Source organism: Myxine glutinosa, chromosome 1, assembly GCF_964187855.1.
Source record: "Myxine glutinosa chromosome 1, kmMyxGlut1.1, whole genome shotgun sequence".
Taxonomy (NCBI): domain Eukaryota; kingdom Metazoa; phylum Chordata; class Myxini; order Myxiniformes; family Myxinidae; genus Myxine; species Myxine glutinosa.
Window position 1 is genome coordinate 249,179,986 of NC_136261.1, and position 72,089 is coordinate 249,252,074.

Genomic DNA, 72,089 nt, shown 5'->3' on the forward strand with positions numbered 1-72,089 from the left:
TAGGCCACGCTTCTGATACTCGACGACATGGAGAAATGCACGTACTTTGCCCAACACGTGCTTCTTCGTTATATCGTCGATTAACTCTTTTAATTTCAGATGAAACACGCGTGCCACTAAATCTGGTCTGCCTTCAGCTCGTTGGTGTTGTCCGATGTTTTCTTGTATCTCTGTCCATTTTGGATTACACGTGAACGTGACGAAAAGATCTGGTTTTCCGAATTTGCGAACAATGGCCATAGCATCTTGGTAGTTCTGCTGCATAGCTCTTGGACTCCCTGCAAAACTCGACGGCAAAATGACTATACGACCGACAGGACGTTGGTTATCAGCAGCAACGTTCTGGACGTGGTCCAGTAGTCCTCTGTATTCCATGGCTCTAAGGGTTTCCTGATTTTGTTTGAAGTATTGCAGTCGATTTGCTTCTGCCTTGCAATATCCGTCGACAACATACTGCTGGAACAATTTCCCCGAAGAATGGATAGTGCTGAATTCATTTCGAATAGCCAGTCGGTAGGCATATAATTCACGATGAGTTACCTTGTTTCGAACCGCTGTTTGTCGCTGGTGAGGCATGTTTATCATCCATCCAGGCTTGCCATGTGGAAAGAGAATGGGATATGTCATGGGATCAATGTGAGAGGAAAGTGGAGAGAGATTGTGTAAGCCCTGGTCATGCAAATGAACCTGGAAATCCCTGTTTGCAGGTGGTTCACCATCTTGTCCACTAACGAAGACAGCAGCAATTTCATCAGCAGTTGATATGTTGTAACGTCTTTGGTCGTCTGCACACAGTCGACGAAAATGCATTTCCAAGGTAGAAGGGAGGCGATCTTCAAGGACAGCTTTCCTGATTTCTTCCTGTTCACGCTCGAACATAGTCTTGTAACATGTGACATAAGGATTAACGTCAGATAGTATGTTGTGCAGTTCTGCCATCAATTCTTGCAAACATCTGTGATTCTCAGGTTGATTCATACGTTCCTTTGTAGCTTGAACTGTATCCAAAATAAATAATTGTGCAAATTGTGCTTGTTCATGTACATGTGATGGATGTAATGGACCACAGCGATGGTAAATTTGACCATGGATTTTGAAACAGTACGGTCCATTTCCTGGAGGAGATGAGATCTGAGCACCCATTGATGCAAAAGCTAATGCCGAATTGTAATTCCGGATATTGTCTCGGAAGTTGCGACATTTTCCATCGTCACCCTGATAAAGTTGTTGCAGTTGAGCAGGTACGGCAAATAGTGGAGGCAATTTAACTTTTCCCTTGGAACAACACAGTGTAAATCCATCCCCTTGTCCTGTTGATTCATTTGTGAAATGGTGTGCAGAACAGTACACACATGGTGACGTCATTGGACCGCAATTATGCTCTTGAACAATATTATCGGATACTTCGGCCGGATTCATTATGGCTGCGGTTGTATATGTTTGCTGAGCACTCCAACGTCTTTGTTGCTCAGCATGCCGTGCGAGTCTGTGTTGACATTCATCAACGGACTCGTTCTCACACCTCATCGTTGTTGCAGCAGCATCCTGTGCGAGTCTGTGTTCACGTTCCTTGACTGTCTCGTTCTCCCTCCTCATCGTTGTTGCAGCAGCATCCTGTGTGAGTCTGTGTTCACATTCCTCGACTGTCTCGTTCTCCCTCCTCATCGTTGTTGCAGCAGCATCCTGTGTGAGTCTGTGTTCACGTTCCTCGACTGTCTCGTTCTCCCTCCTCATCGTTGTTGCAGCAGCATCCTGTGCGAGTCTGTGTTCACGTTCGTCGAGGGTCTCGTTCTCCCTCCTCATCGTTGTTGCAGCAGCATCCTGTGCGAGTCTGTGTTCACGTTCCTCGACTGTCTCGTTCTCCCTCCTCATCGTTGTTGCAGCAGCATTCTGTGCGAGTCTGTGTTCACGTTCCTCGACTGTCTCATTCTCCCTCCTCATTGTTGTTGCAGCAGCATCCTGTGCGAGTCTGTGTTCACGTTCCTCAACTGTCTCGTTCTCCTGTCTCATTCGTTTTCTTGCTGCAACCTGTTCAAGTCTGCATTGACGTTCGTCGACGGACTCGTTCTCCCGTCTCATTCGTTTTCTTGCTGCATCCTGTTCAAGTCTGCATTGACGTTCGACGACGGACTCGTTCTCCCGTCTCATTCGTTTTCTGGCTGCATCCTGTTCAAGTCTGCATTGACGTTCAACGACGTACTCGTTCGCCCTTCTCATTCGTTTTCTTGCTGCATCCTGTTCAGGTCTGCGTTCTTCATCGACTGTCATTCATTTTGGAAATGGAAGTTTCCACACAACGCATGAATTGTCACGATCGTCAAGAGGAAGTGTCTCGTCATCATCAAATGACAAATAAATTACATTGTGAAAATTAAAGATTTCAAATAAACCTATTTAAAGTGTATGCGCAAATAACTAATAAATTAAAAAACGAAGAAATATCTCTCGGTAATTTCCTGAACCATATTTTACTTCCGGCTAATAATGTTGAATGAAATAAAAACGAAGAAATATATGTCGTTTTGTGACGACTGTCATCAAAAGTAAAAGTAATATATCTTAACGGAAAAGAAAAAGCGAATTTTAAATATACTAGGGCATGCCCGTACTATATATAAGCTAGGACGTGCCCGTACGTGGGTGCCCGTTCCTTGCCAAAAAAAAAAAAAAAAAAAATTTGTGTAGGGGTGTGTGTGTGTAAACATCCTAGGGCGTGCCCGTACGTGGGTGCAAAAAAACATGCGTGCAAACAACAACAAAAAAAAACTTTGAAACCACGTGGCAGTAACGACCACAGAACCCCCCCCCCCTCTATTTACATGAATGGTTTGGTCCATTCGCAACGACCACAGAACCCCCCCCCCCCCTCTATTTACATGCAATGGTTTGGTCCAAAGCGAACGGCTTGCGGTGTTTGGTAAAGAAATCGCCATAGCTCGGTAACTACTTGTCCGATTAATTTCAAACCTTGAAAAGGCACATCCTCGGGTCCCCAGCAATATACCTGGCAAGTTGCAAGTATATCGGACCCGTGGTTGTCGAGAAACAGCGGTCACAGACAAACGTACAAACGTACAAACAAACACACAGAGATTACTGGAATTATAGATAGATGTCGACTGTTATTTTAGGCGGTGTATTTTCGTTTATCATCATGGCGCGATTTAAAAATATATATCTGCATTTTCCTCTCCAATACCTCCTCACACTTTGCAGACACACCGGCCCATGTTTACATATACACACACACACACACATATACACCCACACACATATACACATACACACACACACACACACACGTACATCGACACACATGCACACACACACACACACACACACACACACACACACACACACACACACACACACACACACACGTACAGACACATATACACATTACACATATGTATACACATATGTATACACATATGTATCCACATATGTATACACATATATGCACATTATACACATATATACATCACACACACACACACACACACACACACACACACACACACACACACACACACACACACACACACACACACACACACACACACACACATATATATACACATACACACACACAGACATATATATACACATACACATACAAAAGCAACATGCATTTTAAGGCCATTTTCCCTGCTAGAGCGGGGGTTAGCCTACATACACACACATATATGCACACACACACACACATGCACGCGCGCGAACACACACACACACACACACACACACACACACACACACACACACACACACACACATACACACACACACACACACACACACACGTACACATGTCCCACATGTATATATCCCACATCCCACATGTATATACATGTTTAAAGTGTACGTGCCCTTCCCCCCTCCCCCGCCCGGCAACGCTGGGTACTTCTGCTGGTAACTAATAAAATAAAAACGAAGAAATATCTCTCGGTAATTTCATGAAACTCGGTGGAATTGGATGAAATTCGCTCGGTGAATTCACTCGGTTTATTCGGTTCGGCTCGGTTCACTCGGTTGAAAGAAAAAGCGATAATGTCGACATGTTGCCGTCTGTGTCATGTTGGGCGGTGTATGATACATGTTGGGCGGTTGGGCGGTGGGCGGTTTTGGGCGGTGATATGGTGTATTTTTTAAAACATAGCTGCATTTTCCCGCGTTGCTGACACCGAGTCTAAAACCATCAATAAAAATGAAATCAGATGGTGAGTTAGATTGGAGATAAAGCTGTGAGAGAGACTCAAGAAGGCCTTGAAGTTACAGGCATTTGAGATTTCATTTCGTTCTATAAACGGAAACTTTCATCGGATTTTCTTCCCGTTTTTTTTCAACCGAGTCTAAAACTATGTTAGCGACTGCGAAAAATGAAATGATATATCGAATTAGAATTGAAATAAACCTGTGTGAGAGAGAAAGACAGCACGGGCCGAACTAAACAGGCCTCAAAGCTATTCGAGAAGGAGGAGTGGGTGGAGCTACTCTGCAAACCGAGTAAGCCACACCCCCGGACAAACGTCCAACAGACAGACAGACAGAATCACCTATGTCTATTATAATATATATATATATATATATATATATATATATATATATATATATATATATATATATATAGAGATATATATATATATATATATATATATATATAGAGAGATATATATATATATATATATATAGAGATATATATATATATAAATATATATATATATATATATAGAGATATATATATATATATATATATATATATATATATATATATATATATATATATATATATATATATATATCTCTATATATATATATATATATATATATATATATATATCTCTATATATATATATATATATATATATATATATCTCTATATATATATATATATATATCTCTATATATATATATATATATATATATATATATATATATATATCTCTATATATATATATATATATATATATATATATCTCTATATATATATATATATATATATATATATATATATATATATATATATATATATATATATATATATCTATCTATCTATCTATCTATCTATCTATATATGTATTACGGGCCAGGGTTCGGTGTCTACTACGAGGGGGTTAGCCTCCGTTCCCTCTCGAACCTACCGGATCTGAGGCTGCCACGCACTAATAACTTAGTACTTCGGCAGGATGCAAACCAGCAACTACGAACGTGAATTGGATCATCGCGTGATAGCAGGGTCCATCATCTAACTACTCTTACCTGTACCACGTGACGGTTTCAATCGGGGAACATACCTTCCCTCTGGTGGTGTACCACTTTCTTTTATTCCTGGATGGAAATTTAGACGGCCGAGCAACCGTTGGTACCTGCCGGGCTGATACTCATTTTGTTACGGTCGATCGGTACTCTGGGTGCGAGCAATGGCGGACCAATGGAAGAAAATCCATTCACAGACAGAGAGTAAGGAAATGTTTAACGATTCGATGTATTTACAAATATATACAGTGAAACTTATCGATAGGAAAGAAAAGCGACAAGAGGCAGAAACTTAGCTTAATCTTAGAAAACGGCCCAACCGGTCTTTCCTTGAAATGCATTTCATGAATTATAAGTTTGCCGTTCTCCAAGGATCGTTCTATTTGGCTGAAATTAATGTCAAATACACACAAAAAGCAGATAGATGTGTAAAACACGTTTTTTTTTGTTTGTTTGTTTTTTACCTTTTAGAAGATTTATTTTGTAAAGTAAACAGGGAAGAGGGTAAACAAGACGATTCAAACAAACCGAAATGAACCAAGCGAATCAAAAGGACACATAGAGGTAAATGGAAACATACAAAGTTATCTATAATGATGAGAAATAAACCAAAACCTATCCCATGAAAGGCGCCACAGATCACACTCATATAACAAGACAATAATGTGGGTGAGACTTCCCTTTTCTCTGATGCGCAGGTTGCACACGAGACTAATGCAGCTTGCTTTGGAAACCAGGTGCAAGATGAGAGCCAGTGACGAGTAACTCACAAGATGAAGTAAAACAAAACAGATCACAATGAAGATCAGTCACGAGGAAGGCCAGCGACGGTCAGCCTCCACCAGGCCTCATGGATCCCTTTGTCCTTTTTGGATTGATGCATCTTGCTCTGCCCTCTGTCTACTTCCTCCAGGCCGTCTAAAAACACAGGGTCATACCTTGAAAGAACCTTTGAGAGAACCACTATAGGCCTCCTCGCAAAACTCCTCTGTGAACACTCGCTCTCATGTGCTCCTGTCACACAAGGTTTCCTGTTTTCGCTCTCACTCATTCACTTACGTACTATCACTCTCACTCTCACTCCCCCTCTCCCTCTCCCTCTCACACTCACACTCACACTCACACTAAAATGAGCCACATTCTTCTTCCTTGTCCTCATCTCCCGGTTTCTGGAGTTTTTATTCGTCCTCATGGGCGGAGTTCTCCTCTGGCCGTCCTGTACATGGGACCGTGCCAATAAAAATAAATGCATGATAGCACTTCCGGCCCCACCACATTACGCTACCATGGCTGGCGGCACACATGTGCCTCATTTATGGGAAGTTCTCATCCACTCGGCCCTCCTACAAACATGAGGTGTTTACACCCACATATTAATGTCTACCCTGTCTATAAATTACATACACTGCCTCCTCAGCATCACGTGTAACAAACGACTTAAACTGACAGGTCCCTGTTAAATGTCAATCTATCCGCTACTCGAAACACACAGGCCATACTACACTTACCACAGTCTAGCTATGGATCACCCCCCCCCCCCCTTCCACATAACATAGCCCTCTCCCCAGAACCTTAGGCTCCCACAAAGGTTCTTCGTCAGGAACCCAAGATTCCAGCCTTAGCTCTTACTGTCACACACCTAATTAACGTACCCCCAAAAAATAGAGAGGGCTGTGGGAGGCAAACCGCAGCTAACCTTACCTATTCTTCTTATTGCTCTACACCCTTGGTTTCAATAAATCACACAACAATCACAATTACGTTGAAAATTTCTCGACACATGTACAAGAACATTCCACTTTGACATTATGGGGTATTATTTGTAGATCAATGACAAAAATAATTTCAATTTAATCAATTTTAAATTCATGCTGTAACAACAAAATGTGGAAAAGGTCAAGAGGTGTGAATACTTTCTGAAGATACTGTATATAGTTGAAATGCAACCTTCAGCTTAGGTGCACTCTGTGAAAGACAACTGCTCACTGCTAAATGCATTATGAGCTGATAAACTTCTACCTGTGGTCAGTGAGCTTACAGGCTTTTGAAGCCTTTGTGGAAACTACATCCCCCTCTGTAGGAAGATAAACAATCCACAGATATGTTTTATCAGCAAAGAGTCAAGGTCTAGTGACCACCCCATATAATTGACCTGACAATCCATCCTGTAAGAGTGTATATGCAAATAGCACATATAAAATGGAATTGCCACCTTGAACCGATGTGCCACACCAGCACTTGGTGCAAATATCCTGACGAACAAGCACCTGCCATGATCAATAGTGTTTCGACTGTGGCACGTGAAGTCGATAGACTGAAAAACAAATGACAACTTAATGGTTGCTCTCATATATAGATATTCACTCGTTATACTCTGCAAGGGTTGTCCCTTGACTACTCTCCCCATCCACACTGTATCATCATTTGAAAGCATGAATCATGTTTTAAAGAAAATACATCGACGTGCCAAGTGTTTGATCAATATTTGAGGCGAAAGCTCCACACTACTTGGAATAAATCAAACACTCGATGGTAACTGTGATCGGGGCCGGATTTAGGGGAGGACCAATGGTACATTTGTACAGGGCTCAAACTCCAGGGGACCCACGAAAAACATACGATACATTAATTTATTTATAAAGCTACTATTATTTATTCCCTTGTGTCAAAGTTAGCAAAGACGGGAGACAGGAATTCAAGGTCCAAAATAAATAACCCAAGGTTTTATTTAAAACATAAACGAACTCCAAATAAACGAAAGACATACCACATGAGTCACATGACCTTTTATGGGAGGATCAGCATCATCACATCAAAAATAACAAAATCACAATCTTATGATGATGATGACGATGACGACGACGACGAGTTCCTTATTATTTATACATTAACCCGTGAATGCAGTGATTGGGCCTCGGAAGCCCACAAGGTTTTTTTTGTTGTTGCAAAAACTATGCTGTACAATTTTTTTTTGGAATGAGCCACATTTTCACCGACTTTCATGTTGTTACACAAAATTCAGTGACATAAATGAATAAAAATTTCATTCAGGCTCGTGGGAAAATCTTCATTCTTCACTTATAACCTGAAAATACGACACGAATGCAGGCCTGGGGCCTTTGCGGCCCCACATAAATGTTGTTGTACTACTATGTTATATCATTATTTTCTTGATATGAGCCTCATGAGATGCTCCTATAACTTTGGTTACAAATAATTCAGTGATAAAAATATGAAAATTAAAAAACTTTACACGAATACATTTGTGGGGCCTCCGGGGCCCAATGGCTGCATTGGTGTAGGGTTTTTGACAGTTGTGGACATATACATTCTAAATAAATGGATTATTGAATCATATTTTTTTAGAAAATACTCCTCCATGAGCCTCAACCTTTTAGGAAAAAAAAGTTGAAAAACCAAGAACAAAAAATTTTTTTGCCATAAAAGAAGAAAAAATATTCAGTACTTATATGGGATTCTTCCAACTAATAGGATCAATGATTCACATTTTATGAGCAAATACACATCGATGAGCATCGACTTGGATTGAAAAAGTATATGAAAGAAAAAAAATGTATATATATAAAAAAAAGAAATTCACCAATACATCCGTTGGGCCTCCGAGGCCCAATGGCTGCATTTATGTAGGATTTTTGACACCTCCATCTAATAGTTAAAAAAATTGATTTCCCCCTTGCTCCCGGAAAAACCAGGCTTCTCTCTGTATAATCACTCATTTGTTCCGGATGCAGCAACAGCGTTCCGGAATATGGAGAGTGGTGCAGCTAAGCGGAAGAAACAAAAATATAAGCAATCAAGTGAAAAAAGCTTGCTTAGTAACATACCTAAATTATCCAATTGCGGGTTTACATCATTGCAGGATGATGCAGTAACGACACCAGTGGATCTAACCAGTTTAACTGTCAGTGGTAACGATGGCCTTACTAATGAACTTCTACTACTCTAATATACTGGGATCTGTTAAATTTAAATCAGGCTCTGACAGTGATGTGACCAAAATATAAGCTATGTGTCATGTTTTCAACAAGGAAAAATTCATTACAAACTGACATGTTTCTACAAAAGCTTTGGGCAGTAGGACATTGGACTGGGCCGAGTCAGAAGTTCAAATCACCAGTCAAAAGCGTCAAATCCAAGTTTAAATATTTCCATCTGAAGTCTGAGTCCAAGAAAAAAGTCCGAATAGAAAATCTTTCCTAAATTTGAGTGTTCTCTCCAACTGCATCAAAACATAACTCCATAAAGCTTTATAAATATTAAGCACCATACAAAAACTCCAACAACAATCGGTATAATTGCCAGGCTGAACATTTTACGTTTTGTATCCCACTAATAGGTCGGATCTGAATCCGGACCTGAACCAAAATCTAATCGGCCTGTTATTGTCGCCGAACCAACTCATCCATCTTGTTTTGTTTTTGTTTTTGTTTTTTTGCATACAAGATCGAGGCTCGTGTAAGAGCTAACATCAATCACACAAAAAAAACGACACACAAAACATACAATAAAGGGAGCGACAGGCAAGATGGGGAGAGAGAGAGAGGGAAGCACACAAGTACAACAGCAGAGAACAGGGACAACGGAAGATCCTTGGGAGGGAGAGGGCTTGGGGGAGGAGGCATCGGAATGCGGGGGCGGGGGGGGGGGGTGGGAGAGGTATACAACAAATGGACACCACTAGGACTTCCAGGAAAGAAGTTGGTATTTCAAAAAAGTGGATCGGGGGTGAGTTAACGGGGATAGAAGAGATCAAGGTTTTGGATGGGGGAAAATAAGAGATATGGTGGTGAGCAGCTGTTTTAAAGACCTGGAGGGAGGAGTGGGATTGAAGAGAGTGTGGGAGTTTGTTCCAGAGGCAGGAGAAAAGAATAATGAAAGAGTGAAGGTGGGCAGATAGTCTTGATTTTGACAGTTTCACCAGAGGAGGGTTGCAGGCAGATCTTGTGCGACCTGTAGGAATATTTAGCGGACAGAGCACAGACAGAGCTGGGGGAGCTAGGCCGGAGAGGAGTCGGTAGAAGACAGAAAGACCACCAACCTGCCTGCGGTGAGTAAGTGAAAGGCCCTCAGAATCAGCTTCATCGCGAGGCATTCCAATGAATCTGAAAGATTTGGTTTCAACAGCGTGAAGCCGAGCTAGGTGTGAGGCAGGAGCAGCAGCCCAGAGGGGAGAACTGTATTCCATTGAGCTGCGGATGAAAGCTTTGTATGTGGTGAGGACCTCAGGTGTGCCAAGGAAGGACTTCACACGATGGAGGATGCCCAGTCGGTGACTGGCTTTGGAGGCCAGCTTGGAAATGTGGTTTTCCCAGGAAAGATCATGGCAGATAGTGAGACCCAAAAGCTTGAGTGACAGAACTTCTTGGAGAGGATTGTTGAGAAAGTCGATGGGAGGGTTGTCCAGTCAGTCTTTTCGGAGAGACATCGTAAGAGTGTGAGATTTGTCAGGATTGAAAAACATGTTCCACTTGTTTGACCAGTCTGTGATTTTGTCCAGGTCTGCATAGAGTGAGGAGGCTGCAGACTGCCGATATGACGGATGAGGAATGGAGCGGCAGAGAGTGGAGTCTTCAGAAAAAGATAGAGAGGATTTTCAAGAGAGTCAGATAGATCATTGATGAATACCAGAAAAAGCACAGGGCCCAGAACACTGCCTTGGAAAACTCCAGCCTGAACAAGAAGGGGAGATGAGAGAAACCCATTCAGGGCCACACAATATCGTAATTTGTCATAATCTGTAACAAACATATGAATCATAATAAACAAGTTTTGTCATAATCTGTCAACACCGTTTTGAGATATCATGCTATAAATTGTTTTTGGCCCTTTCTCTAAATATTAAAGAATCACTTAAACTAGAACGACACTCTTCGACGTCACGATGTCGACCGATATGCCTCCATCCACATTATTACATCATTATAATACTTGTAACCAAGTTTGCTTTAAATCCATTCAGTTGTTCTCAGGTTATCACATTTTACTTGACATGACCTCTGACCTCTTGACCCCAAAATGTAATCAGTTAATCTTTCCATCATTATACATACCTCTACCAAGTTTGAATTAGATCTCTTTAGCCGTTCTCAAGTTATAGACCTATTACTGACTTTGACATTTGCGCCCCAAAATATATTCATATAATCTTTACATCTTTATACATACCTGTACCAAGTTTGAATAGATCACTTCAGCCGTTCTCAAGTTGTAGACAGATTACAGACTTTAACCTTTGACCTTTGTCCACTTCACCCCAACATCTAATATCCTAATCAGTTCATCATTACATCATTCTACATAAGTGCACCATATTTGGTCATAATCCCATTACTGGTTAATAAGTTATCGTGGTAACAGGATTTTTACCTAACATGACCTCTGAGCTTTGGCCTTTGACCTCGTGACCCCAAAATATAATCAGTTCTTCGTTTCCTCATTATACATACCTGCACCATGTTTGATTAAGATCCCTTCAGCCGTTCTCAAGTTATTATGGCAATGAAAACCTATCACGGATGGACGGACGGATGGACAGCTGGACGGACAACCTGAAAAATAATGCCTCCGGCGATTTGTCAACGGCGGCATAAAATTATTTGATCTATATGCAGATTCAACCCGGTGTGTACCCCGGTTTAGAATAGGTACACCGTATCCCTGCGTGTCGTTAGAGGCGACGAAAAGGGTTGGCGTCAGGAAGGGCATCCGGCCATAAAAACATTGCCTCAAAAAGAGAACCATGACAATTACAACTACATATGGGCAGGGTACAGCCCGAAGTACCCCGTGGGGGACCCCACTCCCTCTCGTCAAAACTCAACGTGGGGAACCCGATCAAAGCAAGGGTGGAAATCACTCCATTTATGACGACGAAAAGTCTGATGCCCGACGTGGAGATTGGTTTCTGAGGTTTGGGACATGGAATGTAGGGACAATGACTGGGAGATCAGGAGAAGTGGTGGAAGTATTGGTCAGAAGAAGAGTGGACATTTGTTGTGTGCAGGAGACGAGATGGAAGGGAAGTGGTGTGAGAATGGTGAAGGGTAGGCAGGGACAGAAATACAAGTTTGTGTGGCAAGGGTGCCCAGAAGGCGTGAATGGTGTTGGTGTCCTGTTTACTGAGGAGTTTGTAGACAGTGTGGTGAGTGTGACTACAGTGAGTGAAAGGTTGATGATGGTGAAAATGATGATTGGAAAGCTCTTGGTGAACGTCATCTCGGGATATACTCCGCAGGTTGGTCAGAGCGATGAAGAGAAGGACAAGTTCTGGTGTGCAATAGAGAAGCTGATGGAAAACGTGAAAGATGAGGAAGTTGTTGTGGTAGGAGGAGACCTAAATGGACATGTGGGAAGGAGTATGGATGATTTTGAGGGAGTTCATGGGGGTTACGGATATGGTGTGAGAAATGGAGAAGGTGAAAGGATTTTAGAGTTTGCTGATGGAGCTGATTTGTTGATTTGTAATACTCAGTTCCAGAAAGAGGATAATACGCTTGTTACATACACATCAGGTGGGTCGACGACAACTGTTGACTACCTGATGGTGCGTAGGCGAGATAGGGGGCACCTCCGGGACACAAAGGTGATCCCGGGGGAGGAGGCTGTTTCACAGCACCACTTGGTTGTCTGCGACATAAGGGTGAAAGGTGCGAGGAGAGCTCAGCAGGTGAAGGACCAACCGAGAATGAAGTTTGAAAGAGGTGACAGCGAGGGAGGCATTAAAAGAGCGGCTGAGTATGGTAGAGGATGATGTGGTTGAGCTTGAACGTGGTTGGATGTCAATGAAAGATAGTCTGTTGGGAGCCGTTGGTGAGGTATGTGGATGGACAAAAGGACAACAGAGGGAGTCGGAAACATGGTGGTGGGATGATGAAGTTGGAAAGAAGATTGACGAGAAGAGGAAGAAGTTCAAGGAGTGGCAGAAGGCGAAGGGTATGGGGGCAGAAAAGGCAGAGCATGAAAGTTATAAGGCAGCCAAGAAGGCTGCAAAGAAAGAGGTAGCAAAGGCGCAGGAGGCATGTAGGAAAATCTTTGGAGAACGCTTGGATTTGGAAAAGGTTCATAGAGCGGAATTCAGGATTGCAAAGCAGATATCCAAAGAGAGGTGTGATGTGATGGGGTGAGTTGCTTGAAGGATGAAGTGGGACAAATCATTGTGGACCCAGATGGAATTAAAGGAAGAAGGAAGAGATATATGGAAATACTGTTGAATGCAGAGAATGAATGGGATGGCAACATAGAGAGTAACCCAGTTTTAGGACCGGCAGAGAAGATAACCGAGAAGGAAGTTGAGGAAGCGATAAAAGCAATGAAGAGTAGAAAAGCGGGAGGGCCGACGGGAGTTGTGGCAGATATGTTGAAGGCAGCAGGAAATTGGGGTCTGAAGAGAATGACAGAGATCTGCAATCTGGTGGTGAAAGAAGGCCGCATTCCAGTGGATTGGGCACTGAGTAACCTCGTCCCTCTATACAAGGGGAAAGGTGACCCTCTGGACTGTGGCTCGTATCGAGCGATATAGTTATTGGAGCATGGAATGAAGGTATTGGAAAGGGTGTTGGAGAGGAGGATAAGGAAGAAAGTGAAGATTGACGAAATGCAGTTTGGATTTATGCCAGGAAGAGGAACGACAGACGCGCTTTTCATTGTGAGGCAGTTGCAGGAAAAGTACATGGAGAAGAGGAAGAAGTTGTTTCTTGGGTTTGTTGATCTGGAGAAAGCATTCGATAGGGTTCCACGTAAAGTAGTGACATGGTCATGAGGAAGTTAGGAGTGGAGGAATGGTTGATCAGAGTAGTGATGGCAATGTACAAAAGAGCGCGCACAGCTGTAAGGACGAAGGACGGGAACAGTGGTGAGTTTGAGGTGAAGGTGGGAGTGCATCAGGGGTCGGTACTAAGTCCACTACTATTTGTAGCTGTGATGGAGGTGCTGGCTCGGAATGTAAAGGAGGGTTTACCGTGGGAGTTGTTGTATGCAGATGATCTTGTGTTGATAGCAGAAAGTATGGGTGGACTGAAGGAGAAGATGAACAAGTGGAAGGAATGTATGGAGACAAAAGGTCTGAAGGTGAATATCAGAAAAATGAAGGTGATGGCAAGTGGTAAAGCATTGTGAGGTGGAAAGAACTGGGAAGTGGCCGTGTGCTGTGTGCAGGAAGGGTGTCGGAGTGAATTCCATTCAATGTACAATGTGCCCTGAGTGGGTTCATCAAAAATGTAGTGGTTTGAGAAGGTCATTAACCAGTGTGGCAGCTACATTCAAGTGTAAGGTGTGCATAGAGGGAGCTGCAGATGGAGGAAATGCTGAGTTGGATCTTGGAGATAGCGTGAAGCTGGAAGGTGTGAAAACATTTTGTTACTTCGGAGACATGCTGAATGGAGAAGGTGGATCAGACTCGGCAACGGTTGCTGGAGTGAGATGTGCATGGAAGAAGTTTCGGGAACTGAGTGGCGTTCTGACGAGGAGGGGAGTGTCGTTGAAGCTGAAGGGAAAGATGTATGCTGCATGGGTGAGAAGTGTTATGATTTATGGGAGCGAGACATGGGTAATGAACGTAGAGCAGCAACGAAGGCTGGAAAGGGTGGAAATGCGAATGGTTCGATGGATGTGCGGAGTGTCGTTGAGAGAGAGGAAGACAAATGATGAATTGCGAAAGATGATGGGAATAGAGCCTGTGATAGATGCTGTGAAGAGAAACTGTATGTATGTATGTATGTATGTATGAAACTGCTGTGAGATGGTTTGGTCATGTATAGAGGAAGGATGAAAGTGACTGGTTGAGAAGAGTGATGGAAATGAATGTAGAAGGCAGTAGAGGACGGGGAAGACCTAGAAAGACTTGGCTAAAGATGGTCGAAGAAGAAATGCGGGCAAGGGGGTTAACAAGGGGAGATGCAGAAAATAGGGCAAAATGGAGAAGATTGTCATGGGGACCGCAAGGCTAACCCCCGCTCTTGTAGGGAAAATGGCCTTAAAATGCCTGTTGTTGTTGTATATGCAGATTCAAATCTTCATCAAAAGGAAATCACCTACTTTCTTGTCACACACCCAACCTTTCCACCAAGTTTCATCCGAATCCATCCATAACTTTTTGTCGTTTTGAGATATCTTGCTCACAAACAGACAAACAAACAGAGGTGAATACATAACCTCCACCCACCTTCAGTGCATAAGTAATAACTGGAGGCACACTTGATATTCAAATCAACACGAGAATGTGATTTTGAGAACTTCCTAAGTGAGCGAGTTCATGCAATGCATTTTAACCTTCACACGTCTCAGCTTTGATGAAAACTGCAAAGGAAGCGATACTTTATCTAAATAATTGTGGAGTCTCAGATAATTTGGCTTTGAGACACTGAATCCTCTCATTATAATTAAGGCTTTTCCAATTCATTAACTTCCCAATGGACTGTGCTACATAAACACTGCGAGTTTAAAATCTTCTTTTCAGACACAATCAAACAACATGTTTTAAATGTGAAGATCTAATTTCAACTAGTACTGCTACTCTATAACTGCTGGCAGTGATGACCGGTTTCCTCCGCCTTCCTGCTTTCATACAACCGCGCTTTCACATTTTTTTTCTCTCACACACACACACACACACATACACACACACACACACACACACAACACACACACACACACACACACACACACACACACACACACACACACACACACACACACACACACACACACACATCCCCACACCCACACATCACCACACCCACACATCCCCATACGCACACACACACACATCGCCATGCTTTATAACAACCCCGCTTTCACATTATTATTACTAGCGTGACTCGGCGCGCTCCGCCCGCCTCACCACACGTCGTTCCAGAGGGCTAAGCAGCTTTGACAATTTCGGTGTCTTTTGGGTCTTCATGGTGTTTTGGGTCTTCAGGGCCATTTTGGGTCTTCAGGGTCTTTTGGATCCTCTGGGCCTATAAGGGTATTTTGGGTCTTTGAGGTGTTTTGGGTCTTCAGGGTCTTTGGTGTCTTCAGAGGCTTTTGGGTCTTAAGGGTCTTCGGTGTCTTTCGGGTCTTCAGGGGCTTTTGGGTCTGAAGTGTCTTTTGGTTCTTCTTGGTCTTTGAGGGTATTTGGGTCTTTTTGGGTCTTTTAGATCTTCGGGGTGTTTTGGGTATTCGGGGTGTTTTGGGTCTTCGGGGTGTTTTGGGTCTTCGGGATGTTTTGGGTCTTCGGGATGTTTTGGGTCTTCGGGGTGTTTTTGGGTCTTCGGGGTGTTTTGGGTCTTCGGGGGTGTTTTGGGTCTTCGGGGTGTTTTGGTTATTTGGGGTATTTTGGATCTTTTGGGTCTTCGTGGTCTTTTGGGTCTTTGGGGTCTTTTGGGTTTTAGGGTGTTCAGGGTCTTTTTGAGCCTCAGGGCCTTGAAGGGTATTTTAGGTATTTTGGGTGTTTTGGGTCTTTGGGGGTCTTCGGGGTATTTTGGGTCTCTAGGGGTCTTGGTATCTGAAGGGTCTTGGAGGAATTAAAGGGTCGTCAAAGGTCTGCGGGGTCTCAGCAGTCTTAACGCAATTAAGAGGGTGGTAATATTATTTGAAGAAGAAGAAGACGTTTTGGTCGCATATAAACATAGCGACAAACATAACGACATAACCATATAGGTTTGCTCTATTATAATAAGATCTTTTTATGCCTCCGCCAACAAAGTCACCGGAGGCATTATGTTTTCAGGTTGTCCGTCCGTACGTCCGTATGGGCTAACCTCGTTTTTCTCAGCAACCATATGTCCGATTGAGACAAAACTTTCATGGTAGGAGTGAAACCCAAGCAGAATATTTTTTGATGATTGTGACGTCATAGGGCACGTGGTATGGCAGCCATCTTGGATTAAAAGCAAATAATAATAAAATTATTTCTCGGAAACCGCTAAATGGAAAAAATTGAAACTTGGCACATTGTCAAGTACTCCAAATGGGGAACAAAAGCATAATAATGACAACATCATAGGTGATGTGGTATACCTGCCAAAAATGTTTTGATCGAATTCCTTATCCTAAAAATCGTAAATTGCATGCACATGATCGATAACCCATTTGTATTGAAATATTAAATTTATGACATCATACGTCACATGGTTTGGCAGCCATATTGGATTGAAGGCAAATATTAAATAATTATATATCTGAAACCGCTCACCCTATCGATGCGAAATTTTACAAATATCATCTAACAGCACTGTTGCATATAGTTTGAAAATTATGATGTCATAGGTCACGTAGTTCGGCAGCCATCTTGGATAGAAAAATGAACCTTATCCGATCAACACGAAACTTCACAACCGTGATCCCCTACCCATACATATGCAGAGTGATGGCATATACCCATTGTGGGACTATGCGGAGGCATATTGGTGACACAGTCGCATTGCTCTAGTTCTCCATCAATTTATCCTGAGATGATGCTCAAGAAATTTCATCTTGATCGGATGACGTTTTGTACTTGTCGAATTATGATGTCATAATGGAAGCACCTATGACATCATCATTCACATTAGTTATTCTCCATGGATAGTTCTTTACAATGAGATATTTCTCAATCTTTTAAACGCAGCACTTTTGGAGATATAGAGGTGCAACGTTTTTCGGTTTTTCCAAGCTGGCGCCAGTACCACGTGACCTACGACGTTATGGTTACCTTTGAAATTTCTGCAGGCCGAGGTGCTCCTTTGGTGAAAATGTACTGTCCATCGGTCAAACCATTGTGGAGAAAATGATTTTTAAAGAAAATAAACCTGAAAAATCGCACTGCCAGAAACCATGACAGAGCATGAGAAACGCAAGCAGAGTTTCTTCTTCTTCACCAAATAACAACTTCTAGTTTCCAGACCGTATATCCATTCATCTTGGAGTTTTGCACACTTGTTCCATTTAATGACCTCTGCTTTATTATAAAGTTTCACGTCGATCAATCAAGCGGTTCAAGAGATTTAATTTTTTTTTAATATTTCCCTTTAATTATCCCTTGCTGCCATTCTATGTGAGCTATCGCAAATTACAAAAGGACATTTTATCATGCTGACATGTGGAACAAAATTGTGAAATTTCATTCGATATGATCAAAAATGAGGGAGGAGCTGGGTTTTGAAGGATTACGCTTCAAAACGTCATAACTCCGAAACGATGCGACATACGGAAAAATTACCAGGACACTTTTTGTTTGTCTTGGGCATGCGATCATGCTTACAAAGTTTGGGCTCGATCTGCTTAGCCGTTTCGGAGAAAATGAGTTTTTCGCCGTTTTTTGGGCTTTTCATTTTAAACAATATGGCGGCCGAACCACGTGACATATGACGTCATTATAAAAAATTTCTCCATCAATTTATACCGAGATGATGCTCAACAAATTTCATCCTGATCAGAAGAAGTTTTTTTTACTTGGCGAATGATGACGTCATAACAGAGGGACCTGTGACATCATCATTCACATATGTTATTCTGCATGGAGAGTTCTTTGCAATGAGATATGTCTCAAAAATTTCTGTGCAGCGGTTTTGGAAATACAGTCATGTGAAAAAGTAAGTACACCCCATGTAAAGTTTTGACTTTTTCAACATATTTCAACATACAGCTATTTGATCTTCATTTCAACAATATTGATAGATAAAGGTGATATAAAATAACAAATATCATGAAACATTTACATTTTGTAATCCATTGTATAATTGAAATAAACATAAATGCAAATTTCGCATGTGGAAAAAGTAAGTACACCCTTGGCTCTAATAGGTGGTATTGCCCCCTTTGGCAGAAACAACCTCAAGTAGGCGTTTCTTATAACTGTCTAACAGTCTCTGACATCGACTGGGAGAAATTTTTGCCCACTCCTCCATGCCGAATTCTTTCAGCTGTGCGATGTTTGAGGGGTTTCTTGCATGCACAGCTCGTTTCAAATCCCCCCAAATATCTCGATGGGATTTAGATCCGGTCTTTGACCTGGCCATTCCAGAACCCTCCATTTCTTTCTTTTCAGCCATTCCTTGGTGGATTTACTGGTATGTTTAGGGTCATTGTCATGTTGCAAGGCCCACCCTCGGTTGAGCTTCAACTTTCCAACAGATGGCCTCACATTATCCTCAAGCACCCTCTGGTACAATGAAGAATTCATAGTGGATTCTATGATGGTGAGCTGCCCAGGCCTTGATGCAGCAAAGCTGCACCAAACCATAATATTTCCACCACCATGCTTTACAGTTGGTCTCAGGTTCTTGTGGTAAAATGCTGTCTTTCGTTTTCGCCAAACATGTCTTCTGGTACTGTGGCCAAATAGCTCTACCTTTGACTCATCTGTCCAGAGCACATTGTTCCAGAAGTGCTGGTCTTTGCCTAGGTGTTCATTGGCAATCTTTAGTCTTGCCCTGATGTTCTGTCTGGACAGCAAAGGTTTCCTCCTGGCACACCTCCCATGCAAATCAAATTTGTGCAGCCTCTTTCTAATGGTAGACTCGTGCACTTTGACATCAACAGTGACAAGAGCTACCTGTAGGTCCCGTGATGACATTCTGGGATTCTTAGAGACTTCTTTCAGCTTCTTGCGGTCTGCTCCCGGGCTGATCTTGCTGGGGCGGCCTGACCTGAACAAGTTGGCAGTTGTTTGGAATCTTCTCCACTTGTCGATGATCTTCCGAACAGTCGAATGATTGATTTCAAATTGCTTGGAGATCTTTTTAAATCCCTTCCCAGACTCGTAGGCATCTATAACCTTCTTTCTGAAGGCCTCAGAGAGCTCTTTTGATCTAGGCATGGTGACGCCGCACACTTCAACAACAAAGAGCAAACCAAACGAAATGTCTGAGGTTTAAATACGACAGGTTCCTCCAAGATCCTCTCTAACGATGTTCTAATCATTTGCACCTGAGCTGGTGCACCTGATTCTAATTTTAGGTATTTGAAGTAGTGATAAATGTAGGGGTGTACTTACTTTTTCCACATGCGAAATTTGCATTTATGTTTATTTAAATTATACAATTGACTACAAAATGTAAATGTTTCATGATATTTTTTATATTATATAACCTTTATCTATCAATATTGTTGAAATGAAGATCAAATAGCTGTATGTTGAAATATGTTGAAAAAATCAAAACTTTGCATGGGGTGTACTTACTTTTTCCCGTGACTGTGTAGAAGTACAACATTTTTCGGTTTTTCCAAGATGGCGCCCGTACCACGCCACATACGACGTCGTAATTAGCTTTAAAAGATTCTAGACGCCAAACGCCCATTTTGGTGAAAATTTCCTCTCCATTGGTCAAACCATTTTAGAGAGACTTATTTTTAAAGAAAATAAACCTGAAAAATCGCAATGCCAGAATCCGTGACATGTCATGAGAAACACAAGCAGATTTTCCTCTTCTTCACACAATAACAACTTCTAGCTTCCAGACCGTACATCCAATCATCTTGGAATTTTGCACAGTTTTTCCATTTCATGACTTCTACTTAATTACAGAGTTTCATGTCGATCAATGAAGTGGTTCAAGAGATGGAATTTTAAAAATATTTTCGTTCAACTAATCTATCACTGCCATTCCATGTGTGCTATCACAAATTCCAAAAGGGCATTTTAAGAGCTGACATGGTGAACAAAATTGTGGTTTCCATTCGATATGATCAAAAATTAGGGAGGAGCTCGGATTTAAAGATTTATCAAAACATCATAGATCCTAAACCATGTGACTTATGACGTCATCCTTGCAGAACTTTTTGTTTGTCATGGTTATGCGATTCTGCCTGCAAAGTTTGGCGTCAATCTGATCAGTCGTTTCGGAGAAAATTGGTTTTTAGTAGTTTTTAATGCTCCTCACTTAAAACAATATGGCGGCCGAACTTCATGACCTACGACATCATTATTAATTTATTTTTGCCTCAATTTATACCGAGATGGTGCTCAAAAAATTTCATCCTGATCGGATGAAGTTTTTTACTTGTCGGATTATGACGTCATAATAGAGGGAGCTATGAAATCATAGTTCGCATATGTTATTCTGCATGGAGAGTTCTTTACAATGAGACATGTCTCAATTTTTTCTTTGCAGCACTTTTGGAGATATTGGTACAAAGGTTTTCGGTTTTTCAAACATGGCGCCGGTACCACGTGACCTGTGACGTCATAATTACCATTAAAATATTCTACAGGCCGAGGCGCTGCCATGGTGAAAATTTTCTGTCAATCATTCCAACTTTTGCAGAGAAAATAGTTTTTAAAGGAAAGAAATCCGAAAAATTGCAGTGCCACAATCAGTTACATGGCCTGAGAAAAAAACAGTGTTGTGTTTCTTCTTCTTTCAGCAATAACGACTTCTAACTTCCAGATCGTACAACCAATTTTTCGACATTTTAAACACTTATTCCCCTTGATAGCTACATTACATTAAAATTTCAGGTCGATCAATGCAGCGTTTCAATACCATGTGACCTATGACGTCACAATTAGCGTAAAACATTCCACACCCCCCCCCCCCCGCCACACACACACACACACACACACACACACACACAATCAGAGCAGTCACCCTTGACATACCACATGCCTTCGATATGGTCTGGCACCCCGCTCTGCTCACCAAACTCTCCTCCTAGGGTATCCATGGAAATCTCCACACATGGCTTGCGGACTTCCTCTCTGGTCTTAGTCAACGTGTGGCCCTGAATGGATTTCACGAATCTCCCCTTCCTGTTTAGGCTGGAGTTCCCCAAGTTAGTGTTCTGGGCCCTGTGCTTTTTCTGGTCTTCATTAATGATCTCTCTGACTCTCTTGAAAATCCTGTCTATCTCTTTGCTGATTACTCCACTCTCTGCCGCTCCATACCTCATCCCTCAGATCGGCAGTCTGCAGCCTCCTCACTCTCTGCAGGCCTGGACAAAATCACAGACTGGTCAAGCAAGTAGAACATGTCTTTCAATCCTGACAAATCTCACACTCTTACTCTGTCTCTCTGAAAAGACCGACTGGACAACTTCCTATCTACTTTCTCAACAATCCTCTGTCACTATAAGTTCTATCACTCAAGCTCTTGGGTCTCACTATCTGCCATGGTCTTTCCTGGGAAAACCACATTTCCAAGCTGGCCTCCAAAGCCAATCGCCGACTGGGCATCCTCCGTCGTGCGAAGTCATTCCTTGGTAATCTGAGCTCCTCACCACATACAAGGCATTCATCTGCAGCTCCAATGGAATACTACTCTCCCCTCTGGGCTGATGCTGCTGCCTCACACCTAGCTCGGCTTCACGCTGTTGAAACCAAAGCTTTCAAATTCATTCGAATCTCCCGCGATGAAGCTAACTTTGAGGGCCTTTCACTCACTCAACACAGGCAGTTAGGTGGTCTTTCTGTCTTCTACCGACTCCTCCCGGCCTAGATCCCCCAGCTGTCTGTGCTCTGTCCCCCAAATATTCCTACAGGTCGTCCAAGATCTTCCAGCAACCCTCTTCTGGTGAAATTGCCAAAATCAAGACTCTCTGCTCACCTTCACTCTTTCATTCTTCTTTCCTCCCACCTCTGGAACAAACTCCCTCACTCTCTTCAATCCCACTCCTCCCTCCAGATATTTAAAACAGCTGTTCACCACCATCTCTTATCTTCCTCCATCCAAAACCTTGATCTTTTCTACCATCATTAATTCACCGAAGATCCACTTTTTTGAAATACCAACTTCTTTCCTGGAAATCCTAGCGGAGCCCATTTATTTTATACGTCACCCACACCCCCCCCCCCCCCCCGTCCCATGCCTCTTCCCCCCAAGCCCTCTCTCTCCCACAGATCTCCCAATGTCCCTGTTCTCTACTGTTGTACTTGTGCGCTTCCCTCTCTCTCCCCATCTTTTCTCCCGCTCCCTTTATGATATGTTTCATGTGTCCGTTATTTTTGTGATTAATGTTAGCTTTTACATGAGTCTCGATCTTGTATACAAAAAAAAAAGAAAAAGTAATGTGCAAGCATAGAATGGTTTGTTTTAGAGATTTGCTCTTTAGTGTTGAAATCGGAGTGCTTGGGCATGGGGGCTCTTAACATTGTAGATCATTTATTTTGTTTTGGTGGAGAGTGAGAAGGAAGAGGAGGGTTCAATATTGCTGAATGGTGTTAAGAATGAGTTTAGTCTCACCCTGAAGAGGATGCGAGACTGTTGCAATGTATGTGTCATTGGTTGATTTCTCCATTTGTGGATTTCAGGAGGTGGAACGGAGTCCTCCCAGGACCAAAAGTAGCCTCCTCCTCTTCGGTAAGGGATAAACATGGACCAAGCTGTTCAACTTTTTCATAGTTTTGTTCGAAGGGCTTTTTTCAGAATTGTCACCGAACCCTGGATTGCGTCCAGTTGTACCTCATTTGTGGTAATATTCCCGAGGATGTTTTTCAAAATCTCAGTGAGGGTCTTCCTTATCATTCCTTTTGCTCCAATTATCACTGGTACAATTTTGATGCTCTTCAGCTTCCATGATATCTTGACCTAATTTTTGAGATCCTGGTATTTGGTCATTTTCTTGATTTCTGCGTTGTTTCAAATCGTTGGGTACTGATATCTCAACCTTCAATGCTGTCTTTTCCTTTTTGTTCCTGAGTACAATGTCCGGACATATTGCTTTGTTTTCTATGTTCACGCTCGATGGAATCATCAGGTCATACATGAGCATGACGTCCTAATTTTCAATGATTGCCCTTGGTTTGTGTTTCCATGAGCTTTCTGGAACTGGGATGTTTACATTTTTGCAAATATGACAATGAATCACTTTGCATACTTTGTTGTGCCGTTGTATGTAAAGTTGTTTGATAATAGTTTTTTTGCATCCTGAGAGCAGGTGACTAGTGCTTTCTGTTTCTCTCTTGCAGAATCTACACTTGTCCGTCTGGCTCTGTCCCGCCATCTTTTAAATCCATTGTTGTAGTGTCCTTGATCTTGGGCATTTATTTTGTGATTCATTTGCCGTCCCAGTTGAGCTGACCTCTTCTTTGCCATTCAAATGAGCCTTCTTTGTCTATCCCCACTCTGTCCAATTCTTTTTGTATTTTTCTGCTCTTTTATCATTCTCCCAGTTGTGGTTGTTTATTTATTGATATTTCTTTTTATATTTATTTTGTCTTTTTTGCAATTGTTGGGGCTGCAGTTGTTGCTGTTTCATTTTCCTGCATGGCACTTTCTATTCACACCTGTTTTTTGGGAAATTATTTGCAAGTTGAGTATGTGTTTGTGTGTATTTGCAAGGTGAGTTTGTGTTTTTGTGTGTGGGTGTGTGTATATCCATATATTTTCGCTTTAAAAATGGCTTTCTCTGGGACCGCTTGTCTGATCGATGCAGAACTTTAAACATCGTCATAATTGGACTCCCCATGGAGAATATTATATTGTTAACTCTGATGTCGTAGGTCAAATATTATGGCAGCCATATTGGATTAAAGGGAAAAAAGGTATTGCCGGCACCATAAACAAATTCCAGGCTAAACTACAGCTGGGAAGGAAATTTACGACGTATTGTAAGAACTTGTCCGATGCAACTCGACTGAGCGAGTTTTGACTGACTGAATTTTACTGAGATTGTGTAGGCCCATGTACCTACCAACATAAATAAGTATGTGTATACATTTTGGTTATGCACGGGCAAGCCTATATACAGATTCAACTCATCTAAATCAACATCTGCATAAGATAATCTTAATCATGAAACACAACACAAAATTACATGATAATAATAACACTGTAATAATAATTGTATTTATTGGGTGCCTTTTTCTAATGGGCACAAGGCGCTGAAATGGTGTTCAGGATATTTTATAGACAAATGTCTGCCAATGGATACAAGGCATATATTTCTTCAAGAAAAAAGTATTTATTAAATGTTTCCCTTCGTTTTCCAATCATTCACCTTCGCTTGATCATTTAATGCTGCGATCATTGGCTGCAAATTTTAAGATATCGTTGGGTAATAAACTTGTCAGTTGTTAAAATTACGTTGCAGTAACTAATCGCGAGAATGTATGTCTGTATAGTCCAGAGCACTCATCCCAGTTAGCAACTCATCACCAGTGACCGGCACCATCATCATCATCTACTGTTGCAACCACAAATAATTTTGTCAGTTATTTTCTTGTGGTCCACCATACCGGTCGTTGGGTGATCATTAGCAAGCTGAATTATTATGGCTTTATCTTTACAAACATATATGTTAGGTGTAATGAAACGAACTTGTAATTTAATGTATCTATATCTACATCATCTCTTCTAAACTATGATAAATGTTTGTGTGTGTTGCCATTTTTCTCAGAGATGGCTGAAAGGATCGTCAAACTTTCAGAGATTCATCAGTGAGTTCCAGGAAAAATATTTGGAATTTTTGAAAAAAAAAGTTTTTTAAAATCGATCTGTTGTTCCCAAGGCTTTGTAGGTACATGAAAGGTAATATTAAATGATCCCCAGGCCCATTCCTTCATGAGTATAGGAAAGTGTTTTAGATCCCTACAAAAATAGGTGAAAATCAAAATGCCAACAGGATTAGAACAGCGACGGGCAACAGATGTTGATTCAAGGATGGACATTTCTTTACTTTCAAAAATCGTCATTTTATTATCTTCTGGACATGAGGATGGTACTTTTGGCAAAGTCTGGAAGGTTCCAGCACAACCCAGCTCTTTTGACTCATTGAATGCTGAAGACCGATTGAGTACGTCTTGTATGTCTTCACCTCACATTATCACTCTGTACTATCGCACAGATGAACGCAGTGAAAACATTAGTGTTACCAGGAGGTGTTGCGGCTGTTGTGTTTATTGAATGTAGTGCTGATTGTTGTGCTGATCATCAAAGCTCTACCTGGTTACAGACACAGACAGTTATATGACACTTCTCAGGTAGATAAGAGTGGAGGGAGGATGTAGAAACATAAGGTTCAGATCTCGTGATGTGTTCAGTACCCTTGGTTGTATCTCTGTATGACGAGGAAGAAGGCCGTCTGCTTTTATCACACAGCAAAAACAAAGCATCGTCTAAGTTTCGGCAAGCGGGCAGACACTGCATTCACAGAAGTTGGTTTTGACAGCTGGAAACATGCAACAAAGAGGCTTAGCGAGCACCAGAGAAGTCACTGCCTCCCTGAGGCTGTTCAAAGTTTCAACCAAGTGAAGCAAGAGAGTATTTCGTCGTAACTGTCACAACAACATAGTAAGGATCAACAAAAGCACAGGGAAATCAACATGAGCACAGGGAAGACAACAGAAGAGCAGGGAAAACTTATCTGAGATACTTTGAAAAGCGAATTTTAGCAATATATCGACATAACGAAGAAGAGGGCAATTTATTCCAGCTCATGAAATTGCCCTCTGAAATCGACATTCAATAACTTCACCAGGTTAGGCATGATGGATCTATATATATAAAACACAGTTTGTGTGCGTGTGTGTGTGCGTGTGTGTGTGTGTGTGTGTGTGTGTGTGTGTGTGTGTGTGTGTAATGTTACCGATAGACTCCTAAACGGAGAGGCTTACGTGCTTGATATTTGACATAGACATGGCCATTGAGCCTGGGACGAACATGGCCGAACTCAAAATATTTGACGATCCATATTTTTTATTCATATTTACCTCAGCGCATTTCAGCGAAGTACCCGCTAATCTCAGCCGGTTCCAGAGCAGCTCGCTGATTCGCTCAGAGCGATCACGTGATGTTCCATTACCGCCGCCAGACTGATTCGCTCAGAGCGATCACGTGATGTTCCATCCCGTCACACGTCACATGTTTTTTCACCTTTTATGCGATCGTGTTTTGTATCGATTTTGTGCGATATGAATTAAATGTCTTTGAAACAGCTGTGAAACGTCTTTCCACAACCCTTCCGTAACCGATTGGAGCAGTTTATTGCCGCACAAAACGAGATCCGCGAAGCGAGTTGGTCGAGTCGTGCTGACCAAGATGGCGACACGGCGGCTTCACTTTTCACGGAGTATGAGCGTTCTATATATTTTCAATTCAGTGCGCCCGTGATTTGTGGCATAGACATGACCATTGGGCCTTCACGGTGTAATTTGTGCGAGGCTTTTGTCCGAGTGAGCTTGAGTCGAGAGGGCGAATGTACGGGTTGGGAATGTACGGGTCTCCCTTCCCCCGCCCAGCAACGCCGGTACTGGAGGACGTCACAGGATCGGTGAGTCTCCAAAATTCGCTTCGTGCTGTTGCGAATATGCAGGACTATGTCCGATTGTTGTGCTGCTCTCCGACCATGAGAAATGCAACGTCATTGTTGACTGGCCATCCCCTTCCCTCCCCCTTCCCCCTCCCCCCTCCATCCCCCCTTCCCTTCCCCCTCCACCATACCCCCTCCACCCTACCCCTCCCCTTCTCCCCTCCCCCTCCCCCCTCCCCTTCTCCCCTCCCCCTCCATTTTCCCCCTCCCCCTCCCTTTCCCCCTCCCCCTCCCCCTCCCTTTTCCCCCTCCCCCTCCCTTTCCCCCTCCCCCTCCCTTTCCCTCTCCCCCTCCCCCTCCCCCTCCCCCCTCTCCCCTCCCTTCCCCTCCACCCTACCCCCTCCCCTTCTCCCCTCCCCCTCGCTTTTCCCCCTCCCCTCCCCCACCCTTCTCCCCTCCCCCCCTCTTCTCCCCTCCCCCCCTCTTCTCCCCTCCCCCCCCGTTCCCATCCCCTCCCCCCTCCCCCTTCCCCTCCCCCTCCCACCCCTCCCCCTCCCTCCTCCCCCCTCCCACTCCCCCTCCCACCCCCTCCCCCTCCCCCCTCCCATCCCTCACCCTCCCATCCCTCACCCTCCCATCCCTCACCCTCCCATCACTCACCCTCCCCCCTCTTCCCTCTCCCCTCCCCCCTCCCCCCTCCCCTCCCCCCTCCCTCCTCCCCCCTCCCCTCCCCCCTCCCTCCTCCCCTCCTCCCCTCCCCCCTCTCCCCCCTCCCACCCCCTCCCATCCCTCACCCTCCCCATCCCCCCTCTTCTCCCCTCTCCCCCTCCCCCTCCCACTCTTCTCCCCTCCCCCCCGTTCCCCTCCCCTCCCCTCCCCCCCGTTCCCCTCCCCTCCCCCGCCCGGCAATGCCGGGTACTTCTGCTAGTCTACTATACAAGAGAGATGTATGTCTGTCTGTCTGTGTGTCACCATTTTTCTCAGAGATGGCTGAACGGATCTTCGTCAAATTCTCAGAGGTTCATCAGTGCGTGCATGGGAGTATTTTAGGAAGAAAAAAAATTGAAAAAAAAAGATCGTTTTTTTGGAGTAAAAAAAAAATTCGGTCGATAGTGCCTAAGCTTTTGTAAATTAATGACAGTTATATACAAGTACACATTCGCATAAATAAATACAAAACAATCACCAGACATTTGAACACAAATAAATCAAACAATTCCGGAAGTGTACGAAGTTGGTAGTACAGCTTCTTCTTCTTCCTGTTCGGCATCACACTTAACGCAGAAATGGGATGAACGCCACATTCACCCCACCAGCATATATTTAACGAAAAGGTGATGAACTCCCTTCCTCCCCTGCCTCCCTCCTCCCCCTCACCCCATTTTCCCCCTCAACCCCTTCTCCCCTACCCCCCCAACCCCCTCCCACCCCTCGACCCCCTCCCACCCCCCTTGCACTTTCCCCACTATCCCCGCCTCCCCTGCCCGGCAACGCCGGGTACTTCTGTGAGTACTATATTAGAGAGCCGTTTGTCTGTCTTTCTGTGTGTCACCATTTTTCTCAGAGATGGCTGAACAGATCTTCGTCAAACTTTCTGGGGTCTGTCAGTAAGTGCCAGGGAGTGTTTTAGATAAAGTATATATTTTTGAAATATTTGAAAAAAAAGTCGATCGCGGGTTTGTAAATATATATTTCACACAGTGAAATACGTGCAGGCTGTTCCACTGAGCGACCTCGCGGGCTTATTTTAACTCCAATTTACATTGTTTAAACTTTTAGTGAGAAGTAGGGGTCTGTGCAACCATTCATGAACTTTATTTGGTGCAAATCGGATAAGTTTTAGCCGAGTTACCTCAGACAACGTGTTGGTAATTATATAATTCACACATAGTGCAATACGTGCAGGCTGCTCTCACGGGTTTATTTTAACTCCAATTTACATTCTGTTTCCACTTTTATGAGAAGTAGGGCTCTGTGCAGCCACTCATAAACTTTATTTGGTCAAAATCAGATAGTGTTTAGCCAAGTTACCTCAGATCACGGGTTGGTAATTGTATAATTCACACATCTAGACTAATAAGAGAGCCGTTTGTCTGTCTGTGTCTTTGTGTCACAATTTTTCTCATAGATGGCTGACTGTATCTTCGTCAAACTTTCAGGGGTTTGTCAGTGAGTGCCAGGGAGGGTTTTAGCCAATTTTTTTTTTTTGATATCTGAAAAAAAATGTCGATATTTTGGGGGGATTAAAAAAAATCCCTCCATAATGCCTAACCCTTTTTGATTAATGAATGACAGTTACATACAAGTACACCTATGTATAATTAAAGACAAAACAATTACCAGACATTTGAACGCAAATGATTAATCAAACAAATCAGATTCAACCAGACAATTCCATAAGCAGTCAAAGTTAGTGGTAAGTCTTCTTCTTCTTCAAGAACCTCATCAAACTTAATGCAGAAACGTGATCACCGGCACATTCACAGCATATTTTCAACGAAAAGCATTTCATTCAACTTATAAGGTGACACCAGTACAGTATTTACCACACGGAGAATGGAAAAATACCAGTACAGTATTTATTACTTTTTTATTGTTATTTACAGTACTTTTTATTTATTATTATTTACAGTATTTACATTAATTATTATTACCTCATGCTTGGTATTATTACCTGAAGTCTTCTTCTTCTTTTTCCTGAACGTCATCAAATATGTTCATGTTTTTTTCACCTGGGCAACGCCAGGTACTCCATCTATAAACGCTGATATACATTACTCGGGGTACAAATACAAAAACAACTTTGTGTGGGGAGGGTAACATATGCTATGTGGCTGCGGCCTCATGCAGAGGTGTGGGGGGCTGGGAAGGGGTATAATTCTCTATGTAAATGTGTACCGTGTAGCGCCACCTGGTGTTGGCACCAGAGGGTATTACAATTTCTATTTTTACCTGGGCAATACTGAGGTTAAAGCACTCTTCAGACGGGTAAATTTTTTCCTCCGCCCTTCCCTCCCTCCACCCCCCAAAACAGAGGGGCCTGTCAAAGGCCCTCTTTCTCCCCCCCCCCCCCAAAGATCTATATGTAGTATATTTTTCCCCTCCCTCTTCCCTCACCTTCCCCTCCCCTCCCCTTTCCACTGCCCCCACTGCCTTCCTCTCCCCTCTCCCTCTTGCCTCACCCCCCCCCCCCCCCAAGGCAACACCAGGTACTTCAGCTAGTAATTCATATTTTTCGAGATATTGCCCACTTTATGTAATATGCTATCACTGGTGGACAAATTGTGTTTCGTATCAGCTTCTTTCAAATGTTCCCATAGGTAGTCAATCATATATATTGTTTCACATTGACTGGTTAAGCGGTTTCAGAGCAGATGTATATAAAGGTTTTCCTTAATCCAATATGGCTGTCAGACCATGTGATCAATGACATCATTGTTATCAAATTATATTTCCCATGTGTAATGGATCACATATGTAAAGTTTTGTGTTGATCAGATATATAAGCAGTTTAAGAGAAGAGGGTTTTTAAAGGTTTTCTTATGATCCAATATGGCTGCCATACCACGTGACTGTGATGTCATTTTAAAGAAATAATGTTCCCCATTGGTAGACAATCACAAATTTGATGTTTCATATCAGTCAGTTAAGCGGCTGGAGAGGAGGGTTTTAATATTTATTTTTTTTATGATCCAATATGGCTGCTATACCATGTGACTGATGGGGAAGAGACGAGTGAGGGGGGGAGGGGTTGCAGAGGAGAGTGAGGTTATTGCCCATTTTGTAAAAGTCTTCATGCAGCATCTAACTCAAGATGACCAAATGTCATACACGTCTATGCCCGTGGGTTTCCCACGGGTGCCCCACTGGTCTACTATACAAGAGCCATTGGTCTGTGTGTCAGTGTCGCCATATTTCTCAGAGATGGCTAAACGGATCTTCGTCAAACTTTCAGAGGTTCATCAGTGAGTGACGGGGAGTGTTTTAGGCAAAAAAAATACATATATGTTTTTTGGGGTGGATTTTTAAAAAATAAATCGCTCAATAGTGCCTACGCCTTTTTGGTTAAGGACAGATACGAAATTTCGGTATTGTGTAGCTAACTAACCTCATAACTGATTATACATTATTTTCTATCATTTCAAGGTCAGTAACCTTCGTTTTGACATTTCAAGGTCACAAAGGTCAAATTTTCAAAGTTGTCGGAATCAAACCGAATTTTCGGTATTGTGTAGCTAACTCGTTTCATAACAGATAATACATTCCTATTTATATATTTTCAATGTCCGTTTTGACCTTTGTCATTGAATACCGCTCGCTCGTGAACCATCGTCGTCTCCTGACTTGTTCAATCTTACACTGACATTTTATTTTTATTTTGAATGTACGGGGGAGGCTGGGGATACATAGAATTATATCCATACATTCGCAGCTCCAGTCACAGACTATACAGTCCTCATAGATGCCAGGCCTTCAATAAAAGAACTGCATTGATAGAAAAGTGAAGAAAGAGAGAATAGTCTAAGAGTTTTTGAGGACTTAAATTAAGGGCAAATTAAACGTAAGGGCAAACAAGTCAGGAGATGACGATGGTTCATGAGCGAGCAGTATTCAATGACAATGGACGGACTATCAAGTCGATCGTCACGATCATCGACGATTGATGCATCAAATCGGGACCATAATCAGTTATGAGGTTAGTTAGCTATAGAATACCGAAAATTGGGTTCGATTCCGACAACTTTGAAACATTGACCTTTGTGACCTTCAAAGGTCAAAGGTCAAGGATTCTGAAATTTGTTTGAAAACTTGTATTTCATGATGTATGTGATAATATAAGATCATGTACGACATTTCCCCCTATCAGGAAGCGAACAATATAATAAAACCATAAAAAATCGACCTTTCTAAATTTCGTGACCATGTGACCTTGACCTTGGGGCGAAAATGAAAAATCGAGCTCCGTGGGGCTAGACACATGACATTGGCCTAATCAAATACCAAAACCCCTGTCAGATTTCACCAACTCCCTCAGAGAAGATGTAGCTTGAAATCGATTACCCCCTAAAAAGACATCTTTTTCGGGCGTGGGTCCGCCCACAATGGGCGCAATACGCCCACTCTACGCAGGACACAACTAGATCATGATATCAACCTCCTACCCAAGTTTCATCAAGATCGGATGATATCATCGCGTAGTTATGCTGCAGACAGACAGACACACACACACAGACACACACACACAGACAAACGCACACACATGACGAATATCGTGGTCACTTGATAATTTGTGAACCAATAAAGTAACACGTAAACTATAAACACCGTTTCGGAATCCTTATACTCCCAGCTCAGAGGGGTCTGTGTTAATGGACGCCTCTGACACGACAATACCTTTCACCAACCTAACTTCTGCTTCTGGCACTCCTTTCCATCTTAATGTTGCAATTACCATCTCTTTCTGGACATTGCTGTAAGCCTTCCTTCTCAAGGTCCAGAAACCTTAATACCATTTCACCTTGCATCTCCAACCTCTTCTCAACCAACTGTCTCAGTGTAAACATCCCATCCGTCATCCCTCTACCCTTTCTAAATCCTTCCTGCTCCATCCTTCCCCTTATCCTGCTATCCAGAATCCTCTCTAGTAACCTCATGACATGACTTGGAAGCGTGGTGCCTCGGTACCTCCCCATATCTTGTATGTCTCCTTCCCTCTTCCATATTAGAACAATTAGTCTGGTCGACCACTCCTGCAGAATCTTAGCCTCTCTCATATATATATATATATATATACATTCAACAGCCTCTTGATCCAACAGTCTCCAATTTCTTCTTCTGCAATTAGCAAATCCGCACGTATTTCATCAGTGCCCGACGTCCTCCCAGTATTTATTTAAACACATGAAGGAAATATCAACAAGCAGGCAGAGCAATGCCATTACATTATGTATTGACATATCAAAATTTTACCATATTTGCATATGTAATGAATATGGATCATCCTCTATACTAAATAGACATGCTTACTCAAAGAATAGGACAACTTGCAGTGATGTGATGGAATACTTTCACTGATCTAGCTTTATATCTGTGCAACAAACAAGATTGCCTTTCCAACTTTATATTTTCATCCATGTTGTGTCTCAAATCATCAGCAATGCACATCAGGTGCAAGTGACAATCTGTGCCATTTCATTATTTTACAGCAATCCTCATTCACAGAAGAGAGCAATTTCCATAACTTTAACTCCTTTGCTATGTAGATATCTTTTCCAATAGATTATAGCAGTATCAATATGTAAAAACGGAGATTTCTTTTCCCAATTATATTTCTTCTCATTTTCTCAGCCTGATAATGCATACTAATCACTAATCAGCTTCGAGCAATGCACCAACACAGTGCTGTGCTGCAAAGGAGGATATATTCATATCGGTATATAATGTCAAAAGCCATTTGGCAATTCCTGTACTCTCTGCATGGTTCAGAGATTCGATTGAAGTTGCGTTTTGACCTTGGAGTTCAAACTCAAAATAATGGCATGATAAAAGCAAATGTCGCTGAACGTTGACCTCCAAATTATGGACCTGCAAAGTGTTCAGTGTAATAGGCTTCATGTAATATCACTCGGATCCGCATTCAGTTCAGGTGCAAAAGCATAAGAGAGTCCAAGTCGGTGATAAAGTGAGTTCCTTCTGACCGTAACTCTGCCATTTGTGATAGTTTGGTCATCATTCACCAAACTTTAAAGATTTTCATTCTTCATCTTACACATTGTACAGTTAGTTTAAAGAAAATAACCTGAACAAAAGAACAATGTAACAGAACTTTTTTTTTAGATTTATGTCCACAATTCTCACTGCCATTGTGTCCTCGTGAGGATGTATGAAGCAAACCATATATTTTTCAGACGACAGGGTACATATGATTTTTTTCCCAGACTAAATAAATAAAACCTGTTTTCTACTGTTTACCTTGCTCGACCCACCTTTCACCAACAAATATCTCTCAACATGATGGAATACTCAAATAGTTTCAATGTGGCCAGAGTATGCTTTGCTTTTATTCAGGAATCATTTGCACACTGCTGATGTTCAATGCCTAACTGTGGTGAACTCCATTTTGTTTGTTCCTTACATTGCTGTTATTTCACATCTGATGAGATTAATGATGGCGTAGGAAATTAAATGGAAGGCCATTATTTAATAGCAATTTAATAGCAAAGATAAGGAGGAAGAAAACCTCAAATTTTCTCCTAATGGTAAAGCAAGTGATCTTTTCCATCACAAACGATTTTTTTTGTTGTAATCTATCTATAATTCCAGTAATCTCTGTTTGTACGTCTGTACGTCTGTACGTCTGTTTGTCTGTGACCGCTGTTTCTCGACAACCACGGGTCCGATATACTTTTAACTTGCCAGGTATATTGCTGGGGACCCGAGGATGTGCCTTTTCAAGGTTTCATATTAATCGGACAATTACTTACCGAGCTATGTCCAAAAAACGATTCAACCAATCAGAGAGCAGCGAACGATCGCGTGTGCCGAACGTGGCGGACACACTCTGCCTCGGATGGCACATTTGAGAGCGTATTCATTTATTTCACGTTTGCAAACTATGTTGGCGCTATGTTGGCGTTAAACGATGTTTTAAAACTAATAAAAACGAATTTGCGATTCATTCGCTTTCCTGCGCGTTTGTGTACGCGATGGCGATTTCTTTACCAAACTCCGGAAGCCGTTCGCTTTGGACCGAACCATTTCATGTAAATAGAGGGGGGGGGGATTGTCACCACTCGCAAGCCGTTCGCTTTGGACCAAACCATTTCATGTAAATAGAGGGGGGGGGATATAATTTTAGATATATATATATAGTACGGGCATGCCCTAGTTTTTTAAATTTTATTTATAGTTTACATATTTTATATTTTGTTCATATATATTATATATTTTGACCAGTTGGACCTTATCTTCTCTATACACTCCTCTCAACCCCATACCTTTTTATTTCCATTTTTTTAATACATTAACAGAATCGTAAGATGCTGTTTTGCCTTTAAAAGAAACAAACCGTAACCGCAACTCAGCATCGTTTTATCACAGAATATGTAAGCATGACCACCACAATGAGTAAACGCAGACTCATTTCCAAAACAATAAGTCACTGTCATGGAGGTGTGATGTCAAAAACAATGAAGGAAGCAATAATTAGTCAGTTCAACATTGCATTGTTTCCAAAAATTCAATATTACAACATGCATAAACTTATGCAGAGTGTCTGTATATTATGATTTACTTTAAAAATACGTATACGTATACTTTAAAAAAAAGTTTGAATTGTATGGAAAATTACATGTTTTCCATTGTACAAAGGATTGCTCTAATTATGCAGACTATTTGGTTTCCTTTACTTTGTATTTGTACAATCAGTAAACAACTAACAATTATGCATGACGTCGGGTAATTACACAAAGGAAAGGAAACCAAATGGTCTGTATAATTAGTATATATTGACAACGACAGTCATAATGCACATCAAGCATACGTATTTGTTCAGGTTGGGCCTATGGCTTATTTGTAGTATGGTCACCCCAACGGTTTCTCTTAGGTGGGGGGGAGGGGGGGTGAGGTGGCACACAAACCTTTTTTGAAATTAATTTTCTTTTTAGTTTTTTTAGCCCGTCCCTTGGGCAGGAGACGGGTTATTGTAATCACTTCTGTGTGTCTGTCTGCGTGTGTGTTTGTCTGGGCCATAACTTTTTATACCATTTGAGCTATTGTCATCAAATTTTCACCAAAGCTTTCTTATGAAATTACGGAGAAGACAAATTAATAATTTTGTCAAAAGGTCAAAGGTCAGCATCACATAAAATCATCAATTTTCATCCAGTTGACCTGAAATTTAAATTTACCATTTGAGGTTTGTCATCAATTTTTAAAATACATCTTTATTATGATAATATGGAGAAGACAAATTCACATTTTTTTCAAAAGGTCAAAAGGTTAAAGGTCAACGACACCTAAGATCATCACTTTTCATCCAATTGACCTGAAATTTAAATTTACCTTTTGAGTTTTGTCATCAAATTTTCAACAAGGGTTTATTATGATAATATGGAAAAGGTAAATCAATAATTTGGTCAAAAGGTCAAAGGTCAGCATCACATAAAATCGTCAATTTTCATCTGATTGACCTGAAATTTTAGGAATTTGCATATTGGGTCACTGAATTGGTTCAGGTGTGCAGGAATGTGCTGTGTGCAGGAAGGGTGTCGGTGTGAACTCCATTCAATGTACAATGTGCGCTGAGTGGGTTCATCAAAAATGTAGTGGTCTGAGAGGGTCATTAACCAGTGTGGCAGCTACATTCAAATGTAAGGTGTGCACAGAGGGAGCTGCAGATGGAGGAAATGTTGAGTTGGATCTTGGAGATGGCGTGAGGCTGGAAGGTGTGAAAACATTTTGTTACCTCGGAGACATGCTGAATGGAGAAGGTGGATCAGACTCGGCAACGGTTGCTCGAGTGATATGTGCATGGAAGAAGCTTCGGGAACTGAGTGGCGTGCTGATGAGGAGGGGAGTGTCGTTGAAGCTGAAGGGAAAGGTGTATGCTGCATGTGTGAGAAGTGTTATGATTTATGGGAGCGAGACATGGGTCATGAATGTAGAGCAGCAACGAAGGCTGGAAAGGGTGGAAATGCGAATGGTTCGGTGGATGTGCGGAGTATTGTTGAGAGAGGAAGACAAATGATGAATTGCGAAAGATGATGGGAATAGAGCCTGTGATTGATGCTGTGAAGAGGAACAGGTTGAGATGGTTTGGTCATGTGTTGAGGAAGGATGAAAGTGACTGGTTGAGAAGAGTGATGGAAATGAATGTAGAAGGAAGTAGAGGACGGGGAAGACCGAGAAAGACTTGGCCAAAGATGATGGAAGAAGAAATGTGGGCAAGGGGGTTAACAAGGAGAGATGCAGAAAATAGGGCAAAATGGAGAAGATTGTCATGGGGACCGCAAGGCTAACCCCCGTTCTAGCAGGGAAAATGGCCTTAAAATGCATGTTGTTGTTTGTTGTTGAATTGGTTCACCAATCAAAAGCTACAAGGAATTTATTTTTTAGTTCAAAAGGTCAATGGTTGCATAAAATCACCAATTTTCACCCGATTGACCTGAAATTTAAAGAATTTGCATATTAGGTTACCGAATTGGTTCACTAATCAAAAGCTAGGAGTCGATTGTTTTTTTGTTTTTTTAAAAAAGATTAAAAGGTCAAAGGTCAAGTCTGCATAAAATTGTCAATTTTCGTCCATTTGACCTGAAATTTTAAGAATTTGCATATTGGGTCACTGAATTGGTTCACTAATCAAAAGCTAGGCATTATGTTTTCAGGTTGTCCGTCCGGCTGTCCGTCCGTCCATCCGTCTATCCGTCCGTCCATCCGTGATAGGTTTTCGTTACCGAGATAACTTGATAACGGCTAAGGGGATCTTTATCAAACTTGGCACATGTGTGTATAATGAGGTAAAGATGAACTGATTATATTTTGGGGTCAAAGGGCAAAGGTCAGAGGTCATGTTAGGTAAAGTTACTGTTACCGGGATAACGATTATGCCTCCGCCGACGAAGTCGCGTGAGGCATTATGTTTTCAGGTTGTCCCTCCAGGTCTTTAAAACAGCTGTTCACCACCATCTCTTATCTTCCCCCATCCAAAACCTTGATCTTTTCTACCCCCGCTAATTCACCCCAGATCCACCTTGTTTGAAATTCCAACTTCTTTCCTAGAAGTCCTGGCAGTGTCCATATGTTTTATACCTCTCCTACTGCCCCCTTCCCACGCCCCCCCCCCCCCCAAAGCCCTCGCCCTCTTTCAGATCTCTCGATGTCTCCATGTCTCTCGGTCCCTGCTCTCAAATGTTGTGTTTGTGTCCTTCCCCCTCTCTCCCCATCTTGTCTACCGCTCCCTATGTTATATGTTTTATGTGTCGGTTTGTCTTTCTGTGTGATTAATGTTCGCTCTTTCACGAGCCTCGATCTTGTATACAAAAAAAAAAACAAAAAAAAAAAAACAAAAACCTGAGAACGGCTGAAATGATCTAATTCAAACTTAGTACAGGCATGTATAATGATGTAAAGATTAACTTATTAGATTTTTGGGTCAAAGGTCAAAGTTTGTAATAGGTCTATAACTCGATAATGGCTGACGTGATCTCATTCAAACTTGGTACAGGTATTTATAATGATGTAAAGATTAAGTGATTTGATTTTGGGTTCAAGAGGTCATAGGTCAAAGGCCAAAGTCTGTAATAGGTCTATAACTTGAGAATGGCTGAAGTGATCCAATTCAAATTTAGTGCAGGTATGTATAATGATGTAAGGATTAACTGATTAGATTTTGGGGTCAATAGGTCATATGTCAGAGGCCATGTCAGGTAAAAATGTGCTAACTTGGGCACAGCTGAATGGATTTAAATCGAACTTGATACAAGTATTATAATGATGTAATAATGTGGGCGGAGGCATATCAGTCGACGCCGTGACGTCGAAGAGTGCCGTTCTAGTTCAAAACTGGTTTTGTATTTGAGCATATGGAAGAAGTCGTCTGAATATGGGCTTTGAAGACGCGGATGGGCTTTGCATTTTCACATGCTTTCTAGATTTTTTTTGTTTTGATTTTAACTGCAGGTTTTTTCTGCAGTGCTTACATTTGATGGAGCATAGCATGATTCAGAGGGGATGCTAAGTGTGGACTGTCACGTTGAAGTGAAATACTTATTGGTATCTTACATAAAGAATAGATTATGGTGTCCTCTCGTCTGATAGTTGTAGGCACTGGAGACAGATTAAAGTAAAATTGTAAAGTGGGTTGTGCAAGTATAAAAGGATGCAACAAGACAACAAGATCTGGGTGATAAGGTTGTTAAATAGAAGGATAAAGTACATGAGATACACTTACAAAGCAGGCATGATTGACTCAATCATCATCTTCATCTTTATCAATGTAAATATGAGGATGTATACATGTAGTGACAATGTGAAGACACCCTTTACAGTGTCTGTGCTGCTGAAGCAATGTAAAGATAATAGATCAATGGACAATGGATTACAGTGTTGATGGGCAATGGATTACAGAACAATACGCAATGTATTACAGTGTCGTGCTGCTTAAAGCATTCTCGTGTTAAGAGTTATGCTGGATGGTTTACCGTTGCCTCCACTTTGTTCGTTTGTTGCTGTCCTCCCAGCTCTTTCTTTTGACATACACCAGGCTTGCAGCAGTAAATAGTATACGATTTGTATCCTCAGTGTCTTGGAAGGACCCTTTGGGAATTCTGTCCTCATGCCGAGAGCGATATATGGTACCTGTTCATGTTCTATTGTCATATAAATTATTGTTTTTAAATCCATTGTACAGAAATGCTTCTTTTTCCACCAATGGGAAAGTTTGGCGAAAGGGGCTAAAAAGTATGGGACAATCTCCGTCATGTGCTTTCTGCAACTACTCTGTTGTACAGTGCATAGCCCCATACGGGTGTGGTTTCAGAGTCACTGATGCAACAATTGTAGTGGAGCTTTGCTTCACACCCCATGATTAGATTTCAGTATCAAGAGGTCAAAGGTCAGAGCAAATTTCCATGACATGAGAGGTTGATAGGTTTTCATTACCATGGCCTAAGCCCTAAGGGATCTTCGTCAAACCTGGAACAATTGCATGTATAATGATATAAAGATAAACTGACTAGATTATGGGGTCAATAGGTCAAAGGTCAAAGGTCGTGTTGGGTAAAAATTCTGTTACTGTGCTAATTTGTGAACCAGTGATGGGATTTTGACCAAACTTGGTATAAGTATAGTGGCCTGCAAAAGTATTCACACTACCTCCAAAGTTTTCACATTTTTATGCCACCAGAGCTTATTTCATGTTTCTTTCAAATCAAACTTAATATATCGAGTCTTCACAAACTACTCCAAAGTGATAAAGATGCAAATAAAGAAACAAAGAAAAAATGCAGATAAAATGTGAATAAGTTAGATTAACAGAGAAAAGTGGATGATTATCAGTTTAATAAGTATTCACACCCTTTGCCTAATTAACCATAAATCACTTTAGGAACAAAATATTTGTTTGAAATGTTGCAAAATAAGTTTAATAGATTTCACCTGTATGTATGTAATCAGTGATTTAACTTAAAATTAATCTCCCCCACTTAACGAAGGAGTTTTAAGGTGCAACTCACTTGGTCAAACAACAAGACAAACATGACAACCAAGGAGCTTTCCAAGAAGTCAGATATAAAGTGGTGGAGAAGCACCGTTTAGGAGAGGGATGCGAGGGGCAGGGGAGAATGCAAGGGGTGGACAATATGGAAAATGATGCAAAAATTTTGGGGGATAGCTGGGAGTGGTTTCACGTGTTCAAAAATATCATGGTTTTGGATGAGGAGTGATCTGAGATGATGGTGATCTGAGATGATGGTGATCTGAGATGATGGTGATCTGAGAATTCGGTGAACATCTGTCTTGAGCACCTGGAGGGAAGAATGAGATTGAAGTGAATGTGGAAGTTGGTTACACAGGTGGGGAAAAAAGAGAAACAACTGAGTGGAGGTGAGCAATGATCCTGGAATTTGGGAGTTTCATTAGAAGGGGATTGCTGGTGTACCACTTGTGCCTTGCAGATACCTGGGAGGGACTGGGAGGCATAGCAGAGAAAGAGAAAAGGGTGCAAGGCCAGAAATGTGGCGAAAGAAGAAAAAGAGACCATCGACCTGTTGGCAATGGCAAAGTGATAAGCCCTTACACTCAGCTTCATTTCAGAACATTCCAATGAGGTTGAAGGCCTTGATTTCCACATCAAGCTGAGCAAGATGTGCGGCAGGGGCACCAACCCAGAGTGGAGTGTGGTATTCCATCAAATCATCATAAGAGCCTTGTAGATGGATATAAGTTCAGATTTGCCAGGGAAGGATTTTTCCGAGTCAGTGACTGGCTTTGGAGGCCAACTGTCATCAATGCCATCCTCGCTAGATGAAGGTTACCATCTTCCTTCTGGTGTGCTGGTTTTTGACACGTCCTTACTTTGCACATTGTTACGATCTGTGGTCTGTTACGGTTGTTACGTTGTTACGGTCTGTTACATTCACATTGTTACGGTCTGTTACGGTTTGCACATTGATACAACATGTCCAAGCATTTAAAGGCATTAGCCATGCAAGTACAATTTGGCAGCTTGCATCATTTGAGGCAGTTGCAAGACAACAGTTGCAAAACAGCTTCTGGTATGGGAACTCCATGCATCCAGTCGATGTTGAGAGTTTATTTGGCCCTATCCATTTCCTTGAACAATCCATGATGAACAGGGTCAGAAATTTCTTTTTTTTTTCTTACCAATGATCGCGGTCAAATTGCAGTTTGGTAGTTTGCTTGGTCAATGTGTTTGCTTAGACAATCTTTGCAAGGTGGCAGTTGATGAGACTCTAATTTTTCTGTTTTACTGCAGAGCAAATTGTAGTGCAACAGGTTGACCTCAGATCTGCCATCTTTGCATCATCATAATGCACACATAAAGGTTTCTGATTCTTCTTAGAATGTTTGAGTATGTTCCCACTCTTCTCTGAGTTTCATAAATGTTTCACGTGTAGCTATGCCCTTCCGCAGAAGCTAAAATGCAGCAATTATACCTTTGCTAGCAAAACAACTAAAACTGTTGCAACCTGTGAAAGTGTGAGCTCCAAGTATTGCTTTGCAAACATCACGACCATTATGCTCTGACTACTTTTCCTATATCAATGAAGCAAGTATGGGTATTTATTCTGTGTTTTTTTATTCAGTGGAGCTTGCATATTGGAACTGAACGTGAGGCATAGGAGTGTATTCCTATGTTTGAAGGCTCGACATAGGAATATATCTGTGTCTTCTGTGGCAATGATGATTGCCTTTATGCCAATTTGTGATGCATGTGCTGCATGTAGAAAGTTTTTTTGGATTACACATTTTCCTGTGTGGTTGCACACATTCTGATTTGGGTACACTGCTTTTATTTTTTATGGTGTCTAGATCTCGTCTGGCGTCTAGATGGTAATATACAACAGGATATTGTCCACTGGGAATGTCTTTAGAAATCCAAACTATAATTCACAGACAAGTGTTTGTTTGTATGTCGTGCTACTCCTCCTACAGTTCTGTCTCGATTACATCAGGACTTGCTACATAAGAACCTCATGACTCCAATTGCTGTATAGGGTGCTATTGTTGTTGCCAGTGGTATTAGGGGGTTGTGGGTGGGGGAGGGGGGGGGGGGAGGGGAAGGGAAAGGGACGTAAATGTGTATTGTGTAGCGCTCACTTCAGGTGGGAGAGGGTATTACAAGTCCCCACTGTTTACAGTGCAGTATTCCTGTCCCCATGTTTTTCAGCGCATTGAGGTGTTTTCAATTGTAAGCGTCAGCATGTTTTTGCTGCATGCATGTAACCCGGGTTATTTTTATTTTATTTTTCGGGAGCAATTGAAGGAGCTATCAGTTGCCTATACACCACCCAAATAAAGGTATGCGTCAAAAGAACATGTTGTATGCTTAGAATAAGATCGCCCGTAGGGTGGGTACCCTGTTCGTATCAATAATGGGTGCATGGTTTAAAATGTGTGCAACTCTTTGTAGTATCTAATGTGCAAAGGTACTACTAAGTACATTAAGGTACTTAGTAGTACCTTAATGTTAGCTCTTTCACGAGCATCGATCTTGTATACAAAAAAAAAAAAAATCTGCCAAAAATAATCATTCATTTGGGAGACCAAGTTTAATTCAGGATCTTCATTTGTTCAGTATATTATGTACGGTGGGTTGTACCGGGAAACGTTTTTTTGAAGGAGTGTCTCCTACTGTCTACTAGACTAGACGGATTTTCAGAAAAATAAGCATTTAGAGACACTTTGAAGTAAAATTCTGGAACAATGCTTTTTAACCTAAATTGGACATGCAGAATCAAAAAATGCCCGTTCCCAAGCTGAATTAGGGTTCACCCTAATTAGTTGCAAATAGCTTTTGGAGGGTTCACCTGACTGTGCCTGGATGGGTTTGAGGGTAGAGTAGCAGTCGAAACTCAAATCCTATCCAGGTTGCTATTATACGTGGGTGCAAAAAAACATGCGTGCAAACAACAACAACAAAAAAAAACTTTGAAACCACGTGGCAGTAACGACCACAGAACCCCCCCCCCTCTATTTACATGAATGGTTTGGTCCATTCGCAACGACCACAGAACCCCCCCCTCTATTTACATGCAATGGTTTGGTCCAAAGCGAACGGTTTGGTCCATTCGATGTGATTCGATGATTCGATGTGAATGGTTTGGTCCATTCGCAACGACCACAGAACCCCCCCCTCTATTTACATGAATGGTTTGGTCCATTCGCAAAGCCAAAGCGAACGACCACAGAACCCCCCCCTCTATTTACATGAATGGTTTGGTCCATTCGCAAAGCCAAAGCGAACGACCACAGAACCCCCCCCCCCCCCCTCTATTTACATGAATGGTTTGGTCCATTCGCAACGCCAAAGCGAACGGCGAACGGCGAACGGCTAAATCGCCATAGCTCGGTAAGTACTTGTCCGATTAATTTCAAACCTTGAAAAGGCACATCCTCGGGTCCCCAGCAATATACCTGGCAAGTTTCAAGTATATCGGACCGGTAGTTGTCGAGAAACAGCGGTCACAGACAAACATACAAACGTACAAACGTACAGAGATTACTGGAATTATAGATAGATATTTTTTGGATACATAATCGAGGCTCGTGAAAGAGCTAACATTTATCACACAAACAAATCAAACAGACAAACAAACAAAGTATATAAAAAGGGGAGCGGTAGACAAGATGGGGAGAGAAGGGGAAGCACATAAACACAACATTTGAGAGCAGGGACATCGGGAATGTGTGGGAGGGAGAGGGCTTATGATGGCTTGATGACTTAATGATGAGAGGGCTCTTGATGACTCTATCTTTATCTTTTTGGGTTCCTCCTGATACTCCAGTGCTTTATTTGGTCAGTTATTTAATTAGAGATGGTTTGACCTTTTATTGGTTCACGAGTTATCAAGTGACCACTATATTCGTCGTGTGTGTGTGTGTGTGTGTGTGTGTGTGTGTGTGTGTTTGTGTGTCTGTCCGCAGCATAACTACCCAATGATATCACCCGATCTTGATGAAACTTGGATGGGGGGTTGATATCATGATCTAGTCGTGTCCTGCCTAGAGTGGGTGTATTGCGCCCATTGTGGGTGGAGCCACGCCCGAAGAAGATGTCTTTTTAGGGGTTAATCGATTTCAAGCTACATCTTCTCCGAGGGGTTTGGTGGAATCTGACAGGGGTTTCGATATTTGGTTTGGCCAATGTCATGTGTCTAGCCCCATGGAGCTCGATTTTTCATTTTTTTTTTTTTTTTTTTCATTTCATTTTTTACCGAATTTTCGGTATTGTGTAGCTAACTAACCTCATAACTGATTATACATTATTTTCTATCTCATTTCAAGGTCAGTAACCTTCGTTTTGACATTTCCGGGCCTGGCCTGTCCGGGCCTGTTTCTCTTATATTCCGTCCTTTGTCATTGAATACCGTTCGCTCGTGAACCATCGTCGTCTCCTGACTTGTTTCATTTTTAAAAAGCACCCGCTAAATTAATGATTCAATTCAAAAATTATGTCAATATCATATTTTTCATAACTGAACTGCAAGGGAAAGCACATATTATATAGCTCATATAATATAGCTCCAGTTTTCATTGATTAAATAAATTATTACTGTCTTCAAAATAAAATTTGATAATCAACCTCTTAAAAAGAATATGAAATATGTGGGAATGTTGCTATGTGATGTAACACTAGTAAGAGGCTCCATATAGGATTTTAGTAAATGGAAATTATCTTGCGAGTCCAATGTTTCCTAATTACTTATGAATACCAATCCAAGTCTGTCATAGCTTTCCTGATCAAGCCATGGAATGGCTAAATGGGGTTGAAGAGAGCAGTGGTATAATTGTTGGTATCACAAAGACCACCGCTGCATTGTGCAGATGGACACTGTCCTTCAACCTGATATCCCACATTTCATCCCAAACATATGCTATGTACCATATGTCACTTCACTTGGGGAAAGTCCTCTCCACAAAGAAAATACACCAGCTACGCAGAAGAAAGATAGTGCAGATGAAGATTCACTTGTAGCAACTTTCCAGAACTTGAATGGCTTTTATATCCATACAAAACCAGAAACCCTACAGAACATTGTGACAAAAGACCTAGCAACGCCAGCTATTGAAAACTCATTGCTAAATGCCAAATACAGTTTGGTAGTATGTTGTAAGTATGTTGTAAGCAAACGATTTACAACATATACAACAATATATGTTGTAAGTCGTTTGACATAAACTATCACTTGACAGAAACAACTGGATAACTTGTGTGAATGAACGACTCGTTTTGAGTGAAGTCAATAAGTCTGAAGTACCATTCCATCACCCACTCCGAAGGAATAATGCTCCAACCTTCTCAACTTTATATCACGTTTTCAAGAAGAGTTGTAGTGAAAAAGACAAACAGAAAATCTTGAAAGCTGACAGGAGCATACTGCACTCGTCTTGTCACTGCTTAAGAGGCTTGCCGACCAGTTGAATTGGCTGCAATCTTGAAGCATGAATTGATGCCTGCATCAGTCTATATTGCTGAAATTAATTGGTCACTCCGTACTGGGTGCAAATCCACGCTTGCAGCAGATCTCTTGACTGAAGGCATATACTGCCCTGAATCTATACAACTGCACAACGAATCATCCTGTTTCATAGCAGATGGTCAGGCATTAATTATATCAGCATCAGAATGCTTACTAATGCATTTACTTTTGGTGATCTAGCAGATATATTCATCAAAACTGTGCTTTAAATGGGGTCAGGCTTCAACACAATATATGTTGTCTTTGAGCAGTACATACATTTATTATTCAATCAAATCAGGCACAATGTCAAGGAGAAGTAAGAGTATTCCACCTGTCAGACATGTTGTAGAGAGCCGCCATGTTTCCTCGCCGAAGCCACGGTCAAGTTTTCTAGCTCTGCCAGAAAATAAAGGTAACTTGTCCAGTTTTATGGCTGAGCAAAATATTTCCAATGCTCCACCACACAGAAATTGTGGCTGCTGGTGGCTTCACAAATATATGTTCGGTAATCAAATGGAAACACTGATGTTAGTTCCTTGAAAGCCACACACAAGGAAGCAGACACAAGTTTGGTTCCTCATGCAATACATAGTGACTGATACTATTGTCATTCAGCAAGAAAAACAGATGTTCTTCTGCTACTAGTGGCTCGTTTTCCTCGTTTTAACGATCAAAGGTTACCAATGAGGATTGGTCAAATAAGAGAAAATACATTTCCAGTTGCAGAAGTGCTTAACAGTCCACCATAAAACTCAGCACCTGTACTTTTGTCTTTCCATGCAATAACCTGGTGTGATACCACATCTTTTGGTAAATTACTCTAACTGCATGGCATGGAAGGTTTTCAAGGAAGATCATAATCTACTGAAGACATTCGGAGAAGGTGAGTTTACAAGGGAGAAAGCTGAGCTAGCAGAGAGGTTTGTTTGTCGCATACACCATGTGCTGCAAACAGACTCCAATGATACAGCAAGGCATATTCTCTTTCCTAAAACTGGCAAGCCAGAAGCTTTACCCCAACATGTGATGCTCTTCAGTTGCACTTGAAAAGAGTGCACTTCCAAGCAGCTACCTAAACCAACGCTTCCCCATCCTGAACAAATGGGATGGGAAAAGTGTGAAACAGGACTGCAGCCAGTTGTCATGTTTGAGTCCGAGCTCTTCGTCATGCTTAGACATATTGTGGTGAATCTGGCTTGCAATGTGCATCTGTGTGTAGAGGTAATGATGATGAGCATGCATGCATGAATTTGGAGTAATGGCAAGTCAAATTTGTTAGGTCACTTGCTCAAATATATTCTGGCTATGGTGAGTTATGGTAAGTTATATGACTGATTTCTGTTGATATACTCGTATGTTGCTGATGAATAGCGTTCAATAGGCAACTTTATTAACAGTTGAAATTCTTGTTTCTTTATATTGCTCTGTTAATATAGATTTCAGTTTAAATTAAAAGTGTCATTCCTTTCTTTCTTGGGTTGCCGCAACATGAATTCTAATAAAATTGAGTAATACTTGTGTGGAAGATCTTGATGGATACAGTGGATCTACACGTCAAGGTCATTTCATACTATTATTATATAAAAGGTTTTTGTACACCACTCCTTTCCTATGACATCTCCAGGCGCTGCATGACGTCATTGCCGGGCATCGAAGGGGGCCCAGCAATGACGCATGCTGAAAAGGAGTACTCGGTTTTCACTCTGGTTTGTTTGTTTGTTTTCTTGTTTTCTTTGTTTATTTGACCGGTCGATATCTCAGCCGGATTGAGCTTGGAGGCTGAAATTTCGACACAATAGTGAGCAAGTGCTTTGGCAAAAACTGTATTTTTTTTTTTGATTAATCAATTTATTGATGAGTTACTTCATTATTATCGATTAATTAAGTACTTATTTATTTCCTTTCTCTTCTGGGCATTATCTCAGGCACCTTTTGAGCTTGGAAGCTGATATTTAGACATGACAATGACCAAGTGATTTGGCTGTAAAGTGTATTTTCGATTTATTGATGAATAAATTAATCGATTAATTATTTAATAATTTGATTAATGACTTAAGTAATTAATTTTTTTATTATTACAGATTCGTATGAAACGGTGGTGGTTTAGGTATTCTATTAGCCAATTGATTATTTTTTTTATGATTATTATTTATTTATTTTCATTATTAATATTTTATTTATTTTCTTTCTCATCTGGGCAATATCTCACGCATCTTTTGAGCGAGTAAGCTGATATTTCAACACGACAGTGACAAGGTGATGTGGCTATAAAGGATATTTTTGATTTATTGATTAATCAATTAATCGATAAATTATTTATTGATTAAAAAATTAATTATTTAATTTTTTCAATTAATGACTTAATTAATTATTTTTCAAAAAGTTACAGCTTCGGATGAAGCACTGGTGGTTTAGGTATGCTATAAGACAATTGATTAAGAAAATATTTTATTATCATTATTTATTGATTTTAATTATGCGGTTAATCAATCAATTATTGTACACTGTTGGAGGTCACGTTGGAGGTCACGGTCACGGAGGATTGTTGATTGGAGGTCACATTTCTTTCGAGGCTGTCCATGCGCTCACGCTTTCGAAGTTAAGTAATTTTTTCACAGTTGTGTTTTTGTCGTGGCTGTATCTGTCTTTCGGTGTGTGTACTTGTGGTGTGTCTTTGGTAAGATTCTCGGTGTTGAATTTTCGTACCTGCATACAAAATCGTCGGTTAAATCGTGTCCCGTATTCTGAGGCTTAGTAGGTTTCCGTGTCCAAACTTGGGGCCTTGTTTTTCTCTCAGCGGTTCGTCGATTGTGCTGCAATTACTTTCGTTCCCTGTTTTTTGTCCCAGTCTTTCACCCCATAATTCCTTGTTTAACATCTCAACTCAGAAAAAAAAAGAAAAAAAAAAAGCCTGCTCTGCTCTAATTCGTTTATTCGTTGTTCTTATTTGTTTGTTTGTTCTTCGACCATGTTGTTCATGATCACGTGATCACGTTGTTAAAAATGTTTAAACTTTCCCCTGAAGAACTGTATTCTGTCATATATTAAAACACCTTTTTCTTCTTCCTCTATAAAAGGATGCTTTCGACTTACTCACCAAATCTATTCATTCCAAAAAAAAATTCCATCTCTTACAGTGCCTCTTTCATACATTCCCTAAACTCTCCAGCACTCCACCCCTCCTTCAGTGTCCTCAAACGTATTTTTGACTCGAAGGTCTCAATAAACTCTTTTTGCAATAAATGTTCGTTTCCCATTAATCGTACAATTTTCAAAATCCAATCTCACCCCTCCCCTCCAAATCTTCCCCATCACCCCTTCCCTCCAAAACTTCCCCATAACCCCTCCCCTCCAAAACTTCCCCAGCACCCCTCCCCTCCAAATCTACCCCCTTGCCCCTCCCCTCCAAATCTTCCCCGTCACCCATCTCTTTCAAATATTCCCCCTTGCCCCTCCCCTCCAAAACTTCCCCATCACCCATCCCTTTCAAATCTTCCCCCTTGCCCCTCCCCTCCAAATCTTCCCCATCACCCCTTCCCTCCAAAACTTCCCCATCACCCCTCCCCCCCCAAAACTTCCCCATCACCCCTCCCCTCCAAATGTACCCCCTTGCCCCTCCCCTCCAATTCTTCCCCATCACCCATCTCTTTCAAATATTCCCCCTTACCCCTCCGCTCCAAATCTTCCCCATCACCCATCCCTTCCAAATCTTCCCCCTTGCCCCTCCCCTCCAAATCATCCCCACCCCCCCTTCCCTCCAAAACTTCCCCATCACCCCTCCCCTCCAAAACTTCCCCATCACCCCTCCCCTCCAAATCTACCCCCTTGCCCCTCCCCTCCAAATCTTCCCCATCACCCATCTCTTTCAAATCTTCCCCCTTGCCCCTCCCCTCCAAATCCTCCGCATCACCCATCCCTTTCAAATCTCCCCCCTTTCCCCTTCCCTCCCAAACTCCCCCCACACCCCTCCCCTCCGAGGTTCTCCCTCGCTCCTCCCCTCCAAGACTCCCCTCTCACCCCTCCTCCTCAAAGCGTCCTCCCCGCATCTTCCCCCTTCCAACTTTCACCTTCATCTCCCCCAACCTTCTGCCTCGCTCTTCCCCCTCCTCAAATAACACCTCACTGTGCCTCACCCAATCACCATCAAACCTTTTGTCCGCCCCATTCTTCCCTTTCTCCAAGCTATTCGGAAATCTCTGACACACCTTCAACAGCTCTCCCTACCTCTTCCACATCTTACCCTACCCTCCTCCCCCTGTTCTGTATCCGATGCTCCCCCTTCCTCTTCATCAACGGTATGGACCTCAAACATCCGGGACCTTCGCTCAAACGTGACTGATCTCTCCATACAGGTTGCTTATGACAAACCAGACGTGATCTGCTTAACAGAAACTTTCCTCCTTCATGATGTCTCTGATTCCTTGGTATCTCTCCCAGGTTACTCCCTCCTCCGGTATGATAGACACAAGCCTCGTCCTGGAGGTGGGTTGCTATCTTTATAACAAAAACTCTCTTCCTCACTCGCCCTGCACTGCCCTCTCTCCACATCACCCCCAGGAATACCTTTGGCTGCGGCTTCCCCTTCGCTCCCACCTTTTGTTCATATGTGTGTTGTACCATCCACCAAACAGTGACGACTCCATCTACATCTTGCTGTCTGATAATATGGACCAACTTCTATCTACCCATCCCAACTCTCTCTTCCTCATATGTGGTGATTTCAATTGTCACCATGCCAGTTGGCTGGGTGTGGGTACCTCTCTCACCAGCCATGGTTCTTCAGCAAAGGACTTCTGCGACTCACTGGGACTGACACAATCTGTCAATTTCCCGACCTGGATCTCAGTCAATGAAGCATCTTCTCTTCTGGACTTGGTTATGACTAACTTCCCTGGAAATGTCTGCTGCTCTTGTTCTGCTCCAATCGGCTCATCTGATCATGTGCTTGTTAAAGTGGACATTTCTCTGACCATTCTCAGAGAGCCTCCTCAGCGTCGGTGAGTCTGGCATTTCACTCAGGCCAACTGGCACGGTCTTCAAGCAGCCATCAATCATCAGGACTGGTCTCCCATCTCCACCGCCTCTGACATCAACTCATCCTGGGAATTCTTACAAAGTAAATTGCTCTCTCTCATGCACAGATTTATCCCATCTCGTCTTCAGTTGTCATACCCTTCCTCCCGTCCATGGTACACGGAATCTTGTGGTGAGGCTGTTGCCCAGAAACAACTTGCTTTCGTCTCCTGGAAAGCAAATCCAACAGAAGGAAATCTCATTTCCTTTCACAAAGCCCGAAACAAGTGTGTGTCCACCCTCAGGAGAGCCAGGAAACAATATCTCTCCATTCTCAAGACCGAACTCTCTTATCTGTCTCCCTCTTCCAAATCCTGGTGGTGTCTGGTCAAATCTGTTTCTGGTGTTTGTTCCCCCTCCATCCCCTCCATCCCCTCCCTCACCTCACACGGCTACACGGCTGACTCCGCACGTGAAAAAGCTGAATGCCTCAACTCTGTGTTTGCCTCTAAATCTTGTGTCCCAAACCCATCCCTCTCTCTACCCACCGTACCCAGTCGTACCCAGCTTCTCCTGGACTCTGTGTCCTTTCCTCCAGACAAGGTGGAAAAGTTTCTGTCAACCCTCATCTCTGATTATGCAACTGGACCTGACGGCATCAGCCCATGGGTCCTAAAATCCTGTTCTTCCGCTCTTTCACTCCCTCTCTCTGTTCTCTTCACCCTCTCTTTTTCTCAAGGTCATCTTCCATCTGCTTGGAAATCAGCCAACATCACCGCTTTGCACAAAAAAGGTGCAAAAACTGATCCTAGCAACTACAGACCAATCAGCCTTCTCCCAATTATCAGCAAAGTCTTGGAATCCATCATTGCTTCAGATATGAAATCTTTCCTCTTCTCCAATGGCTTGATCTCTGATCATCAATTTGGTTTCAGACCTGGTCACTCTACTCTGGACATGCTGCTTCTGCTTTCTCAACAATGGATGGAGGTCCTCAATGCCAAACAGGAAATTAGAGCTGTCTCCCTTGACATATCACGTGCCTTCGATACGGTCAGGCACCACGCTCTGCTCACCAAACTCTCCTCCTTTGGTATCCATGGAAATCTCCACACATGGGCGGCGGCATTCCTCTCTGGTCGTAGTCAACGTGTGGCCCTGAATGGGTTTCTCTCATCTCTTCTTCCTGTTCAGGCTGGAGTTCCCCAAGGCAGTGTTCTGGGCCCTGTGCTTTTTCTGGTCTTCATCAATGATCTCTCTGACTCTCTAGAAAATCCTCTCTATCTCTTTGCTGATGACTCCACTCTCTGTCGCTCCATTCCTCATCCCTCATCCCTCAGATCGGCAGTCTGCAGCCTCCTCACTCTCTGCAGACCTGGACAAAATCACAGACTGGGCAAACAAGTGGAACATGTCTTTCAATCCTGACAAATCTCACATTCTTATGATGTCTCTCCAAAAAGACCGAATGGACAACCCTCCCATCCACTTTCTGAATAATCCTCTCCAAGAAGTTCTGTCACTCAAGGTTTTGGGTCTCACTATCTGCCATGATCTTTCCTGGGAAAACCACATTTCAAATCTGGCCTCCAAAGCCAGTCGCAGACTGGGCATCCTCCGTCGTGCGAAGTCCTTCCTTGGCACACCTGAGCTCCTCACCACATACAAGGCTTTCATCCACAGCTCAATGGAATACTGCTCTCCCCTCTGGGCTGGTGCTCCTGCTTCACACCTAGCTCGTCTTCACGCTGTTGAAAACAAAGCGTTCAGAATCATTGGAATCTCCCGCGATGAAGGTAACTCCAAGGGCCTTTCACTCACTCACCGCAGGCAGGTTGGTGGTCTTTCCGTCTTCTACCGACTCCTCTCTGGCCTTGCCCCCCCCCCCCCCCAGCTCTCTCTGGGCTCTGTCCCCCAAATATTCCTACAGGTCGCGCAAGATCTGCCTGCAACCCTCTTATGGTTAAACTGCCAAAATCAAGACTCTCTGCTCACCTTCACTCCTTCATTCCTCTTTTCTCCCGCCTCTGGAACAAACTCCCTCACTCTCTTCAATCCCACTCCACCCTCCAGGTCTTTAAAACAGCTGCTCACCACCATCTCTTATCTTCCCCCATCCAAAACCTTGATCTTTTCTACCCCCGCTAATTTCACCCCAAATCCACTTTTTTGAAATACCAACTTCTGTCCTGTAATTCCTTGGTGTCCTTGTGTTTTATACTTCTCCTACCCCCCCCCCCCCCACGCCTCCTCCCCCCAAGCCCTCTCCCTCCCACACATCTCCCTGCTCTCAAAGGTTATGTTTGTGTGCTTCCCCTTCTCTCCCTATCTTGTCTTCCGCTCCCTCTTTTTATATATCTTGTTTGTCTGGTTGATTTGTTTGTGAAATAAATGTTACCTCTTTCACGAGCCTCGATTCAGTATACACCTGTCCCTCCCAATGCAGTCTCTATGAGCTGCACAGCAGTGTCGCCGGGCACCAGGGGCGCCCCGTCAATGCCGTGCTGAAGGATATTTATTTATTTGGCACGGGGGCGGTGTACTTTGAATGTATCTGTACTTATTTTTTTTTTCAGACATTTAAAGTATTGTTTATTGCAAAACGTAACCACTGTCTTGGCCGAAATATATATTTGCATCATGTGCATTGTAAATTGAACAAATTGCTGGATTTATATTGTTACATCTGAACGCTCACTTAAGACAGAACACTCAGCGATGGGACCTATTGTCCTGGGAGATGGCTCAAACGGTATTTTATTACAATGCATTCAAAGAACTCTACAACGTGTCTGTTCCCCAAGGATCATTCAAATGTGCCGAAATTGATGGCAAACACACATGGAAAACCCACGCCTCGAATACGCCCTCTTACCTTTTAAAGCATTTGTTTTGTAAAGTAAATTACAGGGAGGAGGGTAAACAAGATGCTGCAACGAAAACGGAATGAACCAAGCTAATCAAAAAGTACACAAATAGGTAAATGGGAATATTCAAACTTATTTACAATGTTTAGAAATAAAGCAATTCATAACTCATGAGGCACAACAGATCACAATCGTGCAAAAAGACAACAATGCAGGTGAGATTCCCTTTTCTCTGTTACGCAGGGTGGATACCGGACTCATTGCAGCCCACTTTGGAAACCCGATGTGGAGACAAGAGCCAGTGACGAATAGCTCCCAAGATGCAGTAAAACTAAACAGAGCACAATGAAGTTCAGTCATGAGGAAGGCTCGCGACATTCCTCATGGCCTCGTGGAACCCATTTGTCCTCCAAGCAAAGCCTCCTGGTCTACCCTCTGTCCTCTTTCTCCATGTCCTCCAAAACACAGGGTGATCCCAGATTGAGTCAATCCCAAAACTCCAGAGAGAACCACGTGTTTGCGTTATTTTACACGAAGCTTTTTTTTTTTATCTCCCAAAGACATGCACAACACCTCTTCTTCCTCCTTATCTCCAGGGCACTCTCGTTCTCTCCTTCCTCCTTAAAACGAGGTCTCACGTTCTCCTGGGCAGAGTTTTCATCTGGCTATCCCACCCACAGGGTGACGCCAATAAAAAAAAATGCACATTGGTACTTCCGGCTCCAAAGCACATTACGCCGTCATGGCCGACACACACTGGCCAGACAGATCGTGATGGCCTTTCGTGACACGTGTGCTTCATAGGAAATTCTTACATTGCCCCAACCCACAAACATGAGGTGTTTATTCTCACAAAATTAATGTCTAATCTGTCTGTAAATTACATACGCTGCCTCCTCACCGTCACGTGCAACAAACGACTTAATCCGACAGGTCCCTGTTACATGGCAATCTACCCTACTCGAAACACACAGATCATACTCCACTTATGACAGTCTATCTATGAATCGCCCACCTCCACCCCCCATTTCATGTTGCAATATGATATATAATTTACTCTGAATAACACACACTGTGAATAGAAGATATCATAATGTTCTGTCGATTCTTCAACAAAGCTTAAATGGTTAATTATGAAATTAAACTTTAAAAACATTAGACATTCATTTAAAATATGAAAATTAATAAAAAAATAAGCAATATGTGTTTTTTACAATTGATTGATGAAAAGCATGTCATCAGTGCCATTTTTATAAGTGCATGCATTAATTATTTAGCTTTTTAAATTTATTTATTAAAAAGCATTAATTTAGAGCATGCATTTTTCATGGAAAATTAACGTGTTAAAGACCCATAATTCCACTTGGGAACAAGTATTTTTGGATTCAGCATGTTCAAGTTAAGATAAAAAGCTTTAATCCCAACTTTTAACACAAAATTCCGACCTGTTTATACTGTATTAGCATGACATCCACCACTACCACTACTTTTTGTTATTTACTTAGTCTTGTAGAAGAATACTAGACTACATTATGCACTTTGGAGTCGTAGGTACAGCTTTCATACCTGTGAAAAAGTAGAGAAATTAATTGAAAAATAGTTAATGTAATTGTCAGGTGTACATACAGTAGGTATTGCTATTGCCTTAGTCACATATGATGCTGCCGCCGCACGGTTCTGCGGTCTGCGGTTTGTAGATGGGATTTTTACAAATCGTACGGCTTTGCGGGCTGTGGCAGCAGTGTTCACAAATGTTACGGGGTCCGCACGACAATCGTAAAAGTCATGAAATCAAAATGCGTGAGGAGACCGCAAGGCGAACCGCGAGGCGCCCTCACGGCGACCGCAAGGCAATCGCAAGGCGCCCGCACAGTTGTTGCCGATCTGCCTCAGTCGTAATCTCAGGTGTGCCAGGCGCAGTCTCTGTGGTGGAACCAACGCCATCTTGACGATCTGGCTAGTGTCACACCAGGCAATATATACCTCTTCATGATCGTACGGCGGCCGCCAACTCACGGTTGCCGTTAGGCCATCGTACGGCAGCACTAAAGTCACTGCACGGCCGCCGTACGATATTTAGAACATCGTACGGCCATCTCACGGAGGCCGCAAGACCACCGTGAGGTGACAGTAAGGAGGCCTCACGGTTGTTGTGGCTGCCGTACGATTTTCTAGGCACACCAGACAGGGTAAAAACCATGAGGTGACCTTGAGGTCGCCTCACGGCAACCGTACAGTGACCTTGCAACCGTACAGATACTACATGCGGTGGGGTTGCGGCCTACGGCCTAGCGATTTCCGAAAAAAAGTTTAATGTCAAATTTTTAAAAATCGTAAGCCCCTGCGACGAGGAAAAAACCTTGAGATCGCCTCACGGCTACCATATCTACCGTGCGGCCACCGCACGGTTATGACAATTTTGGGGACTTACGGCCGCCGCCAACACGCCGCAGGCCATTTGTGACCGAGGCATATGACAGCAGGCTTTGGCTTAAATCCTATAGTACAGATGCTCAAATATGACCATGGGAAGTTGAAATAAACATGTTATCTTATAGATGTTCTGCTGATGAAAAAGACGAGAAGAATATCAGTCGATCACCTCAATAGGCTGCCACTCCATAAATATTTATTATTGATTTATTAGATTGCATTAATCAGATATTCAGGATCATGTACAGAATATCTCTAAAATATAGACAAATTTCAAGTCATATTGCACTGTATTCACCAACTGATGATCTGTATTGTCATAAGGGCTACAAATAATTCTGGCTACAATATTCTAATTTTTATGTCAAATACACAAACAAAACACGAAATGTCTATGTACTGGTATATCAATGTGCGATGCTAATTTTTTGACAATTGGACTACTGAGGGGTGCATGGTATAAGGGTTTTTTGTGGAAGGCTGCCACTTCCACACCGCTATCATACATTCCTGGGCCGGTATTCATATAACTTCTTAATTTAAGACGACTTAACTGCTAAGTACCCCCACTTTGCTGAGTGGGGTTGTTATCTTGAAATTCATAAACACTCTTAAGTACCCTGCTTAGCTGAGTGCCCCGCATAAAGTTATGAAGATTGTCTCAAGTGGTTTCCAAGGCTCGATGTCACATTTCATTGCCGTTTATGTTCATTTTCTGTGGTTTGGCGACAGACCAACGACAGTTATTACTGAGTTCCAAGGCCAAGTCATTGTTGAATTGCTATAAATGCCGTGTATGAAGAGCCGTCTTCTCACACTCAACATGGACAAGAGGAAGAGAAAATCTAATTCCTCCGAGATAGAGAAACTCCGACTAGTGGATATGGATGAGAGAGAAATGTCGGTGATTCTCCATAAATTTGGGCCAACCGTTTCGTCCCCAAAAAAAACACTTGGCTTGGGAGAGAATATTGACGGCCCTGAATAGTCGAAATGCAGTGGCAAGGGCATTGGCAGAGGTGCAAAAAAAGTGGCAAAGCCTGTGCAGTATAATGAAGGAGGAATATCGGCAATAGAACAAGGAATGATCAAAGACAGGTAATTTCAGTATTTTTAAATATGTATGCCTTTACCGATTCAAATTTGAACTCAATGCCTATATGGAAACAGTAGATTTTTAAATTTCCAATGGGTGAACTCTTTCACGAAAAACACATTCGCGACGCATATAGGCCTTCGGTCTATATCAAACTGCACTGCTAACATCAGAGCTGCCATATCCCTTGAGCGAATTGAACCGAATGACAGAATATTCAAACTAGTAACCACCCACCCTAAAGTTAAGACTGCCTCGGAGGTGTCTTAAATTTAGGAGCCGATTTAAGTGAGTTCCATGAGATAAGTAGCATATTGAATTCCACTTGTTCGGTCCGCTGAAGTTAACATGGTACTTAGTGGCCCCACTTTGACTGAAGTAGCTTTATGAATACCGGTACGGCCCAGAACTCCAAAGCTATGTGATTTTCATTAAAAAAAAAAAACATTGATAGCATTTCCCCAATTTTGGTATCGAAAAAGTGTATGGCTCATACACCAACTAAATGTTGGGAGACAATATCCTGACAGAGTAGGAAAGAGGGTGAGGCATTTAAAAATATATTTTTGAGCGTTTTTTAAAACGTTATTAAGAGCTTTTAAAGGAAAAGACGTTTTATTCAGTAAAGATTCAGTTTGGGGATTATTGAGAAGGAGAATGGATAAGGATTGAAGGAGTACTGGGCATGGGAGATAGAGTTCGGTTTTTTCTGATATTGTTGTTGTGGTTGTTTATTTGTTTTTGGATTGAAGAAGAGTTTTTGTTCTCTGTATTTTTTGGGAGTGAGGAGATAAACGATAAAGCGGAGAAGTAATAATACCTAGGATAAAAGGAGCGAAAAAGAAGCACGTGGGATCAAAAACGTGGGTGATAGCGACAATCTGACTAACACCGGACTTTACCAGGGACAAAAACTTGACGATTCAACACAACAAGATATGGTTTGGCACAGAAGATTGGACGAAAACCATGACCAGCAAAACAGGAATGAAAATAAAACAGTAAAACACAACGAATCTTGTCTCGGAAACCGAGCTTTGATGAACTGGAAGGAGAAACTGCTGATCCGACATCCACATTGCATTATGTATCAAAGCAATGTGATGCTGTACATTGATAATTTTACCACATTCATGAAACTAGACATGTATTAATCGCTGGTGGTATCAAAAGGCGTTTGCATTAAGCTTTACAGCTGATTGCTGAATCAAAATTTATTCTGATGAGGGTGAAGGAAGGTGGGGTGAGGGGGACAAGAATGTCTCCACTCCATGCTAGCTTGAGTTGACTCTGACATGTAGTTATTGACCCCAGTCTCATTACATGCCACAATATCCATCAATAAATTATCTCCCTCCTTCGATTAATGTTCCCAGAGGCTCTTTTGCAGTAGTCAAGTGCGTTGCATTTTCATCAACAAGGACCTCCTGATCCCTTGCACCAAGTTTGCACAATTTCAAGGGGGAACTAGAACGTCACTCGGCAGAGAGCATACCTCCGCCAGGCTAAACAGTTTATGTTTTGTATCCACTGATAAGGCGGATCTGGATTAGGAGCTGACCCAAAATCGAATCGGCTTGTTCTTGTTAGCTAACCACGAAGTTTTGTCATAATGCATCCACAACCTTTTGAAATATCGTGCTATATATCGCTTTTGGCCATGTCACTCAATGGTGAAGAATCACTTTAAAAATAATAATATCCGGATCCGGATCCGAAATCTTCAGCCTTAATTGAATTGATTCTTCCTTGTCACACACATAACCTGTGCAACAAGTTTCGTCCAAATCCATCGATAAATTTTTGAGATATCCTGCTATTTATCGTTTTTGGCCCGATCTCCCAATGGTGAAGAATCACTTAAAAACTTCTAGGAGCCGGATCCGAATCCGGATCTTCAACAAAATCTAATCATTTCATCCTTCTCACATACGCTACATCTCTGCCAAATTTCATCGGAATGCGTCCACAACGTTTTGAGATATTTTGTTCACAAACACACGAACACACACACACGGACGGACACGATCGAGTGCATTATTTACCTCAGCGAATGTCAATCACGGTGTCAGTATTTGATGAACTTATAAAGACTTAGGTGACTTATAAGTGACCAGCATGTGCACGGGATTCTTCCCAGAAGAATGAGTGGTCGCATTATCTTGTACGACTTAAAATGAGCGAGTTTTGTTTTGACGTTTGGCCCAGTCTTACAATTTATATCCCTAAGGAATGAAACGAACGTTTTTTCTGGCTTACAATTTTATTTGAAGTTACACATGCCTCAAAATACACGCACTTATATAGAATTGAACGCTGAATCCGAAAATGTAAGGGAAATTGCCTCCTTTTTAAAAAAACATTATCTCCTATATATATATATATATATATATATATATCTGTGCAGTGTCTGTCTTGTGTTGTCTTGTCTTGTCTTGTGTTGTCACTGAACTACTCCCTCAAACTTTTGTGAAATCGTACTATTCCAACTTGACCCACGGCGGGAGTATGCGCTCTACTGAGTGGCGTTCTAGTTTACAATGGATTTAATGATACACCTCATTTACAGAGGGTGGAAATATTTTTGCCACCATTTTGGTTTCACCAATAACTCTTAAAGTGACACAATCATGACATTTTTTGAAGGGATATGTTTTTGAGGATGATGTCCTTGACCCATTATCACAAAAATAAATTGTGGGAAAATAATAAGCCGGATAATTGTGTTTTAACATCGGACTATTTTCACTTCCGTTATGCAAATGACCTGCTTCTGTCCACTTGCCACGAGTGCACAATTCATTTATGGAGGCGTGGTCTGCGTTTCATCAGAATCATTATGTGATATTCTAGCTTTCAAGATGCCGATGTGCCAAGCTTTTAAGTGTTCCAATCGTCGAGAAATTTGTCAACATAAGTCGTTTATTTGCATCTCTTACCCAGTAAAAGATCGTCAATATTGTGCTTTGTGTTTGAAAAACCAAGAAAAAACCGAGGTTTTTAATATCCCCGTGAGGTAATTTTTTTTTATCATTTCCGTTGCTCCAATTTATCATTAGAACTATTTTGGTGCTCTTCAGCTTCCAGGATCTCTTCATTTCATTTTTGAGATGTCTGCATTTTTTAGGCCAAAATCGCTGGGTTTGTTAGGCCAAAACTGACACCTCATTTAACAATGTCGTATTCCTTTTTTGTACCTAATTATATTCCGTCACAATGCTTTGTTTTTTATTTCCAGGCTTGATGGGATCATTAGGCCAAACATAGGCGTTACATCTTTGTTTTCATTGATTGCTTTTGGTTCATGTTTTCATGAGTTTTCTGGGACTGGGATATTGAAGCTTTTGCAGATGTTCCATTGGATTATTCGATATAATTTGTTGTGCCGTTGTGTATACAGCTGTTCTGACATGTGTTTTGACATCCTGATAGGAGGTGACTCGTACTTTCTCTTTCTACCTTGCCGAACCTACACCTGTCCAATTGACTCAGTCCCACCATTTTATCGAAGCCATTCATATACAGTAGTGTCCGTGGTGTTCAGCATTTATGATTCATTCTCAATCCCAGTTGAGGTGACCTCTTCTTAGCCATTCCAATGAGCCTTCTTTGTCACTTTGTGCACTTTGTTGATCTCCTTGAGGCTGTTGCTTCCTTCTTGTCTCGGCAGGTACATTATCAGAATACATTGTTTTTGTCGAACATTTTGTGAATAGTGAAGTTTCCTTGTTTTTGATATTTAGTTTATTGATTTATGCTTTTGGCCAGTTTATTATTTATTCTACAGCTGCACTGAAGTACTGGTAGTGCTAGTTGATTTATGGCTTTGGGAGAGGTACAGTGCCTTCAGAAAGTATTCACATCCTTTGACTTTTTCGCATTTTGTTGTGTTCCAGACTGAATTTAAAATGGATTAAATTGAGAATTTTTTTGTCACTGATCTACACGTAATACCCCATAATGTCATAGTGGAATTATTTTTTTAGAAATATAAAAATTATTAAAAATGAAAATCTGAAATGGCTTGTGTCAATAAGTATTCAACCCCTTTGCTATGACACTCCAAATTGAGCTCAGGTGCATCCAATTTTCTTTGATCATCCTTTAGATGTCTCTACAACTCGAATGGAGTCCACATGTGGCCAACTCAATTGATTGGACCTGATTTAGAACGAAACACATACAAACCTTTCTTTATAAGGTTCCACAGTTGACAGTGCATGTCAGAGAAGAAACTCTACCATTAAGTCTAAGGAACTGTCAGTAGAACTCCGAGATGGAATTGTGAGGAGGCATAGATGTAGGGAAGGGTATAAAACAATTTCGAAGTGTTGAAAGTTCCCAAGAGCACAGTGAGCTCCATCACTAGAAAATGCAAAGAAGATGGAATTTCCAAGACTCTTCCTAGAGCTGGCCATCCGACCAAACTGCGCAACCGGACCAGAAGGACCTTTGTCATGGAGGTGATCAAGAACCCAATGACCACTCTGACAGAACTATAGAGTTCCTTGTCTGAGATGGGAAAACCTGCCAGACGGACAACAGTTTCTGCACCACTTCACAAATCTAGGCTTTATGGGAGAGTGGCCAGATGGAAGCCACTTCTGAGAAAAAGGCACATGACAGCATGCCTGGAGTTTGCAGAAAGGCACGTGAAAGACTCTGAGATCATGATCCAAAATATTATTTGGTTTGACGAGACGAATATTGAACTCTTTGGCCTGAATGCAAAGTGCAATGTCAGGTGGAAACCGAGCACAGCTCATCACCCATTAACATCATCCCTGCCATGAAGCATGATGGTGGCAGCATCATGCTTTGGGGATGCTTTTTAGTGACAGGGACGGCGATACTTGTGAGGATAGAGGGAAGAATAAATGGAACAAAATACAGGCAAATCCTTGAGGAGAAACTGCTACAGAATGCAAAATACCATAGAATGCAGCAAACATTTATCTTGCAACATGGCAATGACACCAATCACACAGCCAAAGCAACACTGGAATGGCTTTAGAACAAGAACGTGAAAGTCCTTGAGTGGCCCAGCCAAAGCCCAGACTTGAATCCCATTGAGAATCTGTGGAAAGACTTAAATATTTCTGTTAACCGATGCTCCCCTTCCAACTTGACAGAGCTTGAGCAAATCTTCAAGGAAGAATGGGAGAAACTCCCCAAAACCATACGTGCAAAGCTGATACAGACATACTCAAGAAGACTCGAAGCTGTAATCGCTGGCAAAGGCGCTTCTACGAAGCATTGACTCAGGGCTGAATACTTAAGTAAATTCGATATTTCTGTGTTTAATTTTCAATGACTTTGTAAAGATTTCTCAAAACATGTTTTCACTTTGTCATTACGGGGTATTTTGTGTAGATCAGTGACAAAAATTTTAAATAAAATCCATTTTTATTTCAGGCTGTATGTCACACAACACAATGTGAAAAAGCGAATGGGATGGACACTTTCGGAAGACACTATGTTTTCAGGATCAGCATTGTTCTACATCGTCATTCTTTTGTATTTGTAATGGTATTGCACAATTGTTTGCATATTTGGTGGCCCTCTTCTACTCAACCATTTGCTTCACTTTCTAGTTCCTGTATTGTTCTATTTTGATATTTCCTGTAATATCAATGTCTTGTTTCAGTCTTCTATTTCTTTCTCAATCAGTTTAAATATTTGAAGGGTGATCTCATATACGTGCATTCAATTTATCATCCATGAATGTGGGACACGATCAAAAGCATTCTGTAGTCTATCTAGGCTGTGTAGTCTATCCAGCTGACAATTTTTTCTCGTTTTACATGTGTGTGTGTGTGTGTGTGTGTGTGTGTGTGTGTGTGTGTGTGTGTGTGTGTGTGTGTGTGTCGTTGGTTGCTATCTCCATACTTCGGGTTTCAGAAGATGGAATGGGCTTCATAATTTTCCGTTTTGAGAAGGTTTCAGTGTGTGTGTGTGTCGGTCCATCCATAATGCTTTATGCTAATGTGTTTCTGCAGTTGTAGGATAATTTTTTTTAAAGTCCCGAGTGAGCTGACGGTCATCTATTGAGGTTGTAGGCCAGACCTCTGCTGATTGTGGGGCCTCCTTATCCCCTGGGGAGCCCGCCTCCTCCCCCTCGGATACAAAATCGAAAAATCGAAACCTGGGGGATTGTGAGGGCCATCGATTAGAAGGGCTGTATTGGGTGTCAGAGCAATTGGTTGGTAAATAAAGGACTACTAGGGATACAAAGTTTCAGTTGGTAACCCCCACCCTGGGAGCTTCCATGATCTGAATTCGAAAAATCAGAAATAGGAAAATCTAAGACTGAGCGATCCTACACAGCATTGAGGAGAAGGTCTGTATTAGGTTTCAGAGAATTCGGTTGGTAAATAAGGGATGACTCGGCATCCAAAGTTTAAGGGTAACCCTCCCTGGGAGCCCCCATGCTCCGAGAACGAAGAATCAAAGCCCGAGCGATAGTGTGGGCCACTCTCTTGGATTCATGTGGTAAGTTTCAGAACAATCAGCCAGGTAATAAGGGAGTAGCGAAAATAGCAAAAATTTAACAGACGGACGGACGGACAGACAGACATCCGGACATCACGACCCGTTTTATAAGTTCACCTCTTCGAGAATTGAAGTGACCTTTCAATACTTCGAGTACTTTCAATACAGGAATATTGGGCCACCTTAAATTCTAAAATGATACGTGAACATAATAAAGTTTTCAGGCATGCAAAACAATGTTGCAGCACATCACTCTCAATGTTTGCCTTTCTACTTTTGTATTTTGCAAGTTTTGCAGATGACAAAATAAAATTAACAAGGAGATCCTGTGAATTACTTTCCTTCTTTACATGATGACCAAAAATAACAAGGTTTGGGAAAAATGAAGCCAGAATCCTAAATTAGCAGGTTTTTCACCAGCAAAACGGACTCTCTATTGTAATAGTTATTGTTGAGAGATTGAGTTAAGAATTGAGATTGAGCTTATTATAAGAACTAGACATTTTTTCCTTGAGGAATGCTGGCTGTGAGCAAAAACACACAAATAAAATAATCAAATGGTGATGACTGCTTTTGAGGAGAAATTCCCCAATTGAAGAGCAACAAGAGAATACTCTGAGATCTGAACCAAAGGAAATATTTAATTGAAAAAAGTTTGCCAAACTTTGAAATAACATTACATTTGGCAGAGGAACCTATCATTTTGTAGCTTATCCTTGTCGAATTTGCATGAAAGAAAGCAAGCAATTTGAACACTTAATATATTTAGTTTTATCTCTCATCAGATAAATGTGTTATTACATTATAATTGGACTAGTACATTATACAATATTTGATAAAATGTATCTCTGTTGTTTAGTTATGCAATTATTTTTGCTGCAAATACAGATGGGAATCTCGGTAGTCAGCTATAAACCCATCCCGGTGTTTCACAGCCAGGGTGATTCATCAATGTCTGCGCCATCCCTCGGTTGGAGGTTAAACTGGCGTCCCATCTGCCAGCATTCAGTTTACCAGTTGGTGGACGTTAAATATCCCACGGTGTCCTTCGCAAAGAGTAGGCGGGCAGTAGATAAGTCGCAAAGAGTCACCCTAGCTAACAATACCCCACGACAACCCCACACGCCCCCTCCCCCCCCTCATCACCCCCAATCAGTATCGGAATCCGAGCTCGCAATGCGCCTTTTCTATATGTACCGTCTCCTCCAGGATCACGGTAAGTTCACAATATGACGTCACTGGCAATCTTGAAAATCGACAGTCTAGGACTATAGGGGTTTTTCGGCACTTTGTGATTGGCAAATAAAAAACAATTCCCTTCAAATTAGACCGTGATTAATGATTGCCAATGGTTTTTCAGAATTTTTTTTTTGCATTTTGGTTCCCCTTTAAGGGTATTTTGGGTCGTTGGGGTATTTTGGTTCTCTTGGGTCTTCGGGGTCTTTTGGGTCTTTGGGGTTGTTAAGGGTCTTTGGAATATTTTCAGTCTTTGGGGTCTTTTAGGTCTTTGGGGTATTTTGGGTATTCAGGGTTTTCAGGGTATTTTGGGTCTTTGGGGTCCATTGGGTATTTTCAGTCTTTTAGGTACTTGGGGTCTTTTAGGTATTTGGGGTCCATTGGGTCTTTGGGGTGTTTTCAGTCTTTTTAGTCTTCATGGGTCTTTGAGGTCTTTGGGGTATTTGGGGTCCATTGGGTCTTTTGGTGTGTTTTCATTCTTTTTAGTCTTTTGGGTCTTTTGGTTCTTCTGGGTTCTTTGGGTCATCGGAGTATTTCGGGATATTTAGGGTACTCGGGGTCTTTTGGGTCCTCTGGGTACTCAAGGTTAAGCATTTCAGGTTACATTTGCGGGTGGTGTCAGGTCAGCTGTCCAACCAATGGGTGAAGAGCAGACATACATATTTACATACAAACACTTGCTCCATTATACAGACTTGGCATTTAATATGGAATATTTTTTTTGTAGGGGTGAACTTACTTTTCAAGATGTCTTAGAACCAAAAGTTAATTGGAATTATGTTGAAATTATTCTAGATTTTGTTAATGTGACCTTTAAAAGAAACAAAAACCACATTTGACATTTCGAAACAAATAAATTGATCCTTGAAAGTGATGTAAACTGATATCGAACTCAATTCATGGACAGTACTGTGTTAAACTTCTGTACGTTTTCCAGAAGTATCTCTATTTTGCACATTAGCCAAAAACTTTTTTAACAAAAATAAAAGTTAAATTACGACTGGGATTACGGACAGTAAAATTACAGTTCAGTACTTCGTGTAACCCCCACGTGCATTCAGGAGAGCACGTACACGTTGAGGCATGCTGTTCCCGAGATTTGCCAAGGTTTGGACAGGAATTGCTTGCCATGCAGTGACAATAGCCTGCTGCAATTCACGCACAGAGGTTGGCTGCTGGTCCAAGTGGTCGATTTGACGCATTAATTCTGCCCACAAGTTCTCCATCGGATTCATATCCGGGGACATGGCAGGCCACTCCATATGCTCTACACCACGGTCATCAAGAAAGTGTTGGATCATGCGAGCATGATGAGGCCATGCATTGTCATCTTGGAAGACAAAGTTTCCTCGAAAGGCTGCACGAGCAAGGGGAAGCAATGTTTCTTCCAGGATGGCCCTGTACTTGAACTGGTTCAGGTTTCCATTCAGAACAACCAGGTCAGTTTTGCCCCCTGCATGAAAAGCAGCCCAAACGGTCACCCCACCACATCCAGCTTGGACTCTTGGCACTATACAATCTTTGTTGTAGGCTTCATGCACTTGTCTGCACACACGGACGCGGCCATCTTGACGATAGACCAGAAATCTAGACATCACTGAAGATCACATGATTCCAGAGTCCTGGCTGCCATTGATGGTGCTCTCTGGCCCACTGCAATCGGCGCTGGCGGTGTTGTCTGGTCAGGCGTGGCTTTCTCAGGGGATGCCTGGCACGATAGCCTGCTTGAACCAGTCGTTGGTTGACTAGCCTTCTGGATACAGGCACATTTGTCAGTTGCTGCCACTCAGCCCTGAGCCAATTAGCTGACTTGGTACGGCCATTGTGGACTAACCGGTGCAGCTGGCAATCATCCCTCCTTGTGCTTCTGCGGGGACGTCCTGGCTTCGGTATTTGAGTAGGGACACCCCTCTGAGCATTTCGTTTCAGGATCTTTGACACCTGACATTGAGTGATGCCATACTGCCGAGCAATAGCACGCTCTGTCATGCCGTAATTTCGTGAAGCCACCACTCCATGACAAACAGCATTGTCGAGTTGACGGACCATCTCCAGAGGAGGCGGCAATAACTTTTGGAGACGTGTAGCAGTTGTTTTCCACTAATACAGAGCGCAACAACCCTTGTATACCCGACTGTGAAGCCAATCGTCAAATGCACCTGTCCATACATTTTGCCATGCCACCTGTGATATAATCCTGTTGTTGACTTCTTGCTGCGACAGACAATCAGTGACATGGTTCTTTTTACAAATAAATCACCAAAGTGTAAAAGAAACTCCCCAGATTGATATACTGAGTTAAGAAAGTAAACCCAAGTCAAGAAAAAAAAAATCCATATTAAATGCCAAGTCTGGATATAGATTGAAAGTTTTAAAGAGATTTGGACCACAAATGATTCACTTCGCAGAATTTCCCTACGAGGTACTTTGCTTTTACGAGTCTGATTATTACTATTATTTTTATGCCTCCGCCCACGAAGGTGGCCGGAGGCATTATGTTTTCGGGTTGTCCGGCCATACGTCCATCCGTATGGGCTAAACTGCGTTTTTCTCAGCAACCACATGGCTGATTGATATGAAACTTTCAGGGTAGGAGTGACACCTATGCAGAATGTTTTTCTAATTGTGACGTTAGAGGTCACGTGGTATGGCAGCCACCTTGGATAAAACGCAAATAATGAAAGAAATATTTCTCTGAAACCACTGAATGGAAAAATTTGAAACTTGGTGCATTTTCAAGTACTCCCAATGTGGAACAAAAGCATGATAATGATGACATCATAGGTGAAGTGGTCCACCAGCCAAAAATGTTTTAATCGAATTCCTTATCCTAAAAATCTGAAATTGCATTCGCATGATCTATGACACATTTGTATTGAATTATTAAATGTATGACATCATAGGTCACATGGTTTGGCAGCCATATTGGATTTAACCTAAAACCATAAAAAAACATCTTCTCCCAAACCACCAAATCGATTGACTCAAAACTTTACTTGTGTCATTGACTAGGCACGGTGATTAAAAGTTGATCATGAACATATAATTGGTCACATGGTGTGGCAGCCATATTGGATTGAAGAAAAATATTAAATAATTATATCTCTTGAACTGCTTACCCTATCGATGCTACATTTTACAAATATCATCGAACACAATTCTTGCATATTGTTTGAAAATGATGATGTCGTTGGTCACGTGGTGTGGCAGCCATATCAGCTTGAAAGCCAATATTTAAAAAAAATCCGTTCTCTGAAACGGCTTCACCGATCGATGTGAGTAGAGGAAAAATGTTGTTCCTGGACCACCCCTATTTCTCCATTCACTTACATGTAAATTTTACTCTCACCCTCACTTTTCTTCATTTCCCCTTAACACCTCTATTCCTACCCCCCTTGCCCTTATGGACCTTTTACTCTTACTATCAAGAAGTGGTGAAAACCACTTTTTGCACTTGTGTTAGTGTTGTAAAGCCATTTTCCTCACTTGTGTTAGTGTTGTAAAACCACTTTCCACACTTGTGAAAGTGATGCAAAACCATTTTGCGCACTTGTGTAATTGTGGCAAAACCACATTTCGCCCTTCTGTTAGTGTTGAAAATCACTGTCCGCACTTGTGCTGGTGTTGAAAAACACTTTTCACACTTGTGCTAATGTTGAAAAAACAACTTTTCGCTCACGTGTTAGTGTCGAAAATCACTTGTCTCACTTGTGCCAGTGGTCAAAAACCATGTTCCGCACTTGTGTTTGTGTTGAAAAACCACTTTCTGCACTTGTGCAGGCGTTGAAAACCACTTTCCCCACTTGTGCTAATGTTGTAAAAACCACTTTCCCCACTTGTGTTAGTGTTGTAAAACCACTTTCCCCACTTGTATCAGTGTTGTAAAACCATTTTCCTCTTAGTGTTGTAAAACCACTTTTCACACTAGTGATAGTGTGCTAAACCATTTTGCGCACTTGTGTAATTGTGGCACCTCCACCTTTCGTCCTTCTGTTTGTGTTGAAAACCACTTTTCACACTTGTGTTAATGTTGAAAAAACAACTTTTCGCACTCGTGTTAACGTCGAAACGCACTTGTCTCAGTTGTGCCAGTGTTGAAAAAACACTTTCCGCACTTGTGCAGGCGTTGAAAACCACTTTCCACACATGCACTAGTGTTGCAAAACCACTTTTCGCACTCGTGCCAGTGTTGAAAACCACTTTCCGCACTCGGGCCAGTGTTGAATAATCACTTTTCACAGTCCCCTTCAAGTTGAACCGTCACTTTTCGCACTTGTGTTAGTGTTGTAAAACCAGTTTCCCCACTTGTGTTAGTGTTGTAAAATCACTTTCCTCACTTGTGTTGTAAAACCACTTTCCACACTTGTGAAATTGATGCAAAACCATTTTGCGCACTTGTGAAATTGTGGCACTTCCACCTTTCACCCTTCTGTTCGTTTTGAAAACCACTTTCCGCAGTTGTGTTTTTTTTTTTTTGGGGGGGTTTTTTGTGTACTGAATCGAGGCTCGTGAAAGAGATAACATTTATTTCACAAACAAATCAACTAGACAAACAAAATATATCAAAAGAGGGAGCGGAAGACAAGATGGGGAGAGAAGGGGAAGCACACAAACACAACATTTGAGAGCAGGGAGAAGTGTGGGAGGGAGAGGGCTTGGGGGGAGGAGGCGTGGGAAGGGGAGGGGAGAGGTATAAAACACAAGGGGACCAAGGACTTCCAGGACAGAAGTTGGTATTTCAAAAAAAAAAAAAAAGTGTAGGGTTTTGGGTGAAATTAGCGGGGGTAGAAAAGATCAAGGTTTTGGATGGGGGAAAATAAGAGATGGTGGTGAACAGCTGTTTTAAAGACCTGGAGGGTGGAGTGGGATTGAAGAGAGTGAGGGAGTTTGTTACAGAGGCGGGAGAAAAGAGGAATGAAGGAGTGAAGGTGAGCAGAAAGTCTTGATTTTGCCAGTTTAACAATAAGAGGGTTGCAGGCAGATCTTGTGCGACCTGTAGGAATATTTGGGGGACAGAGCCCAGAGAGAGCTGTGGGGGGGGGGCAAGGCCAGAGAGGAGTCGGTAGAAGACGGAAAGACCACCAACCTGCCTGCGGTGAGTGAGTGAAAGGCCCTTGGAGTTAGCTTCATCGTGGGAGATTCCAATGATTCTGAACGCTTTGGTTTCAACAGCGTGAAGTCGAGCTAGGTGTGAGGCAGGAGCACCAGACCAGAGGGGAGAGCAGTATTCCATAGAGCTGTGGATGAAAGCCTTGTAAGTGTTGAGGAGCTCAGGTGTACCAAGGAAGGACGTCGCACGACGGAGGATGCCCAGTCGGTGACTGGCTTTGGAGGCCAGATTTGAAATGTGGTTTTCCCAGGAAAGATCATGGCAGATAGTGAGACCCAAAAGCTTGAGTGACAGAACTTCTTGGAGAGGATTATTCAGAAAGTGGATGGGAGGGTTGTCCAGTCGGTCTTTTCGGAGAGACATCTTAAGAGTGTGAGATTTGTCAGGATTGAAAGACATGTTCCACTTGTTTGCCCAGTCTGTGATTTTGTCCATGTCTGCAGAGAGTGAGGAGGCTGCAGACTGCCGATCTGAGGGATGAGGAATGGAGCGACAGAGAGTAGAGTCGTCAGCAAAGAGATAGAGAGGATTTTCAAGAGAGTCAGAGAGATCATTGATGAAGACCAGAAAAAGCACAGGGCCCAGAACACTGCCTTGGGGAACTCCAGCCTGAACAGGAAGAGGAGATGAGAGAAACCCATTCAGGGCCACACGTTGACTATGACTAGAGAGGAAGTCCGCCAGCCATGCGTGGAGATTTCCATGGATACCAAAGGAGGAGAGTTTGGTGAGCAGAGCGGGGTGCCAGACCGTATCGAAGGGACGTTAAATGTCAAGGGAGACAGCTCTAATTTCCTGTTTGGCGTTGAGGACCTCCATCCATTGTTGAGAAAGCAGAAGCAGCATGTCCAGAGTAGAGTGACCAGGTCTGAAACCAAATTGATGGTCAGAGATCAAGCCATTGGAGAAGAGGAAAGATTTCATATCCGAAGCAATGATGGATTCCATGACTTTGCTGATAATTGGGAGAAGGCTGATTGGTCTATAGTTGCTAGGATCTGTTTTTGCACCTTTTTTGTGCAAAGCGGTGATGTTGGCTGATTTCCAAGTAGATGGCAGATGACCTTGAGCAAAAGAGAGGGTGAAGAGAATAGAGAGAGGGAGTGAAAGAGCGGAAGAACATGATTTTAGGACCCGTGTGCTGATGCCGTCAGGACCAGTTGCAGAATCAGAGTCGAGGGTTGACAGAAACTTTTCCACCTTGTCAGGAGGAAAGGACACGGAGTCCAGGAGCAGCTGGGTACAACTGGGTACGGTTGGTACAGAGAGGGATGGGTTTGGGACACAAGATTTAGAGGCAAATGCAGAGTGGAGGCATTCAGCTTTTTCATGTGCGGAGTCAGCCGTGTAGCCGTTTGAGGTGAGCGAGGGGATGGAGGGGGAACAAACACCAGAAACAGATTTGACCAGACGCCAACAGGATTTGGAAGAGGGAGACAGATAAGAGAGTTCGGTCTTGAGAACGGAGAGATATTGTTTCCTGGCTCTCCTGAGGGTGGACACACACTTGTTTCGGGCTTTGTGAAAGGAAATGACATTTCCTTCCGTTGGATTTGCTTTCCAGGAGACAAAAGCAAGTTGTTTCTGGGCAACAGCCTCACCACAAGATTCCATGTACCATGGACGGGAGGAAGGGTATGACAACTGAAGACGAGATGGGATAAATCTGTGCATGAGAGAGAGCAATTTACTTTGGAAGAATTCCCAGGATGAGTTGATGT